General features: G+C 34.8%; 3 protein-coding genes and 4 pseudogenes across 3 annotated transcripts; 4 read left to right on the forward strand and 3 right to left on the reverse strand.

Annotated features, from left to right (window-relative positions):
* Window positions 1–5,400, forward strand: part of LOC148209590 (uncharacterized) — a 10,717-nt pseudogene extending 5,317 nt beyond the window's left edge.
* Window positions 5,401–13,040: 7,640 nt separating this feature from the next.
* On the reverse strand, window positions 13,041–13,906 carry LOC148209591 (uncharacterized; annotated as a pseudogene).
* A 47-nt stretch (window positions 13,907–13,953) lies between these two features.
* On the reverse strand, window positions 13,954–18,310 carry LOC148209592 (uncharacterized; annotated as a pseudogene).
* A 4,569-nt stretch (window positions 18,311–22,879) lies between these two features.
* On the forward strand, window positions 22,880–36,267 carry SMC3 (structural maintenance of chromosome 3). Its single transcript, XM_022294094.2, has 28 exons — window positions 22,880–23,192; window positions 23,357–23,446; window positions 25,217–25,318; window positions 25,437–25,613; window positions 25,687–25,817; window positions 27,457–27,535; window positions 27,613–27,770; window positions 28,869–28,944; window positions 29,064–29,192; window positions 29,259–29,403; window positions 30,048–30,178; window positions 30,555–30,707; window positions 30,790–30,979; window positions 31,340–31,473; window positions 31,930–32,088; window positions 32,735–33,043; window positions 33,143–33,319; window positions 33,577–33,660; window positions 33,737–33,946; window positions 34,020–34,109; window positions 34,198–34,319; window positions 34,408–34,560; window positions 34,640–34,747; window positions 34,845–34,905; window positions 35,328–35,462; window positions 35,565–35,652; window positions 35,756–35,828; window positions 35,933–36,267. Exons 1-28 carry the CDS (start codon window positions 23,043–23,045, stop codon window positions 36,051–36,053), a joined length of 3,735 nt encoding a protein of 1,244 aa, XP_022149786.1. The 5' UTR covers window positions 22,880–23,042; the 3' UTR covers window positions 36,054–36,267.
* An 8,264-nt stretch (window positions 36,268–44,531) lies between these two features.
* Window positions 44,532–48,244, reverse strand: LOC111018135 (aquaporin NIP2-2). The gene is made up of 5 exons (XM_022294095.2): window positions 47,976–48,244; window positions 47,668–47,892; window positions 45,713–45,907; window positions 45,377–45,438; window positions 44,532–45,006 (listed from the first exon to the last, which is right to left on the reverse strand). The coding sequence occupies exons 1-5, from the start codon at window positions 48,093–48,095 to the stop codon at window positions 44,826–44,828; spliced, it is 783 nt and encodes a 260-aa protein (XP_022149787.1). The 5' UTR covers window positions 48,096–48,244; the 3' UTR covers window positions 44,532–44,825.
* A 15,786-nt stretch (window positions 48,245–64,030) lies between these two features.
* On the forward strand, window positions 64,031–67,709 carry LOC148209593 (uncharacterized; annotated as a pseudogene).
* Window positions 67,710–68,232: 523 nt separating this feature from the next.
* LOC148209594 (uncharacterized) lies at window positions 68,233–69,565 on the forward strand. The gene is made up of 4 exons (XM_088127983.1): window positions 68,233–68,536; window positions 68,605–68,697; window positions 68,767–68,868; window positions 68,938–69,565. Exons 1-4 carry the CDS (start codon window positions 68,384–68,386, stop codon window positions 69,265–69,267), a joined length of 678 nt encoding a protein of 225 aa, XP_087984109.1. The 5' UTR covers window positions 68,233–68,383; the 3' UTR covers window positions 69,268–69,565.
* Window positions 69,566–72,089: the final 2,524 nt, after the last annotated feature.

Genomic DNA, 72,089 nt, shown 5'->3' on the forward strand with positions numbered 1-72,089 from the left:
CAATATCATGTAAGTAAATAACTATGTTGTCTTGATTGTAAACTCCTAAATTTCTTTTTACCACACCCTTACCTAAGCTCCATTACAACCAATATTAAAGTCCCTTTGATTTTTTGCATTTGGTTCATCTTTAATTGGGGAAATTTGATTCATTTGCAAGCCTAAGGTAATAACATGCTAAGTTATGACTTTGAGAGCAAAGCACCATAAAAACAATTTGAGAGTATTGAGTGAAACTCTGTGAGGGTGTCAAGTCTTTTGCATTTAATTTCAAAGAGTTAATGAGATACTTGAGTTTTTATAAATTATAACTTATCAATGCTTATTCAATTGATTGTCATTATGATTCATCTCATTGATGTGTGATGAATTTTACCTTTATTTTGGATATTGAGAAATATAAAAAGGAGTAGATGGGGGAGTCGGTATGTCGAGTTAAGATATGCTCAAGGACGAGAATGAATTAGGTGTGGGGGAATTTGATAAGATGAAAAATATACCCATATTTTTATATATTTATTTTACATTTTATTAATTTATTATGTTTAAATATTTGAATTTAATTATAATTTATCATTTTGTGGCAGATTGAAGATATTCGAGAATAATAATTTAAAAGCACAATTTTAGAGGATAATGCGAACTTCACCAAATTGGGGAGAGCTCAATGGATAAAATACAGACACAATTATTATGGCGGGACGTTTCAAATTGAGAATTGTGGATATTTTATAAATAAATGGATATAATCAAAGTAGGAAACATTATCCTAAATTGATTAAGAACTCTTTTATTTAATTTCTATTCTTTGAAATCGGATCTTGTCAATTAGTTAGGAATTCCTTATTAGAGATAATTCCTCTTTAAAAGAGGATAAAATTAATCTCTATAAATAGAGAAGCTTCATTGGGAGATCCATCATCCAAGTTCCAATGAAAAGCTCTCTTCTCCTAAATTCAAGTTCTCTCCCTCTACCATTAGTGGCTAGGCTTTAATTCTTCCAACTCAAGGGTGATTCAAATCCGATTGTTAGCTTGGGAAGCTCAAGTTAGATAGAGATTTCTTCTTTTTCAAGTATTCTTTGTTTCTTGTTCTAATTATCTATGAACAGTTTATATTAATTAAATTGACGTCTTAATTCATATTAATTGTTCTACTACTACCCATGAGTTTGTGATCCGTAATTGTCATGAATGATTGAAATAAGTAGCAAAGTGATGTGATCATATTTGGCCTCAAGTCCTCGGAATCAAGTCAAGCGAAGAAGAGAGCTCGACCGTACACAAAATTCCCACAACACACACGCCTACGCCACCAACGACGGGCTAACCTCATAAGACGCTGCCCCGCGCGCGCCCACGAGCGTCCAGCACGCGCACGCTTACGCCCGCGCCCCCACCGGCCGACAGCGCCCAAGCACGCCCTAGTCCTGCCAGCGCCCGCACGCTCCAGTCGTGCTAACCTCACAAGAGGTCAGCGACCAGCGCCCCAGCGCGCACGCCAACCACTTGCGAGGCCACCCACCTGCAGCGCTAACCTCGCAAGCGTGCACTCCTGCGGCACTAACCTTACAGCGCCCCACCGTGCACCAACCTTTACGCACGCCGCCTGCCTATGCGCGCCCCACTTGCCGCCCACGCCTGCACACCACGACCTGCCGCCCGCGCGCGCCGCAAGCCCGCCAGCACCCCTGCTGCCCATATCGCCTGCCTAGCACTCTGCCACTCAGCGCCCACGTCGTCCACGCCATGCCACCACCGAGTGCCAGCGTCCATGCTGCCCTCGTGCCAGCGCCTTCCCCCAGCGTCTACCGTCCACACCACGCGCCCCTACCGCTTGCTCATGCCGTACCACCGGTACGCCCATGCACGCCGCCCTACATATCCGCGCGCCTCACACCCGTGCACGCCCATTAGTGCTCGCACCGCCGCCCATACACGCGCCCACCAATGCTAGCTTCCTTGCGCACGCACCATAGCCTCATGGGCACCTCCACTATGGATGTTGCCAGCCCCCATGGGTGCCTCCAACTTGCCTTGTCATCCACTTCATTCTTTTATGGAAAAGATTTCCTTATTATTTTGGATTATTTGGGAGATTTGATGTAGGATTTATCTTTGATTTATTTGTTTTCTTTATCATTTTTAAAAAATTCAACTTTAGGCAAGTTCTTTACTTTTTAAGAATTTATCAATTTTATTTTTCGTTTTTAATTTTGTTATTTTCCTTAAAAGGCCAAGGGTCTTGGCCTATAAATAGGCTTGTACCCCTCCATTGTAACACAACCTTAGAACCTTGGAATCTTGGAATTGTCTTTTGAATAGAATTGAGTTTTTCTCATTGCCGTGTGCAAACCCCCCTTCAAATCTCGAATCCCTTTGTGTGGTTGAACTTAGGCCTTTGTGTTTGAACCCCTCGGAGCATGCTTGTTTGATTGGTCATCAAACTCGTGCAGTGTTTCCGGCCTCGAGCATAGTGAGTCATCTGTCTACTCAAGATAACGACTGCAAAGGTAATCCTTCTAACCTTGGCCTTTCGTGTTGAACCAACTATATGATTGGATTCAAGTGGCTTGTGGCTCGAGTAGCTCAATACGCTTGGGTTGTCGCGTATCACAAGGATTGGCTTATGTTTGTGTATTTATGGCTTTTCCATATTTACATAGCTTGCATAATAGACTCTAAGAAAACAAAGAGACAAAATTAATTAACTTACAGCTATCTCAAATTAATTGATTTTGGTTTAGTCATTCTCATCATTCTTAATGCTATTCTTTGATTAATATGGAACGGTATCGTGCCCAATTGATTAATTAATAAGATTTAATTTTGATGCTTGGTTTAAATTAATTAAATTAGGAGAATTAAAACTTACCACGGCTGTTCCGAGTAAGTAGACTAAGTTCTTGAATTAAGAAATCAATTTTTTGTAAAGCCTATGATCAAGATTACAATTGGATGGAAATCAAACCGTTGGATTGGAAGTTTGGTAAGATTGACTTTTTTTCCCTTTTAGTTTATCTTTTTAAATTTCAAAATTTAAATACAAAACCCCTCATTTTTTCACTTTGAGAAACTAATTTCATTGGTTCTCTTGGGATTCAACCTGGTCTCACTACCTTTATCGGTTAGATTTAGTAAAATTAGTAATTATTTTGGAGGGCCTCGACAACCCTTACCACACATTGAACAATTTTTTAAAATTGACATTCAATTACAAAATCTGCTACCAAATACACAATGAATAGAGATTCAAATAAAATAAAAAATTTCAAACACTCCCCCTATCAAAGGGATTAATTAACAATATAAAATATCATAAAAGCTTTAAGAGGAATCATCAAAACACAAACCTAAAATCAAAGTATAAACTTTCAAGCTTCAAAAATATTTATAAAAACTCAAAATTATTTATTTCAAGGAGTTTATAACCAAAGATATTTTGATATTTTGAAGTGTGAACATCGTAGAACTCGATACAACGATTCTAATGAATACTAAATTACTCAAATTGGAGCTCAAACAGAGAAGTTATGATCAAAACAAATTGAAAGAAAAAATATACATGGCAATGACATGGCAGTTGAATCCTTCATGGACCAATGGAAAGGAGACACATCGCATGATTGAAAATCAAAAGAAAAAATAAGAAAGGAAGAAAAAGAATTATAATTAGGAAAAAAACGGGGGGAGAAAGAATTTTTTAAAAGAAATCTTGTAGAGACACTAGATAAGAAAGAAATTAACGGAAAAAGAAAGTAATTCAAGAAGAGCTTTTGATTTTATTTCTGGGTATCAAACAATGTAAGTTCTCGTCTTTAAATAGAGGGGGTGAAACAACTAAATTTAAAAATGTAACAACTTGAAGATTTTTCATAATAGTATTATACAACTATTAACAATATCAACTTGAATTTGAAAAGATCATGGAGTTGATTGAAACCAACTTGGCCTATTGACTTGTACTTCGTAACATCCCCGCAAATGAGAGGGCGGGAAAAACAACCCAAGTTAGGCAAGAGGTTTTGTGAGGCAGTCGCGACTTAATCGACAAAGGGAACATATCGAACATCAAAGTGGTTACTAAAGACCATGAACATCGATCTCAACGTGTTTGGTGCGCGCATAGAACACTAGGTCAGAGGCTAAGGCATCAGCCCCGAAATTATCAGACCAAAGTTACTTGTGTAGTGGAAAGAGGGAAATCAATCTCTTGAAGAAGCTGTCAAACCCAAGTGGTTTCAACTGAGGCCTGGGCTAGAGCCTGATATTCAAACTCAGTGCTGGACCGAACAATAGCATTCTACTTCTTTGAGGACAGGATATAAATAAGTCGCTAAGGAAAACACAGTATGCAGCAATACATGTGCAAGTGTCAATGCTAGTGACCTAGTTCGTATCTGTATAGGCTATGAGAGTGAGATGATCACTGGCCTGAATATCACACCTAGGGTAGGAGTACCCTTAAGATAGCGAAGAACACGTCTGACAACATGCCAATGAACATTCGTGGGGGCCTTTAAAAACTAATTGAGCTTGTTTACAACGTAAGAAATGTCCGTATGGGTGTGTGTCAAGTATTGCAATGTACCAACAATGCTGTGATAGAGAAAAGGGTCTGCCATGAGCTGGTCATCACTGAGGGAGAGTTTGGTGCCAATGACGAGGGAGATGGGCACACTTGAGGTGTTGTGGGTTTAGTTTGGAGAGTAGATCGTAAATATATTTTGCTTGACAAAGTAAGAGACCCATACACAAGTGGTCAATTTGAACATTGAGGAAGTAAATTACTGAGATCCTTGAGGACAAACTAACTGTCCAACATGTGAACGAATTTATCAATGGAGGTGATGTCATTTCCTATGAGAATAACATTATTAACATGAATGAGAAGGAAAATGATCGTAGAGCCTGACTGTAGGTAGTAGAGAGAGGCATCGAATTTAGAGCGTTGGAAGCCCTAGGATAACGACACAGACTTTAACTCATCATTTCATGCCCGTGGTGCCTGTTTGAGGTTATATATTGCCTTACTCAGTTTGCAGGTGTGATGAGGAAACATGGAATGTTCAAAGTCTGGCAATTGAGCCATGTAATCATCGTCCATGAGGGTGACATTCAGAAAGGCATTATTAAAGTCAAGTTACCTAAGTTGCCACCCAGAAGAAACAACAGGGAACAAAACAATGCATATGGTGGAAGCCTTCACAATTGGGCTAAAAGTTTCAAAATAGTCAACACCGGAATGTTGGTGGAACCCTTTGGCGACAAGACGGGCTTTGTAGTGCTAAATGGACCTATTGGAGGTTCGCATGATCTGAAAGACCCATTTGCAACCAACAACATTATCAGTTGTGGAGGATGGAACCAAGGTCCAAGTGTTGTTGCAGATCAATGCTGAAAGTTCAGCATCCATGGCAGCCTTCCACTAAAGCGTTTGAAGAGCGTCAGAGATCCGCATTGATTCGGTTAGTGACGAATTCTGGGCAATGGTAGCAGCCTATATTTTGGGTTTAAAAGTTTCGGACTTTCCACGAGTAATCATAGGATAAGAGTTCTGCACTGACAAGTGAGTGGGGTCGAATGAGGCCTCAAGTTGGGGGAGGTGTAGTAACGGAGAATGAGGGTTGGGAGGTTCAGCGATTAGTGATGGTATTTGTGTCATTGGAGAGGAGATAGCCAGAGATTCAATAATTGGTGATGGTATTTGATGTACTCAACCCTACCATAAGTGGCTTAGGCAACTCTTGTAAGAACAAGCACCTCCTAAACACACGCGACAACACCTAGTACACACACAAAGAATCACCCAAGGGGAAGAAGAAGGGACTTACCTTGATGGTCAAGACTTTGGATAGAGAGAACTTGTTTTGGATTCAAAGTGAAACACTCCACAAGTTTGATGATCAACCTAAACTTGCATGTCTCAAAGAGGTTTTGTGCAACTAGATCAAGACGCACCAATGCTCACGGTTTTGGGAGCAAAGAAGAAAGCTCAAGAGCTATTTTCGTTCATCAATCGTCCAACCTCTCAGATGTACAACAAGAAGCCTATAAATAGGCAACTTTATTTTCCCTAAAATAAAAGAAAAACGACTTTAACTAAACCTAGACTAAACTAGTTACAAATGGGCATAACCAAGTTACACAAATTGAGGGGTTTCTCTAAATGGACCTTTAAAGTGCATAAAACCCTATTCTTTTGCCTATGACCTATTAAATAAATTATACATGAAATTGAAAATAAGGTTACAAAACTGATTACATGAAAACACTACTTTGAGGCTCAAACCCTAAATACTTTATAAATTGGAGCTCTTAGGTTTGGTGTCTTCATGTTCCCTTGAAGCTCCTTTGTCCACCTGTTCTCCTTCCTCATGAAGCTTGATAACCACATGTTGAAGTGGAGACTCCCTTCTTCATCTTTAGTCCTCATGGCATGATGTGCGTTACTTGAAGCATATCAGTAATTGTGGTGGTGAATAGGAGATAGCCAATGGTTATAGGGCTGGTGTTGGAGGTGGTGTGGAGATTTGATAAGGAGAGTGCAGTGAAGTTGGGTCTAATGGGAGGTGGGTGACAAGTCGGCAAGGTTAGAACATATGCGAGAGGTTGTTGGAAAGACAACAGTAGGAGAGGAGTGGTGATCGGCTAAGTCAGTGGGTATAGGATGTGTTGGGATGGAAGAAACCGAAAGGGAAAGATTATTGTTAGCAGGTGGGAAGAGAGATAGAGATGGGGGCATGGGAAACAAGAACGCTATTGATGAGGCCACAAATGTAGTGGGAGGAGAGCTGGCAGGCTTCGTTTGTCTAGAGCCAAAGGTGCATGGAAATTCAGTTTCATTGAACTAGACGTGCCTTGAGATAAACACCTTATCTGTTGGATTGAGGCAACGATAACCCTTGTGCATTGGACTAAATCCACGATATACGCATTTCACGGTATAAAATTGGAACTCCTAGTTGTGATATGGGCATAAGAATGGGAAGCATGCACACAAAAAAGTCCTTACAAAGGTGAGATCAAGTTGCTTTTCAACTAGTGTTTCCATCGAAGATTTGAATTTTAGAACAGCCATAGGCATGTTGTTTATCAGGAGGGTGGCAGTAAGAAAAGCATCCCACCAATAGTTCAACGGCATAAATGTTTGGGCGAGAAGTGTGAGACTAGTCTCAACTATGTGTCGATGCTTTCGCTCTGCCCACCTATTTTGTGCTGAATTGTATGGACAAGAGACTTGAACCTGAATCTCAGGATTGCGGCACAGAGAATGAATTGGTTGATATTCGCCCCCACCATCGGACTGGAGTATCTAGGTTTTGAACTTATTCTGAACCAAAGATAAAAACTGTTTAAAAGCTATAATTGAATTACTTTTCTGGCGTAAATGAAATATCCATGTGAACCGACCATAATCATCCAAAAAAAGAACATAATATCAAAACTCGTCTGAAGAGAGGTGAGGTACCGGTTCCTAGAGATCTATATGAACTAGTTCAAACATTCTTGTACCATGAGAGTGAGAGTCATGAAACAGTAAAGCATGAGATTTCCAAACTGGCATGTATCACAAAAACTTATTGGTTCATTAATCTTGCATAGAAGATTACAAATCCTAATAATGTGATCCAATACTTTAATGGAAGGATGTCCATGCTGTTTATTCCACACGTTTTGGACACCACTACATTGAGGATGTACATAAGTTGTTTCATATGAAGCCAATTTTTGGATTTTTTGGAAAAATATTGGAATGGAAGTTGTCCCACATTAGAAAAGTACAAGAAATGAGCTCACAGTGTTAGAATTTGTCCCACATCGAGAAGGTACAAGGGAGGAGGTGTGTCCCAACTACTATAAAAGGAGCCCATGGCCTTGAGTTTTAATCATCCCAATTGAAATACTTTAAGCCTGGTATACCGGTTCTAGTTAACTAAGCGGTATTTGCTTTGAAATAGTGTTTTGTGTGATTGGGGTCAGAAAGAGAAATCTGTGTGATTGTAATAATTTTTCATATAGTGGAATTTCCCTTGTGTGCCGTGGTTTTTCTCCGGTTTGGAGTTTTCCATGTTAATTCTTGTGTTTCTTTATTTTATTGATTTCTTTAAAACTTCTCAGTTATTTTCTGCTTATTCCTGTGGTAGAAGTAGAAGACTTTTACCTATTAAGTGGTATCAGAGCTTTACGTTTGTAGTTTCTAGAATTTCTGAGTATGCTCTGTGGTTATAGCATTGTCTAAACTTCCACATCATAAAAGATTTCTTGAAACGAGTTACGGTTCTGTGAATAGTGTGGGTTGTTTACTATTTACATATTTACTAGGAGTGTGAAGCAGATATGTCATTCTTTATGAATCCAATGAAGATTGACGTGGAGAAATTTGATAGAAGAATCAACTTCGACTTGTGGCAAGTACAAGTCAAGGATGTGTTGATACAATATGGGTTACACAAGGCGCTGAAGGAAAGACCAAGTGAAGATGCTTCTGAAAAGCTAAATGATGATGGTAGTCCAATAGAGTCCAGCAGTGGTTCCAGCACAGGTTTTAGGAAGTCCAGCATGAGTGATGAAGATCGGGAGGAAATGGATTTGAGGGCTCCAATGTATCAGGCAAAGAGCATCTCAAATCGCTTGTACCTGAAGGAGCAGTTTCACACGTTATGAATGGAGGAAGGTACAAAAATTTCAGATCATTTAAGTAATCTTACTAGCATCATCTTTGAGCTGGAGGTGATCAAAGTGAAGATTGATAACGAAGATAAGGCATTCAGGCTAGTAATTAGAAGGTGGAAGTGACAATATGAGTCTGAATGATGTCAGAAGAAAGATTGTTGTTAGAAAAAGGAAGACTGAAGAGTGAAAGACGTACTTAACATAAAGATTTGACACTGGTAGCTAGTAATTAGAAGAAGAAAGATTTCGTACCAAAGAAAGCTTGTTGCTAGGGATGCACATAGTCTGGGCACATGAATAAAGATTGTCCTAATAGGCCGGTTCGTCAAAGGGCTTTGGGTTGGATGCTAACAGTGTTTCTCTTGTCAGAGGAGACGATGATCAGTTCCTTTGAAAAGAGAGAATTCATCCTCATGGTATGTCCATTTACCATGATAGAGGATATAATGTTAGTTGTTCCACAAGTTTACACATAGACATTGGCTTAGCAGTTATGCAAGGTGTATGTGGTGGAAGTTATGTCGATGGTTGAAGAATTTCCAGGTGAGCCAAGTATGTGGAAGTTGCACCATATATTTCAACAGGATTTATCGAAATGCAATGAATAAGAAAAATCTTGGAAGGCGACATTCCAAGTTATCTACTTTTATAGTGGAGTAGGTTATAGTTCTCTGAATTGAGAATTATGATTGTCGGTGAAGATAGTGAGTGTAGTAGAAACTGTGAATTTTTTCAATATCTTGCCAAGGTGGAATTTGTTGGGTTTTTCGACAAAATATTGGAATTGAAGTTGTCTCACATTGGAAAAGTACAAGAAATGAGCTCAAAGTACTAGAAGTTGTCCTACATCGGAAAAGTACAAGGAGGGGGTGTGTTCCAACTAGTATAAAAGGAGCCCATGATCTTGGGTTTAAATAATCTCAATTGAAATATTTCAAGCCTGGTATACTAGTTCTAGTTAATCGAGCGGTATTTGCTTTGAAATAGTGTTTTGTATGATTGGAATCGGGGAGAGAAATCTGTGTGATTGTAATAATTTTTCAAATACTAGGTTTTACCTTGTGGGCCGTCGTTTTTTCTCCGATTTTGAGTTTTTCAAGTTACTTCTTGTGTTTTTTTATTTTATTGATAACGATAAAACATATCTCAATTATGTTTTGTTTATTCCTGCGGTAGAAGTAGAAGACTTTTTTCCATCACTAATAACTACTCATTACATTGATGCGTATATAACGTAAATTGATTACTTTCAGATTTTTTTTTTTGTAGAGTATATTATGTCGATCAATATGTCTATTAATTAAATATTCAACTTCTAACGCCTTTGCATAAATTCTTACACAGATCTCTTAATCATGAAAAGGTATCAGGTCCATACAAGCTTTTGGATGTTGGGGCCACTTTCATAACAAATTTGTCCAAAGAAGAAATTGGAACCAAACTAGCTGTTGATGTTTCTCTATCATTCTCGGTAAGTTTTGCTTGGACGCTGATAATTATTATTTATGTGCAAATAAGTAATTATCAACTTCATTTTATTGAGAACATTGGATCTTGATAGTAATGGCTCCTACAAGGGATGTGACATTATTTTTTTATTCATTGAGAATTCGTCTGACAGAAGAAATTCTTAGTGTCATCACCATGTAAATTTTGTTCATGCATACTGATTTAATATTGAATAATACTTAGTATATATAATAAGATAATTTATTATATGAGTCGTCTTGTGGGACTGTACTGAATTCGTGGAAGAAACATTTTAGTCTAAAACATCTAACGGTAAATTATTTAACGAATTCAAACATTTGTTTGGAGATATATATATATAATATACATATATATATATATATATATATATATATAAGTTTCTCATTGAATGCTATTATTTATAAATTATAGTGCTCGAAACAACCGAATGCAGTGGAATGCAGATAATATGTCATGCGGTTTATACATGACAAATTCTACCCTTGCAACACCATGATCTCAAATTGTGTACGTATATAACATAGTGTGCATATTGGAATAATAGTATATATTCACATGATTCATTTCTTTAACATATATTTTCTATAATATATTGTAGTACGTTATTTTTTGACTTACCCATTCATATAAACATGCATTTTGTTAGCCACCATGTGTAGGAGTTGGAGTTTTTGTTGTTTGGAAGGTTTGATTGAACACTTGTGAGCAATACCCTTGTTATCAACTGGAGTTATTGTTGGGGTCTATTGAGATATGATTCTCAATCATTAGCCATGCCTTGTGTTATTCACGAGATTATTGAGCTAAAACATATCTTATAATTTGTGAAAAGCATGCTCGTCAGACTGTAATTATTTGTTGTTGACAAACCAATGTGTGAGTTCATATATGATCCCAAACACCAACTCCCCCCCCCCCAAAAAAAATAGTCATGCATTTTGTTTGTTATGTTCGTATAGAAATGGAGAAATCTATATACGTGTTGTGGCTATACCTCGTTCGAATTAGTATTTCTCGTACATATGTTGAATTGAAAGAAGGTTACTTAGTTGACAATTTGTTCTTATTTTTTATTTAAAATATCTTATGATTGTTAAATGAGTATACGGACAAACCAGTGTATGAGTTCATATTTATGTTTTATTAATTGCTTGTTTTAAATATATTGTTGTAGCTCGTGGGAGTGAGGGTTTCAGAAAGCATAATGTTAAGGACAAAATTTTGGTATACCTTCAACGTTTATGTTATACAAAGTCTAATTGCATATAATGGTAATAATTTAGCTACATAGTCTAGTTTGACCCTTCACAATTACTATGGAGAAATAGCTAATATTTCTTTCATTGCTTAGATCTTGCGAGACGAGCAATGGAGAATTTAGAAGTCAAGAACGTGACTTTAGGGCTATTTTCTGTTGGGTTAGCAGTAACTTCATGTTTTATATATACCACTATAATAGTTTGTTTATGTAAGGGGTTGATGTACATTTGAATATAATTTATTTATGTTATGATGAATATTTCGTTTATGTATATATAACTTACTATATATGAATACTTTGTTATGTACATGGTTGATGTATTACTACATATGCATTTATATGTGAAATACATCACAATTGACAGATACTAGGTACAGTTGCAGAAAGCAGCTTCTTTAAAGAACATTTTATGATAGTTTTACTCAATTATACAAAACAATGTTACTGTTCCAATAGTTATGACCAGGGATTAAAATGTTGAGCAACACGTCAACATGTCGCTCGACACGTTGACGTGTCGACATGTCGCTCGACACATTGACGTGTTGACATGTTCGACATCAACACGGGAGGGGGGGAGTCGTTTTTCCCCCATGTAGTCGACATGTTGACGAAATGTTGACATGTTTTTGTTAGGTTGTTTTATTTTCATCTTCTTCCTGTTATGCCACTATACTACTACAATCTATTATTTCTCACAATCTCGATTATTTTAATCTTAGTCTGTTCAATGCAACATTTGCATTTTAATACTGTATAAAATATAACTAATAAGATTCAGAATTTGTTTTATTGATACTTCTAATCCAATCTAGTTCTTAGTTACACAATTGAACAATTTATGTGAAATATTGTGACATATATAAAGATTGAAATAATCTTAGAAATTTTTAAAAATAAAATATTATTATATAAAAATAGTGATGATACATGACAAAAGAATAAGTAACTTAATTAATAGAAAAAAGATGACTTCAGAGTATCTATTGCACTATCTTGATAACTTTGATATAAATTACAATAATTCTCCCAAGTCATCCTAGACTAAAAGTGTTGAGGTAGTTGCTCAAATGAGTGTAATATGACTCATATGAAGCACATATGGATCTCATTGGTAGATAATTTGGATGAATGACACAATCACGAGGTTGAGGTTAAGGTTGAGGGTGATAGTCATAACCATAAGGTGAGTATTCAATTTGACCATACCCAGAGTAATAAGAACTTCCTTTACCGTAACTTTGTTCTTCTATGTTGTTGCTGCTTATACTCATTGTTCTCATATTCGAGGTTAATGAATTATCATCATATTGTCCCGAGTAAGATCCTGCATCTTGGTGTCTATAAAATGTTTTACCAATAGCAGCAATCCCCTCACCACCCACCCGAGATCCATAGTACTCATCTTGGGTGACATGGTCAAATCCAACCTCATATGTAAATGGACTTATTCATTGATTACTTGATTGCCCCACCTCTACCTGGTTGCAAGCATTGTTGTCACCTCTTCCACCATATGTTGTGTCGTCATCATCATTTCCATCATCAGTGTTGTTGTCCTCATCATCATAATTCTTTGTAATTTTCTTACGTTTTTCGTGTTGAAGTACTTTTCAAATCTGGTGTAGTTCTTGTGTATTATACCTAGCTTCTGCACAATCCTTCACTAGAAGCTCAATAGAAGAGTCAGTTTCGATATGTGCACCTACCTCTTCACAAATTACATGTTCTACATTGATACCAGCATTTGTAGGCATGTCTACAATCTTAGGGTCTGAATTACCAAATTCATCATCAAGATGTGCTGGTCAAACCCATTGAAAAAGTGAGTCATCACCATCATTGTTGGGGTCTGCTCTAACATCTAACTAGTCAAGATAATCTGTTCCTACTACTCTTTCATCCTTAGCCTCCATATCTCTAATTTTTAATTTCATATGGTAGTAGCAGTAAACAAGTTTGTGAAGTTTCTCATATGCTAGACGATTACATTGCTTTGTGTGTACTAAAGCAAACGTACTCCAATTTCGCTCACATGTAGACGATGAAGTTGTTTGAGACAAAACTCACATGCCAACTTCCACACGGTAAGCGCACTGGTAACATACATGCTCCAACATTCGCCTGCAAACATAATATCAACAATAATTAAAAAAAAACTAGTAAACATATACCATGTCTATTATAGAATTAGAAATAATATAGAATAGCAATACTTCTTAATTTTACTTATATGCTACTATTTTCTTCCTTGATGCAACAGTAGCTTGATCACCAAAACTCTTTTTTGCAGCTCTAAAATATAAGAGCTACATTAAAAAATCAACGTATTTGGTGAGTCATATCAATAAGAATAAATATAATAATTTAGTTTTATAATTACCTCGGTTCAAAATCCCCAGCATTAGGAACATTGGAAATAATTTGTTATACACTTTGTGTACAGCCTCAAATAGATTAGGATCCTCACCAATACCATACCGTATTTGATTTGAATATGTAGGATGAATCTCCTACAAATTCAAATCAGTATTGATTATTTGGATTCAAAAAGTGAGCTATAAATATGATTGATACAATTATTTGGTTAGTAACTTTGTATTACTAAAGTATGTATGATTATAAAAAAAATTATATTTATATGATCAATAGAATTGACTTAACTAAACTTTCAAAGTAGTTCCAGGTAGGTGTGTTTCATTAGTGTCAGCATAAATATCCCAATATAGATAGAACTATCGTTAATGAAAGTTAATTATGGTCAATTTATTGAAGTTAGAAAAGAGTGAATATATTTACCTAACTTATTTTTCATATAGATTCCCAGGTAGAGGTGTTTCATTACTGTCAACTTAAATACCTCAGCATAGACATAACCATGTTTGAAAAATATAGTATAGTCAATTTATTCAAATTCAAAATATTGTAGTATAAGTTATACTAATAAATACTAACGAAATATATAAGTTATAATTTATAATTAGAATGAAAAATTACCTGCAGCATGAAGAAGGTGAGAAAGTGTCTTATCTCATCGATTCTGAATTATTTTTGTGACCCAACCTTTACCTATTATTGGGTTGATTCTAAGTTTCAGATTTTCAATCAAACTATAGATAATCGACATGGTTTGAACAACCTCACTAATCACAATTCGAAGAACCGTGTACATGGGCTCGAAAATGTCAACAAATATCTGCACTTGATCCCAAAATGAGTTACTCAATATGCGAGATTCAATAGCTTTACCGATAGGTGTCTGGCTCGACTTATCACTAAACCATGCATCATCAGTGAATAATCATTTCAGTCATGCCTTCTTTTTCAGCATATTAGTTAAGGCAAGATAATTTGTAACGAATCTAATTCTACCAAGTCGGATTATATCACCTTCACACAGCTCTCGCATTTTGGCAAGCAACCAACCATGATTATATATGTAATTGGTCACCCTCGTGCAGATTTTATTATTCCATCAATTGATTCTCGCTTGCCAATATCCTTAAACATCAAATCAACAAAATGAGCTGCACAAGGTGTTCAATAAATGTTAAACTTCTTCATAATCAATTTCCCAGCTTTCTTGAATGCAGACCCATTGTCTGTGACTATTTGGACTACTTTTTCGCTCCCTATCTCACATATGATGCTCCTAAGGAGATTATATATGTACTTATGGTCCTTAACATGATTAGAAACATCAACTGACCTTAAGTAAACAGTGGTACCCTTTACAATATACCATGAAATTGATAATGGATAATTTCGTTAGTCTAGTCCATCAATTATACATGATAGTGCATTCGTAAGTTTCCCACTTTGATTTATGTTCATTGACATATTCCTCCATCTTCTTAAACTCACAATTTAAATACTTTGTGTGAATTTCATATGGTGTTGATACATCAATTTCCATACCTACAAAATATTAAAATATTTTAGTATCTATGTAAGTATAATTATATTAAAAAAAATCCGCTCAAAATAATTTAATAAGCATACTTACCAGCTTGTTCCGACAATCATATTCTTGGAATGATGGGATTTAGCTTTGTTGGTTGGGATATTGTCAAAAATAAAGAATCACGAGATAAGACGACTCATTGTATCTTTTGCTCCCCCCCTTCGTGAACATATATTTTATATTCTTCTGCTTTGAACCTTGTGACTTGTAGTACAAAGGCTCACGCATACTACTAGACTTTTTTAGTTGACTTGAGTCTTGACCTTGTTCAAATCCACTCCTACGAAGCTCTTCCTCTATTTGTGCAGTTTTTCTTGAAGCACGCATGGTGGCTTCACGTATATTTTTTCTTTCTCTGGCAGAATAATCTATTGGGTACATTTCAACATTAGACCCAGAATCGTCATAACCTTTGTGACTTTTTAAGCTACCTTGTAGCTCATCTTGTATTTGTTTCAACTTTTTTGCTTGTTTCATTTTTTTTCCCTTTACCTTAAACCCATCTATCATTTGTTGTCTCACTTCAGGAGGGACATTGCCATCTAGTATTCTTTTTCGGATCCTTACCAGACAAGTGGTGCTTGAATCTAGTGATCCCACCACTTTTAATCACTACATTACAAAAGTTGCATATGGTGCCACTTTGGTTTCCCTCAATTGGACGGCAATAAGCCCAAGCTGAATCTACACATCCGCCTTCCATCTATGATTGAAACAAAAGGAATAACAGATATTAACAATAAATAATTTTAATATTAAACTATGTGTAATACAATAAATACATTTAAGATGATGAATAATAATCAACATTTGAACTTTAATTAAAAAGAAAAAAAAAGAAAAGTAAGATAGGTTAGCAACATTGAATATAGAGATAGATAACCAACCTTGAGTATAGAGAATTTGAGATTAAGGTGTGAAGAAAGTGGATAAGAGAAAGGTAAAAGAGAGTATTGAAGAAGGGTATTGAAAATTTAAGATTGAGTAAGTTGTGAAGAAGAATTGAAAATACGAGGAATTTATAGTTGGTAAAAATAATAAAATAATTCAAATATGATGAAAAAATAAAAAATAATAATAATTTGAGTGAATTAAAAATGTGTTTAGAAATTGTGTAAATTTAATTGGAAAGTTGGATTTGTGATTGATTTGAAAAATGCGTAAATTCAAATTTGAAAAGAAAAATAGATAAAAAGTAAAAAATAATTTGATTGAATTATAAATGTGTTTGAAAATTATGTAAATTTGATTGGAAAGTTGGATTGGTGATTGATTTGAAAATGTGATTGAAAATGTATAATTCAAATTTGAAAACAAAAATAGGTAAAAGTAAGGTTCTAAATGTCGATGTAGATGGAAATGTCGAGGTCTCGATTTTACGGATATGTCGATAGACATGTCGATGTCGACGGATATTTCGAGAAAAATAACGGAAATTGTGGATATTGATGCAAATTTTTTGAATTAGTAAATAAGGGTTTAATTGTAACTTAATTAGTCTATAATTGATTAGTTTTAACCATCATATCTAAGTATATACTTACGGAAATGTGGTTGCAATGAAAATGATCTTATATACATACATGTAAAATTAAAGTTCAATCTTGCTTGATTGTGTTTTTTGAATTTTTTTAGTTTTAGTTCAAAGTATAAAAAATATAAAAAATAATAAGGTAGTTAAAAATTATCATTAATGTATAAAAATCAAGTTGGTTTTCATAAGTTGTCGTTATTTGTCATTGAATTTGAATCCTAAGTCAAAGATTCGTTTACCTAACAATATTTTCAAACTAAAATAAGCAGGATTTTGTGGGATTCAAACAGCTTTATTATTATGATAATAAAATAAAGTAAGATCTAATCCAATCTGGTATTTCATCCATATTTATATTTGTTAAATATGGATATATATAAAATATGAAATAATCGACGATTACCATACACATTGGTACGAGCCAAGATGACACCATCACAGAAAAATGCTACTAAATCAATCAATAACATAATTCCCAACAAAACGTCAATAATTAAAGTTCAACTTGCTTTTTATATACCAACAAAATAAATTAATCAAATTATGTTTTCTCTTGAATTCTATTGTAATTACATTAAAAGAAAAAAGATACGAATTTATATTCACTTAGAAATCACAATTCCCAAATCCACAAAAATGGAACGAGAGAATAGATGATGAATTGAGTTTACTGGATCGAGAATTTACAAAATAGGTACAAATAAAACAATTCAAATTTAGAGAGATCACACAAAAATTGCTGATTAATTATGCAAGTGAAAAAAGTAGAGTAATCTTTGCACCACATTATCAGAACTTGAAACAAAAGGTTGCAGCAAACTTCCCATACCCTTTAGAATCCATTCCATATATCCCATATCCCTCCTTTGCCAGTCTCGTTGTAGTACCTATTCAAAAAAAAAAAACAAAGTGAATTAAGGAGAAAGATGAAGAAAATTAACAAACTCTTCACGATGATATTGCATTCCATGGTGTAGCCATGGCAGATAAAAACCAGAGTTTTTGGTCCTTCACGTGAACAGCTTCAACCTGCGCTTTCTACGAATTCTTGCAAAAATGTTCTCGATCGTTCATTTCATTTTCTCGAAAAATTATATTAGATCAAACAAAACCCATATTCTCAAAACCTTACCTCTTCATCTTTCACATTCTCCACCTCGATTACCTGTAAACATACAAATCATAAGAGTCAAAATCCAATATCTGAAATTCTCGATGATGGAGAGACAATCACCATGAGAGGATCTGAGATGCAAACAAACCAAAGGGCCTTCTTCAAATTCTGATTGGTTTGTCGAAAAATTAAAATCCAGAAATAGAGAATTGAGCAGAATGGAGGAGAGGGATTGTCGACATTATCGACATTTTGGACATACCGTCGACATTTCGACGATAAGGGAAAACGATTTTCCTCGACTTTTAAAACGCTGGGTAAAAGTAGAAAAGTAACAAATAAAAAAAAAGTAAAAATAATTTGAGTGAATTAGAAATTTGTTGGGAAATTCTGTAAATTTGATTGGAAAGTTTAATTGATATATGATTGATTTGAAAATGTGTTACAAAAATGTGTAAATTCAAATTTGAAAAGAAAACTATGTGAAAAGTTTAAAAAATAAAAATAAAAAATAAAAAAAAATTTGAGTGAATTAGAAATGTGTTTGTAAATTGTGTAAATTTTGATTGGAAAGTTGGATTAGTGATTGATTTGAAAATGTGTTTGAAAAATTTGTAAATTCAAATTTGAAAAGAAGAAATATGTAAAAGTAAAAAAGTAAAAATAATTTGAGTGAATTAGAAATGTATTTGGAAATTGTGTAAATTTGATTGGAAAGTTCGATTGATGATTGATTTGAAAATTTGTTTGAAAAATATGTAAATTCAAATTTGAAAAGAAAAGTAGGTAAAAAGTAAAAAGTAAAAAAAAAATTGAGTGAATTAAAAATGCTTGATTGGAAAGTTGGATTGATGATTGATTTGAAAATATATTTGAAAAATGTATAAATACAAATTTGAAAAGAAAAGTAGGTAAATTGAAAAGGTAAAAGAAGTAAAAATAATTTGAGTAAATTATAAATGTGTTTGAAAATTGTGTATATTTGATTGGAAAGTTGGATTGATGATTGACTCGAAAATGTATTTAAAAAATGTGTAAATTCAAATTTGAAAAGAAATGTAGGTAAAAGTAAAAATGTACGAGTTAATTATAATTTAGAAATGTGTTTGGAAACCAAGTCGGTAATTATCTTATTTTCAAATGAATTTCTATTACGAAAGACACTAAAAAAGTAGTCAAAAGTTTACGATTAAAGCTTTACTTATTCAAAAAATTTCCATCAATCCTCACTAAGAAAAAAAAATATTTTTTGGATATTTCCATGGACGTCGACATTTTCATAAGTAAAATGGTCATATTCTTAACCTTAATTGTTAAAGGTGATTAATTATAGGCTAATTAAGATAAAATTCAAGTTTTATTTGCTAATTCAAAAAATTTCCATCAATTTCCACAATTTCTGTTATTTTTCCCGAAATATCCGTCGACATTGACATGTCCGTAAAATTTGGACCTCGACATTTCCATTAATATCGATATTTCGAACACTGGTTATGACAGTTAAATGAGTACCATAAACAATTATAAATGTCAACAAAATATGTTTCATGAATATAAAAAATGTCTTTGAAAATCGTTTTGTGACAATTAAAAAATGTCATTGTCGAACTTCTCTGGGCATTTTAGAATTCTTGTCTAGAACATGAAAATTGTCACCATACAATTTTTTTGTGATTTTCAAAACATGTCATTATTAAATATACCATGATAGTTTTAAGTTGTTGTCATACAATTTTTTTGTGATTTGTATAGATTGTTATGATTAAATGTTTCAGGTCAATGTTGAATTGTCGTTATACAACTTGTCGTGACGTTTATTAAATTTCCTCAAAATTGTTTACGTGATAATTACCAGAGAGTACAAGCTTTGCTTTATTCAATGATAGTTATAAACTATCATCAAAATAAGTAATTTGTAACATTTTTAAATTTTGGTGGATGATCAATTTGTAACAACTTATAACTTTCAAAACAGTTATTTCGGTTTCTGTACCTTTAAAAAGTGACAATTTTGGTCATTGTTAGCAAAATTTTAACACATTTAGAGGTTTAATTGATAAAAATGTTCAGAAATAAAAACTAAAATTGATAAAAATGCTCTCAATTGAGTTGTCAGACTTATTACTTTCCTGTACAATATTTGTTTCGAATTCTTTAAGATTCACCCGACAATTTTATTTAATATGGTCTAGTTTCCTACATCGAGTACATATCATCTTCACCTGAAAATCATGTTTGATATGTCCCAACTTTTCGCACCTAAAACATCATTTCGAATTATCTTTGGACTATGTTTTGTTTCTAGAATGCTTGCTATCATTTGGAAAACATTCGTCTCTTGTATAAAGAACATCTTCATCCTTAGGAGAAGACTACTGGTTGTCACCAAGCATTTGTTTCATCAAAACTTCCTGATTTGAGGGCAAACTTTCCAATTCATTGATAGAATGTTGATTTAGCCACTTGTATCGAAGAAATAAACGGTGTAAACTCCTTTCGTAGTACACGAATAAAATGCTGATGCAAACGAACATCACTAATGAGCTCCTCTTTGTCCAATTTTGAAATTTAGAACGCAAAGTTCTAATTTTCAGAATTTATTCTGAAACTAACAATTTATCTTAAGTTGTTTTAGCAAATTCATTCTCCAAATACTTCAACCTCGTTGTGTTCCTTGACACCCTTGGTATCTTGCACCTCATGTTCATGATATCCACATTCAACTGTACCCTAAAGACCATAAATCACAGATGCATCGTCAGTACGTACTTAAGAATCTTAGGTGGATCAAAATTCTACATATTGTCAATTCCTATGTGACTCGAAATAAAATCCTAACTACATCAGCATTTCCTATTCATTATTGTCTAATTTGATTTAATGTTGGATTTGTTCCTCAATGGTAGAGGATCAATATTATTTAAAATTGGATAATCCAACATATATAATTGATAAAATTCTAGCCTTATTTAATTTTTCCCCTTCATATTGACCAGTGGGATTTACTCTTAGTATTAAGAGAGTGAACTTCTTAATCAATTTATAATTGATAATTATACAAAGCTCCAATTATAACAAAGCTCATATCACTGTTCACACTTTATAATAACAAAAATAAATATCTCTTTTTCAATATTCATCCTCTTAAAAATAAAAAATTGAAAAAAGAAGCACCCATCGTGAATGTTTAAAGTAAAAACAAAAAAGAAGAAATTAAATCTAACCTTAATTAAACAAAACTAAAAAAAAGCTCTAACATACAACTTAAATTTCAACATACACCTTTCATACAAGAAACTAAATGATTGAACTGATTTTTGGAAGGATCTCACTCATGGACATCCCTCATCATCCAAACTTTGTCGCAGTCCGGGTGAATGTCAATGTGGAGAAAGTAGATGCTCGTGCTTTTACCTCGCTTGTATGAAATTATATGACCATGCCTTCAAAAGCGTCCCTACAACTAGTCCGACCAAGTACACCAAAATCCCTCCATAATGTGAACTTGCAATTGCAGACCTATTGACCTTGTAGGGTTCATCGACCCACTTGATAGACGCCTAAACATATGGTTGATACAAGTTATGAGATTCTATAAATATACAAGTTATGAGATTCTATACGAGAAGGAAATCTAAAACCGATAAAACTTATGCATTTACATGCTTAAAGAAACAAGTTTCGATATATATATATATATATATTTTAACATGAAAATTTATTATTTTTGACCTATATTATTATTTATGTCTATTTATTTTTGACCTAATAAATGTCGTATTCAATTTGTATAATTAGTATCTAATACACGTATATTGTACTAGTAAGTGTCATATCCTACAAAGATAGATGTGATACATACAGCTGAGCCAACTGCTATATCTGCCAACTCCCCAATTTGCAAAAACGTGTTATCATCCGTTGACGAGCAAAAAATTTAAACCTTGTTTGATAACCATTTCGTTTGTCGTTTGTCGTTTGTCGTTTTTGTTTATAATAGATTTTTGAAAACTACTTCCGTAAGAAACACTTTCAAAAAGTACATACCAAAAGAAAGAAACACGTATGTTCCAGTAGTATTTGTAAGTTTAATTTTAAAAAACAAGAAAATAGGAAAGCAAAAACGAAATAGTTATCTAACGGGCACTAGCCATGTAAAGAAAGTTGCAGATTCAACCAAATCATACAGATCAAATTGAAATTTCTAATTCTATAGGACCAAATTGAAACTAAACTCAAACTATAGAGACTAAATTGAAACTTTTAGAACTATAGAAATGAAATGAAGGCTCAGCTTAAATCATAATGACCAATTTTGTAATTTAACCTTATTTGTATTGGTGAAAATATCCGTGGATAAAATTGTTTTTAAAAGTGATTCTTTTTGCTTTCTATCAGTGGGATTTTCACAGATGATCTTGATTATTTAGGAAAATGAACATACTCTTTCTAAATTATAAATTTGTAAATAATAGTTTTAATAAATAAATATTAAAACATTAAGACTCATAAAGACATTTAATTTGAACCCTTGACTTGCTCTCAGTTCCTTTGTTTAGAAGGGGAAAAAAATTAAAGAACAAGAAGTTTTTTTCTTTTTTTTTTTTTGTGGGAAATTATTTAAAAAATAATTCATTGTTTTGGAACAAAAGTTCTAAAACTAATTCTCCTTTTCTCCAATGGCTCTGTTCTCGACCACACCTTCTCTCTGGATCGGACCGTTTTTTAATATGGGCCTGGATTAACGGCCCATATTTGCTTTTGAAACTCACGGCCATTTTCCGTTTTCCCGCCTAATCTACCATACTTCGAGTTTTCTGTTAAACAATTTCTCATTCAAACATTTGTATTTGTATTCTGTGGAGCAGAGGAAGACCAGAGCCTTGCTGTGTGTTCCTCTGTCCTGAACCCGCGGAAATTCTTAATTCTCGAGAGTTTCCTCTCCCAGGTCTGTGAATTTCGTTTCCATTTCACTTCTGGTTAACCGTAGAGCTTCTTCCGAAATGGGTAGCCAACCGCTGGATGAGACGATGGCGGAGCCTGTTGATTCTTTCGGTGGAAGATCGAGAGGTCCGAGGCTCTTCATTAAGGAAATGGTGTTGAGGAACTTCAAATCTTACGCTGGTGAACAACGCGTTGGGCCCTTCCACAAGGTTAGCTACCAACTCAAACCTAGGGTTTTGTTCTTTTGCTGCTGAGAATGGCGGAAATGGTGTTGGGGAACTTTTTTTTTTTCTTAGTTAGCGAAAAGACGCTGTAATTGCCTTCTAATTTTCCTTTGTTTTTGTATTTTTTTTTTTACATTTTCTGGTTTCAGAGTTTTTCTGCTGTGGTTGGACCGAATGGCAGTGGGAAAAGTAACGTAATTGATGCAATGTTATTTGTCTTCGGAAAGCGAGCTAAACAGGTCCGCTAAGTCTATTCCCTGCACGTTGTAATGATTTATTGTTACAGAACATTGCATGCCATTTACACAAAATCGATATAAAAGTATTTCTGGCTGTGGTAAAAGCAACCGGAATAATTTCCCGGGTTTCTGATGAGATTTTAGGTACTGAGAGAAAGATGAAGGTGGAACGGGAAAGCTCGATGAAATGAGCCAATTTGAATTGCTATCTAAATAGACCATATACCAAAAGGAATGATGTCAGGCGTACCTCACTTATTACTTGCGTTTGTAGCAATTAACTTTTTCTTGTGCTACAAGCCTAATTAGGATCAATGTACAATGTTTGGCTTTTTTAAAAATTGATTTTATATGTATATTATGAAGGGGAGTTCTGGTATGGTATTGGTAAGGTAGTGGAGTGTGCCATTAAGGCTTCTGTACTCTGTAGGACTGTCTAGGGAGCTCATGAATATAAACTTCCCAAGAACAGCTGAAGTGGAGAATGGCTTAAGGTGTTAAAGCTCCAACCTTTGTAGTAAATAATGATGTATTTTCTTTGGCTGAGGTGCATCCCATTTTTGTCTGTTAAAACCTGTCAATTTGTATCAATTATTTTCGCCATAATGTAGTTTACATAGATTGTTAGGAAAACTGTCAGATTTTCATGCCTGAAAAAGAAAAGTGAATTGTCTGATTTTAAAGTTGCAAATCCTTGAGGACTGCAAATCAAGCAGAGGACTTATTGCTTTCTTCTTGGGGGAGGAGGGGGGGTTCGAAAATAACAAAAAGCAACGTAGTGGCCAAACCTTCCATTTACCTGCCAGGTTGGTCTTGAATTGTTGCCTCTCTGTCCATTGCTTTCTCTACCTCCACGGCCTCTTGGACTTCCAATTCCTCTCTATGCATTGGAGTTTTGATTTATCCTGTGCCCTTCCTTGATTTTGACGCTGTTCATTGGTTCCTTGGTTCTTAGACTTGTTGAAGACTGAGTTTACAAATATGTTGGAAAAGACTATTTCTTTTTGACAGTTGGATGAGGGAGTTCTGAAAAGTGATTAAAGTTGCGAGCAACTCGCATTAACAGGTCGTGTATGTAACAGTCTCTTTTCCATTGATATTACAAACAACATACACTATTCACCATTTAGCTCTGGTGCTCTCTAGTGTCTCTAAAATCATGTAACTCTCATTAACTGGCATACTTGTAAAAGAAGGCTCCCAGCCAATTGCTTCATTATAGAGAGAGGTAATCACTCGTTTTGGGGTGGTTTTGCCTAGTAATCTGCAAGATGCTTCTAAGTTGATTTACTCGGCTGTGTTGGCTACTCTCTAGAGCTTTTTAAGCATACTCCACGCTCTGTAAACCCATGTAAGCATCCCAAACGGGATTGGTTTGTGGTGATCGACGCATCATAACCTTGATAGACCATGGGCCTTGTGTTTCCCTTGTTGAAATAAACTCAACTGGTTGAGCTGTGGTTCGTAACAGAAAACCATCTACCTTTTATCAAACTTCATGAGTCTAACATTTTTCATACCAAATAAGATTTTAGTTATTGAGAGCAAGATGAAGGTGAAACAGGAAAGTGCAATGAAATGTGCCGATTTCTACTGCTACATAAATAAAGTAAATAGAGAGGAGAAACGGAATAATTATCTACGACCTATACCATTTTTACATGTATACACACTGCAAAATACACAACATAATAATGGTGCAATCATTAAATGGAAAATATGAATTGTTAGATTCTCCTAGTTGTTTCTAATTGCATAAATGGCGTGCAGATGCGACTCAACAAAGTCTCTGAGCTTATTCATAATTCCACCAATCATCAGAATTTAGAGCGTGCAAGTGTTTCAGTTCACTTCCAGGAAATAGTTGATCTGGTAATTTATGATTGACAATTGATTTTAAACTATTTAATGACTTGCATGTTCTTAAAATGTTTTGTTCTTTTTTTGAGAATGGACAATCATTTTGATTTGTGCTGTTGACTAACTGCAGGATGATGGAGCATATGAAGCTGTTCCCGGAACTGACTTTGTTATTACCCGGGCTGCCTTCCGTGATAACTCTTCTAAGTATTACATTAATGATCGCACAAGTAATTTCACTGAAGTTACCAAAAAGTTGAAGGGTAAAGGAGTTGACTTGGATAACAATCGTTTTTTGATCCTTCAGGTTAGTTCGATTGCATTGGTGGTGTTTTAGTGGAGAATTTATATGAAATGTGATATATCTTTGGTTTTATCAGGGTGAAGTCGAGCAGATTTCACTGATGAAGCCGAAAGCTCAAGGACCTCACGATGAGGGGTTTCTTGAATATCTGGAGGATATAATCGGAACTATCAAATATGTTGAAATGATTGATGAATCAAATAAGCAGTAAGTGATTTTCTGAAATTTTATTTTGGTGGATTGTTTCTTATTATTTTTCTGTAGGACTTCCGAAAGTTCTGCACAGTATGCCATTATTCTGTGAGATTTTTGCTGTTGATGTTCTTAGGAAGATTAACCATCAGAAATAGATACGCAAATTATTGGCCTCAAAATCTAGTTTCATGGAAAGAAAAACTGGATCCTCAATACTGGTTTTTTCTTTTTAAACTTTCTTTTGCCTAGAATTTTATTTAATGTCATTTTATGTTTAAAGAAGAATGACTTTGCTAGTTCTTTCATACCTATGTAGAAAAGATCACTAATAGTTGATAATTATTTAGTGTTTAAATCAAAGTGAAGTTCATTATAGAATTCATAAAAAATAAGAGAGGTTTAAAAGGAAATCAGAAGTTTTTCCCTTCAACCCTTTTAAGTCCTGATTAGTGATTAGAATTATATAGCCAATTAATGATATGATAATTCTAAACTTTATTAGTGAAAGAAAAAACATGGAAAAACACAAACTATCAAAACCATAATTAATAATATAATAATCATGAAAATATGTAATAACAAAATAAAATTTTATTTATTAATAAAAAATACTACAATAAGTTTTATCTTTTGGGAAAAATAAAATTACTTCGATAATATGACTGTTATTTTTCATTTGAATCTTGCTTTTAAAAATGGGATATTTACAATATTAAACAAACTTTTAATATTTTCTTATGCAACAATTTCTTTTAGCAACATTACTAAACAACCAAGTTAGTGAACAAATAACCATACTTTACATCCAAATTTTGATTAGACTATACATTATATCTAATGCTGAAGTTACTCTATAGCTTATAATTTTCAGCTCAATTCATGTCTATAACGTCCCATTGTGCACGTTTGGGTGAAAAAAGTTGGAAGTTGAAGGGACAAAATAATTTCTAAAGCTAAAATTTCAATACAATTACAGAAGTGATTTTTGATGATCAAAATGTTAAGAGTTAGAAAAAGTAAGGCATGAACAAAGGTCACTCAATGACTTTTCCAGTTAATGAGTATTTTGTTATTTACTTCATCAAAGTACTATCAAAACTATATATAGAATAAAAAAGTTCACCAAACAATCTAATTTCAAAGACAATTCTTTATTCTTTTAAGGATGAATAAGAGGAACTGATTTATGTTTATGTTACTCTTTAAGGATAGAGGAATAAAAAAATCTAATTTCAAAGACAATTGTTTATTCTTTTAAGGATGGAGTTAGGAGAGTGTTTATGCTATATTTCCCCCAAATATTGGACAATTAAGTATGTTTTAAGTCTGTTATCTTAATGAGTGAAGTGCATATGCTTTTTTACTTGACTAAAATAACTTCCCTAGGATAAATATTTTTCATTATTCTTTTACTATTAAATATTATATTCATACGAAATCTTATTTTAATAAAATTAAACGTCAAAAGCAATGTTACAACTCTTTTTCATTACGTAAGATTTAACTAAATTAAAAAAAAAACATAAATCAGGTGCAATACATGTGCAAACAACTAATTTTGGAAGTTTTCGAAAACTCAAGACCAAAGGATTGGTACGATCTATATAATAATCACTGCCATTCTAGAGATCGTTTGTAATTGATCCTGCAGGCTAGAGTCCCTCAATGAGAAACGTTCTGGTGTGGTACAAATGGTTAAGTTAGCTGAGAAGGAAAGAAATGGCTTGGAGGTAGAGTATCCTTTTTATGTATTAAAGACAATTTACTAATATATAAATGAAACAGTTATTACATCTACACATAACAGGATGTGAAGAACGAAGCAGAAGCCTACATGCTGAAAGAATTATCCCTATTAAAGTGGCGAGAGAAAGCCTCTAAACTGGCCCATGAAGATACCACAAAGAGAATGACTGAACTGCAAGAGAAAGTGTCCACCTTAGAAGTAAATCTGGAAACTGAGAGGTTCTTCCTTTACCTCTTTTTATTTTTCTCCCTTCTTTCTTCCATCAATCTTTGCTAAAAAATTCAAATTTTACCTTTAGTCGAGCATGTCAAATTTAACCTTAAAGTTTAATTTCATTAAATTGAAATTTCAACTTGAACAAAATTAATGGCTTCCATTAGTTGAGTTTTTATGGTTTGTTTTCCAAAGATTTATGGCCAGCTATTGATGCTCATGTAGCTAGATGAGGCTACTTTGGAGGTATTGACTCTTTTGGTTGTGTTCTGCATCTTTCAAAACACGAAGCGAACAAAGTGGAATAGCTTTTTGAGCTTAAGCACGAAACGGAAACAATATTTTTGTGCTGTTTTGTTTTGGTGGGTACACAGAAAAATGTAATTATCTTTTTATAAATAAAAAACATAGTATTATGAATAATAAGATTAAGAACAATGTAAGAAACTAGAGCTTCATAAGATTTTTTTTTTTTTTTAAAGAAATGAGAGTTTTTTTGGATATTTCTTAATTTTTTTGTAAAACATTATTTAGAAATAAAAAACATAGGTTGAAAAGGCTTTATTTTGTGACACATTGTAGAAAAATATAAATAAAATTTGTATATGAATACTATGAATAATAACATAACATAAGATTTAAGTAATTATAATTTTTGTATGAAACTGTTTAGAGAACTGAGTGTTTGGGAATTGAAGTGGCCTTGGGGAATTTTGTGGGAAGTGTGCCTAGGCGTGTTCCAAAGTGTACTTTTTAAACACTCTTGCTACGTTGAATGTTTTTCACTGGAGTTGGGCATTTTTGATGTTGAGTTTAGGCACTTTTCACTTGACTAGGTCAAATGTTTTCATAGTTGGGTTTGAGCTTTTGTTAGCTTGATTTTGGGTGATTTTTTTGTTTGATTATAAGTTGGTTGGTTCATGAGCAATTTTTAAATTTGATTTATGAGGTATTAATTTCACCGATTCTTCACCAGTAGAATGAAATAAAAAATTTAAGCTGGTGATAAATGCCTTTTCTTCTTCTAACTTATGAAACCATATACTGGTTAGACTAGAAATGTCCATACTGTATGCTAATGCAATTTAAATGTGTTGTTCTAGGGGTAAAATTCGTGAAACTAGCAAGGAGTTGAAGGAGCTTGAAGCTGTGCATGAAAAAAATATTAAAAGCAAAGAGGTTCATTTCAGTTTCTTCCAATGTTGTTGAAGATATTTCTTTTTGTTTGACCTGATTTCATAATGAGAATCTGCTTATATGTGTCAATTTATACCCATAATTTGTACTTGTGTATCCAGGAACTTGATAATGAGTTGCGAAAGTCTAAGGAAAAATTTAAGGACTTTGAACGTCAGGATGTTAAACATCGGGAGGACTTGAAGCACTTAAAGCAGAAGATTAAGAAACTCGATGATAAGTTTGACAAGGTGTGGAAAAATGACCAATTTGTATCCAGCATGTGCATAAATCTCATATTTTGTCTTTTATTACAGGATTCTACAAAAATAGATGACCTAAGAAAGGAGTGTGAAGAATCTACAAGCTTGATTCCGAAGCTTGAGGAAAGTATTCCACAATTCCAAAAACTTCTCTCAGATGAGGAGAAGATCTTGGAGGAGATTCAAGAGAATTCGAAAGGTAGTTCAATTTTTTCAGTAAATGTTTTAGATCCTAGAAAATTTCTATTGATTTCATATGTTAGCAAGAGCTAATATTGTTAAATTTTTTTATGATTACTAGAATTCAATCACTGATGATTTTTATATTAATTTAATAAGATTTGACTAATTTAAGTTCCAAGGGAACATCCTCCATAAAAGGAGTAAAAGGGTGTTGTGAATCATTGATGACCCTCAAATACTGAAGTTTTGTTAATTAATTTATTTTCTGGGATATAACTTTCTATTTTTTAGCCAAGGGACCGTCATGTAACTCTTCCATTTCTTTGTAAAAGAAGAGTTCTGTTTGAGAAAATGATTAAGGCATTTTGCATGGCATGATGGTAGTGAGAAGTTCCTTGTGTTTGATTCTTAATCATGGTCACATTATTTCCCATCAATTGATTATAAGTTTTCAAAATCTTTGTTTTTACTTTTGTTTCTTAATTTTCTGTCTTCTGACCTTTATCTCTGTTATATTGAATTTTGGCCTCAAAGTCTTTTATTTTTTATTTTTTATTTTTTTGTACTAGCAGAACTTTATAGAGGTCAAGAAATTTTGTTAGTAAATTTGAAATTGACATTTTTGTAATTTGTTTCTTTCTTTATTTTGTTTGCTCTTAGTTGAAACTGAGAGGTACCGGTCAGAGCTAGGAAAAGTTCGTGTTGAATTGGAACCTTGGGAAAAGCAACTGATTGAGCACAAGGGAAAACTTGAAGTCGCGTGTACTGAGAGCAAACTATTGAGTGAGAAGGTAAAATTATTTCTTGTGCACATCTTGGACTACAAAGTAATAATTATACACCACGACTTTCTTTTGAATCACAATTACTCCTTCACAGTGAGGCCTACACATTTACAGAAAGTTTCTCAAACTGAAGTTGATTTTTCATATGTTCATTCCATTTTCATATGGTGCTTTAGATTATAACTAAGTGCTGCAATTTTTTTTTCCGTATCATTTACTATCTCGCTTACTCTCAGAACAGAACGGACATAATAATTAGTAATTAACGAGAGTCATTCTATGGTGAAATACTACTTTTTACAGTAATCAGACAGTGGGAATATCTTCTAGTAGATGTGGAGTTATTCCATCTTGTTGTTTGAAACTACGGTGATTGTTTCAGCATGAAGGTGATCGTGCAGCTTTTGATGATGCTCGCAAGCAGATGGATAACATACTGAAAAGCAAAGAAGAAAAGTCTTCAAACGTTGAAAATATTAAAAATGAGCTTAAAAAGAGAAAACTGGAAACCCTGGAAGCTCAAAAAGAAGAACAAGTACGTGTTTCAAGAAGAAAAATTTCTAGCATTTTCTTCTATGCTATGGGTAAATGGTGAAAGTGCTTCACTATCGTTTCAGGAGTGCATCAAGGAACAAGAAAGATTAATTCCTCTAGAACAGGCTTCTAGGCAGAAGGTTGCAGAACTTAAGTCTGTTATGGATTCAGAGAAAAGTCAGGGATCTGTCCTTAAAGCAATCTTGAAGGCAAAGGAATCCAATCAGATTGAGGGAATATATGGCCGAATGGGTGATCTAGGTGCTATTGATGGTGAGTTTTCTATATTGCAGGCACCATTATCTTGATCCAAGTTTTTCCATACCTTGAAATTTTCCCTTTCTAGGCTTTTAAAAACCATAATGCAATTCTAGGCATATAATATAAGCTATAAATATTAAATGTGCAACACAAGCCTGCGTTTTATAACTATAAAAATACTCTGAAAGATTGTCAAGCTTCTTCTTTTTATGCGCTTTCTGTGCCTATTAAATTTTATGTATAACATAGTTCATTCTGTATTCAAGTAGCATTAGATAAGATTTTATCAGAATGTGTTTACTTTACCCAGTAGATTTAGTCTTTTCATTTCCAGATATTTGCTAATTTGTTTTACTAATATCGTATTTGCAGCAAAGTATGATGTTGCGATATCAACGGCTTGCCCTGGACTTGATTATATTGTGGTAGAAACATCTGGTGCAGCACAAGCCTGCGTTGAATTACTACGGAAGGAAAATCTTGGTGTTGCAACTTTCATGATATTGGTACTACATGCTTATCATAGTTATGTACAGAATTTTATTCTTCTAAGAGATAATTGGTCTCATCCTCTTTTCACTCTTGAGGAATGAACTTATTTAAGAATTATATTATTGGTAATTTGATGAACGTGAGAAAAACTTCACTTTTAAATTTTATGCCTGTTCACAACTGGAAGCTACATGGAAGTGAAGTATTGGCTGTCAAGATCCTCCTGTACTTGATATTTTATTTCATAAATTGTACTAGATCACTTGTTTTACAATTAGAATTTGAAGTCATTTACTACACATTTCCAAATCAATGAATAGGAAAGGATCATCATCTCGGGGAATTAATGAAATTTTTGTGCTTTGGCTTTTTACTGAAGGCTTGAGATCAGTAATTATGTGGTATTTTTGGTTGGTAATATTCATGAAATAATCAACACTTCATGACTCATCTTTTATTTCCTCATGCAGGAAAAGCAGGTCGATCATTTGCCAAAGATGAAGGCAAAGGTTAGCACTCCTGAGGGGGTTCCTCGCCTTTTTGATTTAATTAAGGTACAGGATGATAGGATGAAACTTGCCTTCTATGCTGCGTTGGGAAATACGGTCGTCGCTAAGGATCTGGAGCAGGTTGGTTCTTAGTCCTTTTATGGTACAAACCTTTTTATGTCGTTAAGGATAATGCACATGTTCAGAAAGAAAATTTATTGGAGCTGGTAAGTGTACAATAGATATTGTAACTGTTGCAGTGTGCTGCAGACTTTTTTACTAAATGTCTGAATCTTCTATAATCTATCTGATATATTTGTAACTATTTGGAGTTTGGATGCCCAATGGATAAAGTAAATTCCCAATAATCTCTCTAGCTTCAACTTGACATATTATGCCATCACCAGAAGTACTTTCTAGAACTAAGTGATGAAGGAACAACATTTGGCGCATGAAAATAGTAACCACTTCATTATTTGTTTATTTAGTTACTCCTGAGACATAGTTCTACATGCAATGATCTTTTGGGTGACATTGTTGCATCCTGTCCATCGTATTATTATAATTTTTTTTTTTTTTGATAAATAAACAACATTTCATTCACGTCAGAAAGTATTACAAAGGCGATGAAAAGCTATTTCATTCTTCTGGAGAAGTAATTAAGGTTTTAATCATTCTACGGAACAAATAATTGGAATTGGGAAAAAATTCTGTGGCTACAGTAATTGCTTATTAAAGCTTATTTGAGTTCTAGTGAGGAGGTTTCATGTTTCTTCATTCTACTCAGGCAACACGAATAGCATATGGTGGTAATAGAGAGTTTTTGCGTGTTGTAACTCTTGATGGTGCCCTGTTGGAAAAATCTGGAACCATGAGTGGTGGGGGAGGTATGCCTCGGGGTGGTAAGATGGGTACATCAATTCGATCTGCCAGCGTATCAAGAGAAACATTTGCAAATGCTGAGAAAGAGCTCTCCGAAATGGTTGATGCACTGAACAAAATCCGTCGAAGAATTGCCGATGCTGCGCAACGTCACCAAGTTTCAGAAAAAGAAGTTGCACAATTAGAGATGTTATTAGCAAAAAGCCAACAGGAGGTAGTTTCACTGATTGCCTCCTCACTTATTTGTCTTTGGATAAATATAATTACGTTATTTTGATGCGTGTTATTTTTATGCTTTTAATTGTGTACACAGATTGACAGTTTGACTTCACAACATAGCTATCTTGAAAAGCAACTAGGTTCCCTTGAGGCTGCATCAAAACCAAAAGATGATGAGCTCAATCGATTGCAGGAGCTGAGGAGTATTATTTTGGAAGAGGAGACTGAGATTGATAGACTTGTGCTAGGCTCCAAAAAGCTAAAAGAGAAGGTATGCTAGGAGCCTTTTTCTTTTGAGATTACTAACTCACTCGATGCCCTTCTGGTCAAGTGCTTACTAACTTACTCGATGCCCTTTTGGTCAAGTGCTATAGCATTTGATTTATTGTACGTACTTATTTCTCTCATTGTTGAACATCTGTATGTTTCAGTGCTGTGAAGCTTGTACATGAACTATTTATTTCAGTTTGTTCAAAATTGCTGCATGATTTTGATTTTTAGTTTACTGACGTGCTTCCCCTATTTTAGGCTTTAGAGCTTCAAAGTCAGATAGAAAATGCTGGTGGTGAAAGATTGAAATCTCAAAAGTTCAAAGTGAATAAGATTCAATCTGTAAGTACATGTATTACCTTGCAACATCCAGATAACCAAATTATTTGTCAGAGATTGATGTTCTGTTTCCTTGTAGGACATTGACAAAACCAGAACAGATATCAATCGCCATAAAGTTCAGATAGAAACAGGCCAAAAAACAATAAAGAAGTTGACAAAGGCTATTGAAGATTCAAAAAAAGAGAAGGAACGGCTTGAGGAAGAGAAAAAGAATTTGCAGGGAAAATTCAAAGAAATTGAAGTGAAAGCATTTGCAGTTCATGAAAGTTATAAAGAGACAGAAAAGGTTAATTGTTCACTTATTCCTTTTCATGCAATTTTAGTCTCTTTCTGAAGAATTTTGTACTTTTCATATGCAGCTAATTGATCAGCAAAATGAACTCTGTGACACATCCAAATCTAACTATAATAAAGTGAAGAAGATCATGGATGAACTCAGGGCATCAGAGGTGTGCTCCTATAAGCCCATGGTTGCATTCTTTATTTGCATCATCTTAGATTGAGAATCAAGATAGTAACAGGTTGTTTGTTACATAGGTTGACGCAGACTACAAACTACAAGATTTGAAAAAGTTGTACAAAGAATTAGAGTTGAAAGAGAAGGGTTACAGAGCGAAGCTTGATGATCTACAGACTGCTTTAGCAAAGCATATGGAGCAGTATGTAACCTCTGAAAGATAAAGAACACTTTAAGAGTACCAATTTTTTTTCTGGGATGAAACATTTGTATTGCATATTTTGTGGCAGAATTCATAAAGATATGGTTGACCCCGATAAGCTTCAAGCAACTCTTGCAGAAGACATTGTTGAGTGTTGTGACCTGAAAAGGGCTCTTGAAATGGTAACGCTGTTGGAAGCACAGCTAAAAGAAATGAATCCAAATCTTGATTCAATCACAGAGTAAGACTACTCATTTTGAGTTTTCTGAATATATTGATACTTCTCTTGCTTCTTTTGCTTAAGTGTCATCCTTCAATAGATATCGAAAGAAAGTGGAAGTCTATAATGAAAGAGTTGAGGATCTTAATACATTCACTCAGCAGCGCGATGATATGAAGAAGCAGTATGATGAATGGAGGAAAAAAAGGCAAATAGAATTTTCTTCTCTTTTTACGTATTTCATTTTTTTTCACTATTCCTTTTTAGGTTCTTGCTTCCTAATTATCTGCTCATGATACTCTTAGGTTGGACGAGTTCATGTCAGGATTTAATGCTATATCTTTGAAGTTAAAGGAAATGTATCAGGTTCTCATCCTAAACTCATCCTTTCTCCTGTCAGTTGTCATTCATTGTACATTTATAGCACTCTCACAATTTTGTATGAAACTGAATGATTTCTCACCGACTGGGTTTTCTTAAACTGGGCTTCACACTTCAATCCCACTTGAAATGTTGATGATCTGCTTTCTTGCTTTAGACAGTTGGTTAAGTCTGAACTTATTTTATGTTCTTCCATACATATCCAGCCGAAATGAGGGTTTTTTTTTTTTTGACTTTATTTGAACAAGATCTGTTCTATAGGTGGTAGATTTGTGTCCTTGAGTGAGGGCTTCCACAATTACCTTCTAATGACCTTTCTCATCCAGATAGATCCCTCTCCCATTATCCTTTGGTGCAAGTGGGATTTCTAAGTAGTAAGCTTTGATATACTTGCTGATCTTTGACAGATGATCACACTCGGAGGCGATGCAGAACTCGAGCTGGTGGATTCTTTAGATCCTTTCTCTGAAGGTGTTGTTTTCAGTGTCAGACCACCAAAAAAGAGCTGGAAGAATATCGCTAACTTGTCTGGTGGCGAAAAGGTTGGCTGCTTTTTAATTATCTTGAAATACAGTCATCGTACCTTTAAATATTCATCAATGAGATATATGATGAAATTTTGATGGACTTGCTGCCTCTTCCAGACTTTGAGCTCTTTAGCTCTCGTTTTTGCACTTCACCACTACAAGCCGACTCCGCTCTATGTGATGGATGAAATCGATGCTGCTTTGGGTACCTTTACTGAAAACTTAGATAACTCCATCGAAATAATCAAGATCTTCTTATTCTACCTTTCTGCTTCATTTACTTATGGTGGTGGTTGTCGTGGCTGTAGATTTCAAAAATGTGTCTATTGTTGGCCATTATGTGAAGGACAGAACCAAGGATGCACAGTTCATCATTATAAGGTTTGATGAACTCACCAACTGGATTTTTTCCAAGTTTCTAGTTATATTTAACCACATAAATGTTATCTATGATTGATTTTTACCTTTTATAATAATGTCTACAGCTTGAGAAACAATATGTTTGAGTTGGCAGACAGGCTTGTGGGGATTTATAAGACTGATAACTGTACAAAGAGCATTACTATCAACCCAGGAAGCTTTGAAGTATGTGAGCAAGTTTCTTGAAAAATTCCAAAAAGAAAGAAAAAGTAATCATCTTCTTTTGCTATTTGTTTGTGTGGCTTTTCATATCATATATTTATGATAGAAGTTTGATGTCTGAGTGAGTTATTAAGTGAACTGAAGTATGGATTTTTGTGAGTGGTCTGTAATTAGACATGAAAATGATGAGTGGATACCAATGTATCCCCAAATTTATATGTATATTCCTCATATGAAATCTGTATCACTGTACTGATTTTTTTCATGCAAAGTTGCTCTGTATAGAGGGAAAAAATGATATATTGAAGAGGTAATGGTAAAAAAGGGATAGATACGGGTCTGTTTTGTTTTTTTATTTTTCTTTTTATTGAAACAAGAAATAGAAAAATGTTGGGTAACTACTCGTTTCTCATTTTCTAAATTTTTAAATTAAAGTAAAAGTTTTGCATAAAAATTAACATTTTAAATTAAATATTAAAAAAATTTTATGCTATATTTATTTTTTGATATTTTTTATTGTGTTTTAGAAATAAAAAATAATAGAATAATGCTTTTATTTATCTTTTGAGAAAAAAAATTAGATACAGGAGTAACAAATAAGAAAATGAACCACCTATTTGATAACGTCTTTTTGTTTCTTGTTTTCTCTCATTTTTTTTAATAAAGGTAAATATAATTTACCATTTTTTGTTTACTGTTTTATTGAAAAAATAAGCTAACCATTTATTTTCAAATTCAAAAAGTAAAGAATTTATATGAAAATCAATTTTTTTCAATTAAATATTCAAAATTTTTAAGTTATTGGTACTTTTTAATATTTATTAGGTATTTTATAAATCAAGAATGATAAATAATATTTTTATTATGTTGGAAAAAAATTGAAAATGGGAACCAGAAATAATAAACTTGTTAATCGCATAGATTTCTTAATAAAATTGGAAATGAAAAATTGGAAACGAAAAATAAAAAGTAAGAATGTTATCAAACAGGCTCGAAGTGACCACTTTGGTCATTGTATGCAACATAATTTTCTTTTATATTTCTTTTATTTATTTTTTTTATCTAAGCTTTTATCCATTTTGATCTCTATAATTTAAACTTTGGTTTATTTTAGCTCGTACAGTTTCAAAATGGTTATGTTGGTCATTCTTAGCAGAATTTTAACAAATTATATAGCTTCAATGGATAAAAAAAAAGGTTCCTGATTGAGTTGCTAGGCTTGTTATTTTCTTATACAGTATTTGTTTCTAATCCTTTAAGATTCACTAGACAATTTTGTTTAATATGGTTTGGTTTCCTACATCGAGTACATACCACCTTCACCTGAAAATTATATTTGATATATTCCCGCTTTTCACACGTAAAACATCATTTTGATTTACCTTTGGACTACCTTTTATTTCTAAAATGCTTGCTATCATTTGAAAAATATTGGGAAACATAATTTCTTTCTATTTTATCTCTTGTATAAAGAATATCTCCTACCTCAGGGGAAGACTACTACTTGTTGTCATCAAACATTTGTTTTGCCGAGACTTAATTCAGTGATAGAAGGTTGATTTAGGCACCTTGTATCAAAGAAATAAACGACGTAAACTCCTTTCATAGTTCACAAATGAGATATCGATGAAAACAAGCATCACTAGTGGGCTTCTCTTTGTCCAATTCCGAAATTTTATAACACAAAGTTTTAATTTTCAGAATTTATTTTGAAACAGACAAATTACATTAAGTTTTTCTAGCAAATTCATTCTCCAAATATTGCAATCTCATTGTATTCTTATAAGCAAAGAACCTTTCAAGTGCATCACACACTTGTTTTGAAGAGTCTACATAACGAACGTGCTCGATATATTCATTGCCAAGAGAAGTTCGCAAAGCAGATAAAAGTCTTGCCACATTTAATCTTTCACTTCCTTCATACCTTAACATTTTGTGGAGTATCATATGCAATTACACTATCTTCACTAGAGATAAGATCTCACAAATCTTGCCCTAGTAGAAAAGCGCTTGAATAGCTATGGTAATCTTGTCTACATAAACACTTCTTCCACTATTCATCTTCATTGAGCACTAAAATCCAACACAAATGCAAGGTAAAGAACTTGGATGCACTGATACCATATAACAAAAACAAAGAGAACAATAGAGTGAAATCAAGAGAGAAATTGTACAAAGGAAGAACTTTCTATTAATTGAATTGAGAATTGTTACAAGTATTTATAAGAAAAGTAATAACCGACCACTAACTCGCTAATTAGACCACTACCTTACAAATTCTCTCTAAGCAACACCACAACTCTACTAAGTCACTAAGCATACAAATTCTCCCCAACTTACATCACGTTTTTTTTTTTACTTCCAACTATGAATAGAGAAGTCCAAGTGGTTAAGTTGACCCAATGGCTAAGATCCTTTACGCTCTGTTGGCATCAGGAATTGGTAGGAAATAATTTCGATTCCAGGATTTTAAATGATGGAAATGATTTCGAATTCTTAATTGCGTTTGGAACCAAAATGATTCTACATCATTGAAATTAAACATATTGAAATATAAGAAAAATTAAATACACCAAAAATAAAATAAAAAATTAATATTAGTTTATTTGAATGGTGTTGATGCTGAGATTTTGGTCTCCTTGCCAAATATGCACCAAGCTTGATGATCATAGGACCGGATACTTGCAAAATCGAACAACCCTAAACCAGTGTGACTTCAGTCACACAGGCTCCGATGCGTAAGTCAACGATGGGAGAATTACTCGGTAAAGTAATTAGGGCATGTCTGCTTACCTCTAGGGTTTAGCTAGTAGTTTTATTTATAAGTATTCAGAAAGTTCCAGAACCTTCTGGGTGAGCCCATATGATTCCTTGTTGTTGGATCGTAGGATCTCATAGGCCGGGGCATCTCAACCAACAGGAGAGGAGGGAAGATGGGCTCGACTCATTGGTCGAGCCCTACTCAGTGTCTAGGGTTCCCCCTTCATCGTTGCTTGGTTGGGCCTCTCCGGTTTGTAGAGGCTCATTTCTTTGATCGTTTCCTATCTCATAACAGTTGCCTCCTACTCTTAAGATGATGTACTCTCCATTTGTTCGGATTCATCATTTTGAGAGTATATCTGTAGATGTCGGAATGTCAGGGACAAGGATTTGACCATTTTTGCCATGGTTTCTTCAAAAAGAAAGTTGTCATTAATGATCTTTGGTTTGAACAATGCTTCAACAGCTCGTGACCGACCCGTCCTCATCACACGGCGTGTAGTCCCATCTTTGTCATACCCGTGGGTGATAAGTCCCATCAATTAATGACCCGTCACATCTCAGTCAGACACGTGACCAAGATGGTCTCAGATTTTCTTGTGACCGAGCAGGTCTCAGCTTGATAGTCTTTCACCAGCGGTCTGAGGCGTGCTCTTTCGATTATAAGGCAATAAAAACCGATGATTTCCCTTCGAATCCTTGCTCATTTTCTTCGTCTGAGGTAATCTTCCTTACTCTCTCCTTTGTCTTCTCGTTTTTATGGCGTTCGGTAATGGCTTGAATTTTGAATGGACTACTTCAGATGACGAGTTGTCATCAAACCCATATTTTAGGACTGGGTCTTATCGACCTTCGTGGTTGGATAATTCTACTCTCATTATGAGAGAGATGTGTGGTCTTCGTGTAAAATATCGCATCCCAGATTCTGTTAGTCTCCGGCTTCCACGTCCTAGCGAAAGCATCGACAGGTCTTCCCCTGCAGAGGTCGTGTTTTATGCGGCAATATTCATATTCGGTATCTGTTTACCTCTTCCTTTATTTCTCCAAAATTTCTAGCTTTTAACCAAGTGGCTATTTCCCAAATTGTTCTTAATGGGTGGTCCATGTTAATCAGTTGCTTCATCTTGTGGTCTTACCTTGGGGGTGACCAGCCTTTGACCGCCGCCACTTTCATGTCGCTTTACTATCTTAAACATAGCCTCGATGACAATTTGCATTTCGAAATCAAGTCCTAATTCTGAGCCCTTCTTCTGTAAAGAACTGGAAGGATGAATGGTTTTTTGTTGGTGGTGACTGGCTAGCTCGTGATGACAATGGGTTGCATTTTTCTGTCCCGACGGAGTGTAGGGAGTTAGGTGAGTAGATTCCAAAGCTCTATCGGGACTTCCTTTCATGTTGTTTTCTGAAAATCCTTTTTCTTTTATTGACAATTTCTTGTAATTGCAAGATTATTGCTGAAGCGCTGAACTTCTACAATATTGTCCTCCAGTTACCGGACACTGAGCGTGGGGTCTTAACTTGGTGAAGGAGCAAAATTTGGTGGATTTTGGTTTGGCACCTCCTCGTCAGACTCCAGGTAATTGTCAGGCTCTATTCATAATTTTGTATCCAAGTTGATTTTTCACCTTAGTGTTTCCTTTGTAGAGATGTCAAAGCATGCTACTTCCCTATTTGAGAGGAAACGTCGGTGCCATGTTTGAAGCTCTGAAGCTGGATCAAGTCGGGCTTCTAATGTTGAAGTGACGGATTTGACGGAGGATGATCCTTCATCTCAGCATCAAGCTCAGCCTTCGGTGCCTCTTGCCACTTTGTCGTTCTGCTTGTCTCCAAGGGGTATCTACCCCATCCTCCTCTCGTGGTCACCCGAGGTCCTCTTCTCATGCGTCAGTTTTCCCATTTTCTGGCCTGTACACAACTGAAACTGATGGGGCAGCTTACCTAGAAAGGGCATTCGACCTTTGGTAAGGACTTGGTGAATCATCTAGCGGATTGAGCTTTGGATACTCAAATCCCCAGCATAGCATCAACACTTATCTCAATGATCTCCACCAGGTCAGCTACTGTAGTTATCCTCATGTATTTGAAGTAGCATATATTCTAACGCTTGTTTTTGGCCTTGGCAAATTTTTAATCGCTTGGTTGTGTTTTCGGGTAGGGTTGTTGACGAGATTAATCACCTTCGTCGCAACTATGCTCCTCGGGATGAGTTGGATCGGGCTCTTTCTTCTCTGAACCAGGTTAACAGCTTGATAGAGAATGTCCAACGTGACCTGGAGACTGAGAGGAGGAGGTCTCGGGCTGAGTTGGCCGACTTGTAAAGGAAGCTCAACGAGGCTAAAGCCCAACTCTCCAACTCTGAATTTTTTGCTGAAGAGTTTAAGAAGACCCTGGAGTATGTTAACTTGCAAAATGCTGCTACGGAATGTGGCGTCTCATGGTCTCTTTGTCAAGTCTCCAATGAACATCCCGATATCAACTACTCCTTTCTCCAAGAGCGCTTTAGAGCTGAGTGTGGTGCGACAGATGACATGGATGATGACAATGATGAATAAGGTAATAGCGAGTCGAGTTATCTGTATTGCTTTCCATTCCTTTCCATGTTTTGGAACATTGTCTGTTGTCGTTGCCATCTCATCTCCCAAATCCATGGCTTTGTAAGCTGCCAATGATATGATGTCAGCCAAGCTACCCCCATCTACTAAGATCCGAAGCACTTTTGTGTTGGCTATTTTTAAAACAATGACCAGTGCATCATTATGTGGGTGGAAGAGGTGGGTCGTCTCATCTTCTAAAAATCAATTTTGGAGGGTTGACCTGCAAGGAATGTATGATAAATTTCATGTTGCCCTAGCTTCCCGCACACTTGCCTTTCTCTTCTTGCCAGACTCTCTCTTTGTGGGACCTCTCAATATTGTCTGTATTTCTCTGGCAGGGGATTTGTTGTCGTTCTCGTTGTTCAGAGTCGCCTTGGGATCTTCTATATATTCTTTGAGGTACCCTCTCCGAATAAGATCTTCCACTTCTTCCTTGAGGTCGAAAGAGTCATGCGCGATATGGTCGTGTCTCGGTGGAAGAGGCAATATTGCCTCTTACTTCTTTTGTTTGGAGGCGCTTTTTCATCCTTTCCGGCCATCTGAGCAATCTCTAGTCTTTAATCTCCATCAACACCTGCTCGAATGGGATTATGGTCGGAGTGTATTTCTCAAACTTTCAGGGTGGATCCTTTTGGCTAGTTCGATCTCGCTTGGCCTCTACTCTGTCCCATCTCGACCCGTGTTGCTTTTCCATTGACCTTTCTCTTTTGGCACTTTGCTTGGCACGCTTTCCCTCGGGTTCTCTTTTTGAGTGAAAGAATTTCCCAGCACTCATATACTTATGGGCTCGGCTTAGCGCTTCTGAAAAGGTGCTCAGAGTTTTGTTTCCAAACGAGAATGTCAGGTGCTCATCTTTCACGCCGGACATGAAAGCTAGTAGTGACATTGCGTCAGTTAGACCTTCAACTTGTAGCTTCTCTTCATTAAACCGAGCCACATAATCCTTGAGGCTCCTTGTCGTTCTCTGCTTTATGATCAGGAGGTAGGCCGCTGGTCGACTTCGGTTTCGTCCTCCCACAAACTGGGTCACGAACGCTCTAGCCAGGTCTTTAAAACTTGAAATCGAACCCCGCTTCAATTGTCGAACCAGACCCTGGCTGAACCACTCAGGGAAAAGAAGAATACTCGGCATCTGATCACCTATGTTGCCCCATAGATGTCCATCCATTCTCGGTAGGCGTCGAGGTGATCCACTGGTTCGGTCAACCTGTCGTATTGCTTTATAACCGAGAGCTTAAACTTTGGAGGAACCTTCTCTCCCATTATTTCCTCCGTGAATGGAGAGTCTTCCTGGTCTATCAACTCTTCGAGGCTGAATCCCTTCTCTTTTTGACTCAACAACTTCTCCGATGGTTCGGGTCGATCCGTGGCTTTTCTTTGCCAGGGTTGATAAGTCAGAGGTCACCTCGTTTATCTTAAGGTTCCTTGCCCTCGTTGGGTATCAGGGACTTTGGCTGTCTCCTGTCCTGCTGTTGACCCCGCGAGTCGAAGATCTGGGTTCGTCGCCTGTTATTTCCTCCTACCTTCAGCTTGCTCTGGCCATTGTTGGTTGACTATTCGACCTCGCTCAGGACCGGAGCTTTACCCTTCCGAGGATCCCTAATGAGGGGTGGTAGGCTCACTTCCCGCTGTTCCAATTGCTGAAGTAGTTGGGACATGTGCTGATACATTCCCTCGACTTTTTCTTCCAGAGCGACAAACTTGTCCTCAGGTTGTTCAGGAATTCCAACCCTAGGGATCTCGAGCGGCTCCTCTCTACATTTTAGGTTTTGTCGATCATTTTGCTGGCTTGTCTCGCCCTCAACTCCTCCTAGTAGGGGAGCATCCATGTTCAACCTCCTCCTTGGATGGCAGTCCTCATCAGAGCGTCGTAGACTTTCTTCGGGATTCATGTTGCTTGGTCGTATGGTTTGTATCATTCCTACAAACGGTGCCAATTGTTGATGCTGAAATTTTGGTCTCTTTGGTTCTCGCCAAATATGCACCAAGCTTGATGATCACGAGACTAGATACCTGCAAAACCGAACAACCCTAAACCGGTGTGACTTTAGTCACACAGGCTCCGATGCTTAAGTCAGCGATAGGAGAATTACTTAGTAAAGTAATTAGGGCATGTTTGCTTACCTCTAGGGTTTAGCCAGTAGTTCTATTTATAAATATTCAGAAAGTTCCAGAACCTTATGAGTGAGCCCATATGATTCCTTGTTGTTGGATCGTAGGATCTCATGGGTCGGGGTATCTTAACCAACAGGAGAGAGGGGCCGAGCCCTGCTCGGTGTCGAGCAAGGATCGGGACCGAGCCCTAATCGGCTTGGTTCCCCTTTTGTCGTTGCTTGGTTGAGCCTCTCTGGTTTGTAGAGGCCCATTTCTTTGATTGTTTCCTATCTCATAACAAATAGTGATACAAAAGAAAAAGTGTACGGAGAGTCAGTTTATAGTTATTAGAATAAAAGAGGAAAAAAAAAAGAAAAAGCTACGACAAATCAAATGGCTGATGATGTGCAAATAAAGGAGGTTAGAGTGATAAATATCTTTTTCCACCAAAGTAGGACAAAATCGGAATTCGCTTTGTTTAAACCTAAAATCCTCACAAATCCTATCTATTTCGAATCGAAAATATTTGAACAAGAAACAGAATTTGAAATCATTAGGATTTCATATTATTTTTCCTTTATTTATCCAAACAGGTGAAATGATTTCAAAATCCGTTAATATCTTGAAATCCCTCCAAATCGGAGGTTCCAAATAGAGTGTTAGCCCTCGACATCCTAGTAGCATGTACCTCGCGTTCATGATATCTGTATTCAACTGTGTCTTGGAGGCCATAAACATATTTAAGTCCTCGAGAATCTTAGACGGATCAAAATTCTACATATTGTCAATTCCTCTGTGACCTGGAACAAAATCCTACATAAGCATTTCCTATTCATTATTGTCTAATTTGACTTAATGTTGGATTTGTTCCACAGAGGATCAAATATTATTTTAAATTGGATAATCTAACATATATAATTGATAAAGTTTTAGCCGTATTTCATTTGTCCCCTTCATATTGTCGAGTGGGAATTGCTCCTAGGATTAAGAGAGTGAACTTAATCAATTATAAATTGATATTATACAAAACTCATCAATGTTCACACTTTAGAACAACAAAAACGAACCCCTTTTTGAGATTCATCCTCTTAAAACTAAAAAATGTGAAAGAAGCACAAATGCTGAATGTTTAAAGTAAGAACATAAAAGAAGAAATTAAATCTAACCTTAATTAAACAAAACAAAAAAATACAAAAATACAAAAAAAAAAAAAAAAACTCAACATACAACTTAAATTTCAACATATACCTTTCATACAAGAAACTAACATATGTGAATTGATTTTTGGAAGGGTCTCACTCATGGACATCCCTCATCATCCAAACTTTGTCGTAGTCCAAGGTGAATGTCAATGCGGAGAAAGTAGATGCTCGTGCTTTTCCCTCGCTCGTATGAAATTATATGACCATGCCCCTAATAGCGTCCCTACAACTGGTCCGACCAAGTACACCCAAATCCCTTCGTAATGTGAACTTGCAATTGCAGGCCCTATTGACCTCGCAGGGTTCATCGACCCACCCGATATAGGCCTAAACATATGGTTGACACAAGTTATGAGATTATATAAATATAGATCTTTTATATACCATAAGAAAATTGAAAACCAATAAATTTATACATTTACACGCTTAAAAGAAACAAGTTTTTGAGGTATATATTTCAACATCAAAATTTGTTATTTTTGAACTATATTACTATTTATGTCTATTTATTTTTGACCTAATAAGTGTCATACTTGTATTCAATTTATATAACTAGTATCTAATACATGTCTTTCGTGCTAATAAGTCTCTAACACGGACACATTATCAAAACTAAAGTGTCGAGGATTTGCCGAAATAGCAATCGAGATTTTTTATAGGGGGAAGGGCAAGCCAAAAAATTGTTGTCTTTCCTTACCCTGCAAAGATGGATGTGATACATACAGCTGAGCCAACTGCTATACCGGCCAACTCTCCAATCTGCCAAAATGAATTATCATCTGTTAGATGAGCCAAAAATTTATACTTCATTGGATAACTATTTTGTTTTTTTTTTCTCTTTATAACATAATTTTTAAAACTAACTTTTTAAAAGCGCTTTAAAGAAGTACATGCCAAAAGAAAGAAACACATATCTTGTAGCAGTGTTTATAGGTTTAATTTTAAAAAACAATAAAATAAAAAACTAAAAGCAAAATAGTTATCCGAGCATTGGCAATTTAAAGAAAACTGCAAAACGTTTATAAATTCTTACAGCTTTCGTGTCGGTGGCGACCGCAGAGGTGACAAACATCATAGTGAATGAGACTACAATCTCCATTAGCAGAGCTTGAAACTCTGGTCCTGAAGGTGAAGTAATGCCTATTTCTTTTATTGGATGCAATAATATGCGTAGTGAAAAGGCAGCTGATGTTGCCCCACTTAGTTGAGCAGCTGCATATAGAGGAACCTGCACAGAATCACTCAATTTAAGCACTTAATTTAATTCATGAAATGATAATATATTACCAATGTTTTAGAACTGCTTCCAATGAGTAGAATAACGGCGTTATTCGTTGATATGGTAACAACGACGATGATCTGTGAGATTTGGAACATCATCATCTTCGGTATCATATTGACACTTTCTTTTTCATTTTTTTTACGTGGGAGTTTTTTATTTGGATAGCTACATTAGTTACTTAATTGTGTTACAAATTGGGATGAATTATAAATAAAATTAGATATGTGGATTTTTTGAGAGGTAAAATACAATTTAGTGACAACTTGTTAAGATTCAACCAAATTATAGGGATCAAATTGAAATTTATAGTTTTATAGAGACCAAATTGAAACTGAGCTCAAACTATAGAGACTAAATTGGAACTTTTAAAACTATATGAATCAAAGGAAAGACTTTGCCTAAATCATAATGACCAATTTTGTAATTTAACAGTAAAAGTATCCATGGATAAACTTTTTGCTTTCTGTTAGTGGGATTTTCACAGATGATCTTGATTCTTCAGGCAAATGAACATACTCTTTCTAAATTATAAATTTGCAAATAATAGTTTTAATAAATAAATATTAAAACATTAGTCTCGTAAAGACAATTTAATTTGAACCCTTGACCTGCTTTCGGTTCCTTTATTTAGAACGAAAAAGAATTAAAGATATCAAGACGTTTTTTTTTTTTTTTGAGGAAAATTATTTAAGAAATAATTTAATTTTTTGGAACAAAAGTTATGTGAAAATGTACTTGTATAAATATTTTTCAAAAGTTCGTACTTTTATTTTCTTTTATTGAGGCAGATGTTTTCTAATACAGACCAATCACAATTTTCAAAAATAAATATAAAAAAAAAACCTATTTCAAGTCAACATGCTTATACCAAATAAATTCCACTCTCAATTATTTGAAAATTAAAATATCTTGTCGTGACTCGTGAGGCAGCCTTCCTAGTATCAGCAGTTGTCCCCAATAAACGTCTGTCGTGGTGGTGGGACCCGTCCTAAAATATCTACCGCACACCTCATCGGGTCCTTTTCACACGTGGCACTAATCTTACTTTTTCTTTTTTCTTTTTGTGATGAGGTGGCACAAATCATACATCATCACAACTAAATTTTCATTTATAAATAATAATTAATTCCGACCCATCCAATAAAATATGCACACTTAAAAATTGAAATAAATAAATAAAAATATATTCAATTGTTCAAGTTGTTTTCCTTCACCGTTAAGGTTGAGAGCAAAGCAATAATTCACACACACCCTGAACTTCAAAGACCATATTTTGTTTTAGTTCTCAATTCTTTAATGTACTATTATTTAAATTACAAACTTAAAAAATATTTAATAATTTTCTAAAATAAAATTTAAAAAAATTTATATTTAGGTTGAAAGCTCTCTGTTTTATTTTCCTAAAATAAGGAGATATTATCTACCATAAAATTTAATATGTATTTTTAAAAAATGGAACAATTTTCATTTTTTGGATTATACTATTTTTATAGAATCTTTTGCTATCAATATAAATATCTAATAAATCTGCAAATTTTAATTTATATTACTAATAAGTCTAAGTCTCTTTTAGCTTTCATAAAGGTGTATAATTGGACCTAATCAAAAGTTAATTTAAAACCTCGTAGACTAATATTAAAATTGAAGTAAATACTAAAAAGTGGAGGGATAAATTGGGAAATGGAGAAAAAGGGTTTTGGGAGGACCTGTTTCCATGGAAAACGTCGAACGGCGGCGAAGGCGAAGGTGACGGCGGGGTTCATGTGGGCGCCGGAGATGTGGCCGACGGCGTAGATCATGACGGTGACGATCATCCCGCCGGTGAGGGACGCTCCGAGCTTGGAGACCTGTCGTTCGTCGATGGCGCTCAATGCCGCCGCCCCGCACGTGACAAACACCATCAAATACGTGGCTATCACCTCCGCCAGCAGCTGCGACGACACATCGGAAAATTAATAAAAGAAAAATGGAGAGAAAAATTTGGAAAAATGGATATTGATGAGATGATGAGTACCTTTCTGGAGAAGTCGGGCGGGCAAATTTGGCGGAAGAAGAAGAGGGATTCGGTTTCTTCTTCGTCATCAGAATTACAAGTCCAGTCCAGTAATTTGGGATTCTCTGCGTCTACGCCCATTTTGGTGGATCTAAATTTCTCGAAATTTGGATAATAGATTTTAGTAGACAATGGTAAATTAAATGTTTGTTTATTTATTGGGTTTGAAATTGTTTTTGAAGATAAGATTTTGAGAAGGGCCACTTGGAGTGGCCCCTCGCAAGTTGCAATAAAGTGGCTTTCCTCTCAGTTTACTACAGGGTAAAGTGAGAAATATGGGCCAAGTGGGAGGAACCAACCCCACTCGCGAGAGAATGAAAAAGAAAAAGGAAAACAGAGAGAAAGTCACGTGACTAAAATAAATTATTTTTCTGTCCAAATTTGATCAGTCGAGAGGGTCTCTACAGAGTAAATCGAAATTTAGGGAACCTTGAGCACTCATTTCAGCCCATCTATTTCATGTTAAAGTTGTAACACGAAACCTTCAAATAGGGCACTTCACTCTGATATCGTATTCTAGCTCAATCTACATACTAAGGTCGGACTAAAAAATGACTTAAGCATCAGGTTTGTACTCTTGTACAGGTCTTTCCTTACAAAGTGGTCTTTCAGCTTATTCTAGACACTTCAACTCATTCCAATAAGCTTATCTTCCTCTTCAGCCGGTCATTGTTGGAATTAATTTAATAATTAATTCATATGTGGGTAACAAATCAAAAAGCAATTATATTTGGGCTATTTAATGGCCATACAAGTGATCTTAATTATGAGCCATGACTTCCCATTTAGTGGTGTGGCTTGTTGAGTAGAAACCAGCCCATTAATCCTAGGGGATTATGGGAAACCCTAGGATTAACCTATAAATATATGGTTATGGTCCCCAATACACCATGCTTCTTGAGCCTTCTGTTCCCCATCAAACAGAGAGTATTGCTCATATTCGGTCTGGGTTGCATAGTTGAGGAAGACCACAAACCACAACTTCTTGCAGATCGTGGTCAATCTATCTAATGGTTTCAGGTAATTCTAATCTCTTTATAGATTTTGGTTTTCTTCCATGCTTAGATCCTTGGCCTTGATTATTCTGGAATTTTATGGCTTTTGTTTTAGAATAATCATGAATTAGGGTTTATTTAATTTTTCCAACAAGTGGTATCAGAGCAAGTTTTGCATGGATGATTACTAGATCTCTAAGAGTTAAGTTCATTGTTCTTTTAATAACTTATTTATTTAAAGAAAAAGTTATTAAAATTATTTGGATTGATAAGATGTTTGAACAATTTTCACATGATTAAAATTCTTAATTGATTGAAAATTGTTCGAATTTATCCCTAACTAATTTGATAAAGTTTATTTTTTTTATTAACAAATTAGTTGTGACGGTGAATCTTTAGTTTTCATTAAAAGAAAAATTAAAGAAATTGCGGCACTCCAATAAGGTGTCATTTGAAAGATAAGGGTTGATGCATGGAGATAATGCCTTAGCACCGACTATTTTTAAATGTTGCAGTGCGCAAACTTACATATGTTTTTTTTGCGGCTATTTATTTAATTTTTAATAATTATTTATTTAGTTATCAATTTATATTCTGTTTTGAATATTCTGGAATTTAAATATGGAGGTCAATTTAATTTTCCTTTTATGTTGTGCTAATTAAAGATTGTTGATTATGGTGAATAAATTAACAATTTAATCAATACTTTGCACAATTTTTATATTTCTATGAAGTTTTGATTTAGAAATATTATTGTTAATTGTTGAAAATAACTTAGGTATTTTATTTTCATATGGAAACAATTAATAATAATTAAGTTATAATTTTGTGAGATTTGAGTATTGTTGTTTATGCGAATTGTGATCGGCCCAAATGAAGGTCATAATTTGGCCAAATAACAAATACACTTACAATTGGAATCAATTATTGATATTAGATTATTGTGCTGCAATTAGTGCTCCATAGTCTATGTTGAATTGTTGACGAGTTATAATATCAATAATATTCCTTTTGGGAAAATCTAGTTTTTATTTTTTTTATTTCTGGATTTAATAAATTGTTTAGAGGACTTTTCCCATTATTAAATTATGCATATAAAGATGTTATTATTAATTTTGAAAATAATTTTGGTAGTTTTATTTTCATAAAGATAAAATTAATAATAATTAAAGTTATATATTCTGCATAATTGTCTGATTTCTGATATTGATATCTTTCAAAATTATCAGATGTTTTTGGATCTGTGTATTTATGCACTCTGTAGTCGGCCCAAAGGAAGACTTCAGTTTGGCCAAATAACAGGTCCACATATAGTTAGATGGTGATAAACATGGATAATATAAAGTTATGTCATGTGAGTGATTGCCGGCCCAAAGGAAGGCTTTCACTTGACATGATTGATTATCAATGTTTGATCACCACATGGAGAGTACCACTTGCAAGTTGATATTGTCGGCCCAAAGAAAGGCTATCAATGTTGTGTTAGGTATCTTGTTGTCCTCATTGAGTTTAATTATAAAGTATTTTTATAAATACTTAAGGTTAATTTCGAGCATGTTTTATTATTGAATTAATTATTGTTAAATATTATTTAATTGCCTTACTGTGTATTTAAGAATAATTTTCATTCAAGTTTGCATGAATTTTTGTTAAAGAAAGGAAACACTTCAACTTTTGCAAATCAATATCCCTCTAAGGTTTAATTGGGATCTTGAAAAGTCGGAGTAACCTTAATTACATAAGTATTATGACGGTGTTTTGCAACATTCAAGGGGATTATGTTTAATGAGGAAATAATTAGGAAAGTTCTTTAAGGATTGTTTTGAAAAGTATAAAAGGAATAGACTTTAAATTTTTTGTTGACTATTTCTTAATAAAGAATAAAGGAACACTAGTGAGTACACTAAAGGATCTAATGCACAAAATTTAAAATATTCAAGGATTTACTTGTGCATTTGATACCATTTGAGACATTATACTGTAGGTATGTAGTGGGTTATGATACTTTTAACTGATGTTTCAAGGAAAATGGGTTAAGTAAGGAAAGATAAAACTGTACTCATTAATTCTTTATTTCCTTAAAGAAAGAAATTAAGTTGGTACTAAGGTTTATTTGGAACATATTTTCGCCTAAACCACAAAAGAATCAAGCTCAGGACTTCTCTTGATATTTTTAGGAAATTTGAACATATATAAGAAAAACAAAAAATGTTCCAAATACATTGCCACATGAGGTATAAAGAAAATTTGGCTTCTCACTTAAGGTATTTAACAAGCTAGACTTGCATATGAAAACTTATATTATGTGTTGAATAGACTTTGGTATTTCTATTCGTTGCTTGTTGGTTCTCAAGATTAAACAGACATTCAAGTCTGTATTAGGAATGATCAAGAGGACATAACTGGAATTGTCAAATTAGGTGCTATTTTAGAGTTTTTAGGATTTTAGAACATCAATTTATAGCCTATTCAATATGGCTTCTTTAAATGTTTAACAACATTGCATAAAATTATAAGAAATTAAATTTACTCTCGTTAAGGGCACCGATATTTGATATAGGAGAGGTCTTTATTCCTGGATATCTTAAAAGTCATCATATATTAATTCGTAGTGAATGAAATCGTTAGGAAATATGATGAATTGAAAAGATAAGGTCTAAGCCATTTGCTAACTCCTTTAAGGATTTATAGAGCTAATAAGTAATATATATTTTCAGGCAAACCTGAGATGTATGTTGCTTATAAAATAATTCAAAGCTCAAAAAGGTGTGGTAGGAAATATGACAAATCATTTTTCCTTACCCTCAGTCTATTTGGAGAAAACACTCAAGTTTGTTATAAAAAAGTTTAAGTGGTGTACCAAATAAAGAAACAACTAAAATCACTTGCAATTCAAGGTTTTACGAGACTTGGACTTAAGGTTTTTAGTTGTCACTCTAGATACACTAGTCTTTCAATATATATAATTTCTAAAGTTAGTTCCCACTTAAAGTTAATATGGATGAGATCTTAAAGTTTCTTAAGGATGTTGAGTTTGGGGGGAAGATAAAGTAAAGAATGTTGTATTTAAGAGAAATTTAGTTATTTTCTCTTTATAACAATATTAGCAAATAATAAAGATTCTCCTCATTTTAGTAAAACAAGCTCAACATCATTAAAAATGTGATTAAAGTAAGTAGAAGAGATAGGAGAAATATGATTATAAAAATTAAAGTTTGATAAAAAGAGTATATTCTCTTCAGTTAAACAAAGTTTTATCTCTTAAAAGAAAAAATGAATGTCATAAAGAATGTGTTGAAAGAACAAACAACGAAGATATTTTACATTTTGTTATATTGCTTTTAAAAGGCAATGTTAACAAATATAAGGCTCATCTAGTTGTTATGGTTTCAAATCTTAAGGCTGACATTAATTTTTTAGAGATCTTTTCTATGGCTTCTCGAAAAGTTATTTCAAGTAAATGACAATACTTATAACTTTTTTAAGTTTTGTCAGATGAATATAAAGATTGGTTTCTTAATTGTATAATTTATGAAATCAATAAATTTGTATATTTTGGAAACTTTTGATATAGTAACACAAAGTTTCAAAAGGTTTATATTCATCTGTGATCTCAATGAAGAATTTTTTATCTACAATTTCATAATTTTCATTACATATTGATATTATCATATGTAATATCGGAAGGTACTAGGAGTAATAATTATGAATTACAGGTTTAGTGGGAGTAAATTTATTTACCTAGTGTAATATGCCTACGACATAATAAAGGTCTTGTTAGAGGATGAAAACTTGCATGAACATATCTCTTTTATATTATGAAATGATATTGTAAGATCAATCTCAAGTAACATTGAGAATTCACAAAAGAACTATGTTGAAAGATATTGCAAGTTCTCTAGCATAAAGATTTATGCACTAGGAGATATTGAATCAATAGTGAAGATTAACTCACTGTCAATAGAGGTCCCTTGAATAATAAAGTAAAATAAAAAAATTCATGCTTAAAGTCTATATGCTTCCGTTGCAGTATTTATATCAAGAATGAAAGGCAATTTTTGATAACTATTAATTGGATCTAAAGAGTTATAAGGTGTTTAACAAAAAAAAAAAAAAAGGTTACATGCTCACTATCAAAATCATATTAATTAGAGATCATAAGACTATTTTATTTTGATAATTTGAGTTGCCATCTAGTTCCACCGTTGATGCTATATTCACTAAGAGTTTAAACGATACTACTATCCCGTGGTAAAAAGTCACTTTAGTCCCTTTCACCACTAAAGTTTGTGTTTATAGCATTTTGTATGTGGCAACAAACTTAAGAATATTGTTGCAAATTTTGTCATTAGTTTGTTTTGACAAAGATATGTATTTTTCCATATTACAGTAACAAAAGCTTTTGTATGAATATTTAAGCTTTAGTTGATAGAGAAAATTCAGAGTTTTTTTGTTTAAAGAAATGCAACTCCATCATTGCGGATCCGCTCATTAAGAATTTTCACAAAAGTTTTACGACCATAATGCTCATATAGATGTGAAAATTATGGTATGTCAGTTGAGTGGGAGTTTGTATTTTCTTAAATTAGACATGTTTTTCTTTTCTGCAGAATAAAGAAGATAATTTATTTGTTACTCTGAATGATTTTCTTTCTAAATGTAGTTTAACATAAAGCTAGAAAGCATAAATTTGGATCTCTTTAAAGAATAAAGTTGGATCGGTTGAGAATAGACATGTTTAGATCACATTACATGTAATTCCCATGCTGCTCTTCCACACTTGATCCATGTCATTGAGTATATTTGGTGTGGTGATCATTGAAGGTTGAGTCGCGATTATACATGTGACAACAGCCGCTTTGGTTCTTCATCAATATGCGAGATGGACCGGATTGTTATTAAAGGGAAGTTTATTTTAATAGCATTGAGATGTGCACTAAAAAACTAAATTAATATAATTGCTAATAAAGAAAATTGTTACCCGAGTGGGAGATTGTTGGAATTAATTTAATAATTAATTCATATGTGGGTAACAAATCAAAGAGCAATTATATTTGGGCTATTTAATGGACATACAAATGATCTTAATTATGGGCTCATGACTTCCTATTTAGTGGTGTGGCTTGTTGAGTAGAAACCAGCCCATTAATCGTAGGGGATTATGGGAAACCTTAGGATTAACCTATAAATATATGGTTATGGTCCCCAATACACTATGCTTCTTGAGCCTCCTGTTCCCCATCAAACAGTGAGTATTGCCTATATTTGGTCTGGGTTGCATAGTTGAGGAAGCCCACAAACCACAACTTCTTGCAGATCGTGGTCAAACTATCTAATGGTTTCAGGTAATTCTAATCTCTTTATAGATTTTGGTTTTCTTCCATGCTTAGATCCTTGGCTTTGATTGTTCTGGAATTTTATGGCTTTTGTTTTAGAATAATCATGAATTAGGGTTTATTTAATTTTTCCAACAGTCATTCCTTCCCAAGGACACTCAAGCTCTCCCAACGGTCATATCTGGACTAAGTGATACCTAGATCGATTTTTTGCATAAATATTTGACGCCGTCTATGGGGAAAGACATTTTAAGTCATTCCTACCGAACAAAGCTATGACTCACACGGTTCTCAAAGATCTAATACTCCCAACAATCAAGTAGACCTTCAAAGCTCTTCAAGATCTTCTGCTGCCACAAGATCTTCCTATTCAAGACCTTCCCCTCGAGGATGACTTGCTCTCAAGGAGGACCTACTCCATGAGGAAGACCTTACCATTGTGGATGATCTTCCCCTCGATGACGACTCTCTCAAGAAAGACCTACTCCACGAGGAAGACATTATAATTAAGGATGACCTTTCCCTTCGAGCTTTGAGGATGACCTTGCCTTAGACTAACGACCAAACATATCGCACTCGCATAGGGATGGCCTTGTCGCCATCAAAGAGTCGCGTCTCAATGGAGATCTCCAAGTTGTTCTTAATGGTCGAGCTAGGCGATCGACATCTTAACTATGAGGCCAAACTCGAAATAAATTAGATACACACGTTCAATGAAAATACAAGAGTATCCTAGCTACCATGGGTGATGAGCAGAAAGAGCCTCTATCTCAACCTGGTCCCGTTTAGAGGAAGAGGTTCGATCAGGCAGCTTATCCCGCTTAGAGGTAGAGCTTCATTTTTAGCTCAATCCTGCCTAGAAGAAGAGCTTCGACCAGGCAACTCATCCCCAAATAGAAGAAGAACTTTCATCAGATAGCCAATTCCTACATAGAGAACGAGCTTCCACTCAGCCCATCCACGCCTAGAGGAAGAGCCTCAATCTCAGCTTATTCTTGGCTAGAGGAAGAGCTTCTATCTCAACTCAGCCCTACCTAGAGGAAGAGCTTCGACTAGGTAGTTCATCCCTCTATAGAGCAAGAGCTTCCATCATATAGCTCATCCCCACACAGAGGAAGAGCTTCCATCTCAGCTCATCTCGTCTAAAGGAAGAGCTTTCATCTCAGCTCGACCCCGCCTAGAGGAAGAGCTTTGATCAGGTAGTTCATCCTCATCTAGAGGAAGAACTTCTATCATTTGATCATATTTGAGCGAACATGACAAACCCAACTTAGGTGCTGTCGACCTTCAGTCCAATGGAGGCCACCAAATACAAAGTATGCAAGTCAAACCTCTAACCTCTCCGCTTAGGTCGAGCTTCTCCGAGCTCTTACCTTAAACTCCAAACGTTAGGTCGAATTTCTCCAAGCTCTTCCCTCAAACCCCTAAGGGCCCAGGTTAGGCCGAGCTTCTCCAAGCTCTTACCTCATACTCCTAAGTGCTCAGCTTAGGTCGAGCTTGTCCAAGCTCTTACCTCATACTCTTAAACGGCCAACTTAGGCCGAACTAGAAAGAGGTAAGTCACCACTTAAATGGATTTTCAAACCCAGGAAAAACTTTTCTGCCCGGTCGAACTCGGATCAGTCAGAGAGGGGGCCAATGTTTCGAGGTGAAAATCGTACTACTACATGTAAGATAGAGAGAGGTCAAACTTAGTGATTACGCTTGTTTACATGCGTAAAAAGAAGGTTTTAGATGCTGTTTTTACTATGTTTCAGCTTTGTTTCGGATTTTTCTCGATCGTTTGAGTTCCAATTCATGCAAAATTCATATACTATGGTTTGTCGATGGCTTATATTGTATTTATGACATTTTAGGACCATTTGAGAGTGCAAATTAATCAAAAGAAGCAAAAAGACGAAAAAGTTACATGGGAGGCGCCAGGCGCCTGGGATGCCTGCAGCAAAACAGGTTTTCTTCCAACTTTGCCCTTAATGAAACGCGTCTTCCAATGCGTTTTGGTGGTTCCAACCGATGCATACGTGTAGAAGAAGTGTTCCACTATCAGTTTGAGCACGATTTGGTCAGTCAAAGGAGTTGGAAATGGGTGATTCACCATCGTTTTAGGACCTACCTAACCAATTCTGCACAGCTATAAATTCCAGCAACTTCTCCACCAAATTCATCAAACCTTGCTTCCTTCTCTTGATCATTTTTAGTGTTTCTTTGTTGCTCTCTAAGTACTTTTGAGTTGCTTTCATTAGTTGCTTTTGGTTTTTAAATCCCGAGTACTTTACATTCTTTTATTGAGCTTTGTTTTGTTTCCATTTGTACTTAGTTATTTTCTACTTATTCAAATATATAAAAATCTAGCACTTTGCTTATCTTCTCTTTGCCTTTACTTTATTTTTAGTTAAGAGAGTTGTGTTTTTGGAGGAAAGAGCACGTGACACTCTCCCTTGCTTGAAAGAGAAGGGCGAAGCTCTCAATCCCGATAAAAACTCTCCGTTAGTTAACTTTCGTTTTTCACACATGCATTCCACATTCAACCATTTTACTTGCTGTATTTTCTTCAATATGTCTTTCTAAATTCCCGTCTCTAGCCCGGTTATGGATAGTTAGCCTTTTATGTCTAAAAAGGGTTGCTAAGAAGTAGTGTTTTTGCTTTCCATTCATTGCTCAACATGTTTTCCCAAAAAGTTAGGATTTAGAGAAGGCCACTGTAAGTCTTAACAAGTCAATACTGAAAAGGTTGCTTATTTGCATTGTTGAGTGGTTAAACCGAGGAGAGGAGCGCCTTAGACATAAGGGTTCCGCTTAAGTAGCCTAGACATAGGACCTTAACCCGAGGTTGCGACTATTTCCATCCTAAAACTAAGATATCTCTCGTAATAGACATATTAGGGAATGTCTTAGGACTTTGAACTTGCTTAGACATAAGTCAAGTGAAAAGCGTAGTCGTTGGTTCCTAAAGTGAAATGCATATTATCCTTAGCATGTCCTTGATTCTTTGTTGGCTAACTTGAAGTAATTCGGGCTAGGTTTTATTATTATAAGTCCAAATCCCAAATCCAAAACCATTATTTGTGACCACTTCCCATTTTACAAGAATCACTCATTTCAACATTCACTATTCTTTAAAACTTCAGAGTTTGGAAATTATTTAGAAGTCCTTGAGGATCGATACTTGGATACTCCATCCATTTTATATTACTCTGACAGGTGTGCGCTTGCATCTATATAATTGTTACCACGCTTAGTGCGTGCGTTCAGCATAAAACGCCCAGTCACTTAGAAGGTCTTCCCCGGTGGCCGACCTGAAGATCTCCCCTAAAGGCCGACCTGAAGGTCTGCTCTGATGGCCGACCTGAGGTCTTCCCTGGTGGCCGATCTAAACTTCTTCTTTGAGATTGACCTCACCAAGGCCTTCCCTGAAGGCCAACCTAAAGGTCTTCCCCGATGGCCAACCTGAAGGTCTTTCCTGAAGATCATTCAAGGGAGGAACGACTTTCCATACTTAGCCAAATTCTAAATGACAAGCGTATGAAATTGGAATAGCTACTCTTGAAAGGCCGACCTTGGTCCCAACATGCTCAACCACTGGTCGGATTCCTTATCGGGTATTCAAACCTATAAATAAGACAGTTCACTCTTCAGTCAGGTATCGTATTCTAGGTCATTCTCCATACTAAGGTCGGACTCAAAATTGACTTAAGCATCGGAGTGTTTGTTCCCTTGTGCTGGTATTTCTTTGCCAAGTGGTCTTTCAACTCGTTCCAGACACTTCAGCTCCTTCCAGTCAGCCTATCTTGACCTTTTGAGTTGGTCATTCCTTCCCAAGGACACTCAAGCTCTCCTAGTGGTCATTCCTGGACCAAGTCATACTTCGATCAATTTTTTGAATAAACACATGGTATGTCGTTATACGTCCTCCAACAGAATATATGATTAATACCTATTTGAAAAATTTATTTTTGAAAACTATTTTTCAGTTCTATAATCGAAATTTTGAAAATATTTGTTAGGGTTGACTTTTTACTGTAGAAATGTGAGTCGGTAGGCCTGTTTGACCATAAAAACGAATCATTTGACAAATATATTACTAAAAATACCTCTAACAATTTTTTGACAAATATAACACATAAGTTGATAAATTAATTAATAATATTTTATATTGAATTAAATATTAACTTGGTTACTACCACGAGTTTACAAATATATTACTAAAAATACCTCTAACAATTTTTTAAATTGACATTCATTTTTCAAATCTACTATTAAAGAAATATTGACAAAATGAAATACAACTTTGTTTTTTTTAATTAAATCTCTTATTTTATTTTATTTTTATGTGTTTTTAGATGACCAAATAAACACACCTTAAAATTTTTCACATGAGTAAAGTATAGTGAGTACCTGGACTTTTTTGGAAAAGCATAGTCAATTATTTTTAAAAATTAAAGAAACGGTAGTTTCAAAATTATTTAGGAAAAATTTTACTTAAAAAAAAAATTGTTTAGAAAAAAGAGTTTTTTTAATCATATTTATTAAGATGTATTTCTCAAGTAATTAGAAATGGGTAATTAACGGTCCGTTTGATGACACGGATGACCCTCAAGAGATATATCCAAAGGTCAGGTTTTCTCTCTTTTTCTCTTTTGTTTTTCTCCTTTTGAAGGATAGAGAAAATAATAACTTTTGAAATTTTCAACAAAAAATAAATATTTTTTGACTTATTATTAATGAGTTTTTTCAAAATATTAGAATTGTAGTTTGTTCCCCTTCGAAAAGTTACAAGAAATAAGTGTGCTTAAATTACATACTCTAAAAGAAGTTTATGGCCTTGAAATACTTCAAGCCTAGTATACTAGCCCTAATTAATTGAACAATATTTTGCTTTGAGAGAGTGTTTTGTATAATTGGAGTTAGAGGGAGAAATCTGTGTGATTGTAATAATTTTTCATATAGTGGATTTTCCTTAGTGGGTCGTGGTTTTTTCTCAGTTTGAAGTTTTCCACATTAATTTTTGTGTTTTCTTATTTTGTTGTTTTATTTAAATTTCTCAGTTATTTTTACATATTCCTACCGTAGAAATAGGGAGTCTTTTTTTTTTTCTCAACAAGTGGTATTAGAGCTTTAGGTTTGTAGTTTCTTGAATATATGAGTATGCTCTATAGTTGTACATTTCTTGATAAATGAGCTACGGTTCTATAAATAGTATAGGTTGTTCACTATTTGCAGATTCGCGAGGAGTGTGAAGTAAATATGTCATTCTTTATGAGTCCAGTGAAGATTGATGTGCAGATTTTGACGGAATAATCAACTTCGGCTTGTGGCAAGTGCAAATCAAGAATGTGTTGATATAATCTGGATTACACAAGGCGTTGAAGGGAAGACTAAGTGATGGTGCTTTTGAAAAGCTAAGCAATGATGGTGGTCCAGTGAAGTACAACGGTGGTTCTAGCAGATGTTCTAAGAACTCCATAATGAATGTTGAAGATTGGGAGGAAATGGATTTGAGGGCTGCAAGCACGATACGAATAGGTTTGGCTAAGAATATCCTTGCAAACATGCATGGAATTTTGACACTCAAAGAACTTTTGGAGAAGCTTGAAGTATGGTGAAGATAAGACACCCAAGCTCATATTGTCACTTCCACCTTCTTATGAACATATGAAGCCAATCTTTACGGGAAGGATACTTTGAATTTTGCCGAGTCTACTAGTAAACTGTTGTAAAAGAAAGAAGGCTGAAGAGTAAAGGTGATATGAACCAAAGTGTCTTAGTGCTCAAGGATTTAAAGGAAGATGTGGAGAATCCTATGTCCAAGTTGACAACAAATTGGAGTTACATTAAATGCACTCTAGTTTCATTTATGACCAACTCAAGTTGCATTCATGGAAGTCAAAGTTGAACTCAAGTTGCATTCAATGAACTTAAGTGCATCCCAAGCTTCATTTATTGCAAGTCATACATCAATTAATGGAACTACACTTCAAACTACTTCAAGTGAAGCTTCATTTACAATTGGGAGGTTACAAAGACTTTGAAGGGTGACCAAGACTTCAATTCTCGGATTTAAACCTATTTTTATTATATTTTCAGTTTTAAACATTTCATTTATGTGTTTTAAGTTACATTTTAGCTAGTGGATATTATGGCCATCATGTAATTGAGAGTTACAACCTTTCAAATGCCTTTAGGTTACTTTTAGGGTGGTTTTGGAGGCTATAAATAGCCTAGCTTGTTTCCTTTGAAAAACAGATTTTGATGATTGAATGAAAGTTGCTATTTTGTTTCAAAAGCCTAGAGCTTGTTTTTCTTTGCAATTCTTGGGTGTTAGATTTGCATGCTAGAATCATTCAAGTAGCCTTGATCAAGCTATCTTGTGGAGTGGTTTGAATCTTGAGTTTAGAAACAAGTTTTCTCTACTCTTGATATTGATCATCAAGGTAAATCCGTTCTAACTTCTTCCTTGGGTTGAAATCATCTTGATTGGGGGGTTTTAGCATTTGTGATCTAGGGGTTTGCATAACCATAAGGGTTCTTAGATCCAATTGGCTATTGTTTTCTTATCAAAAGGCCTACTCCACATGAAGATTCAACACTGGTAGCTAGCAATTGGAAGAAGAAGAAAGACTTCATGCAAAAGAAAGGTGTTGCTGGGGATGCGTCCAATTTGGGCACATAAAGAAAGACTATTTTAATAGGGTCGGTTCCTCAAATGGCTCTAGGCTAGATGCGGACACTATTTCTCTCGTCAAGGAGATGATCAGCAGTTATTTGCAAGAGAGATAGAATTCATCCTCATGGTATGTCTGCTTTGCATTGATAGAAGATGTGATGTTAGCGGTTCCACAATTTTACACATGAGCATTGTTTGGCGGTTATGCTGAGTGTGTATGTGGAAGTTATGTTGATGGTTGAAGAACTTCTAGGTTAGCCAAGTAGGTGGACGTTTCAACATAAATTTCAGCAGGATTTATCGACATGTGACAAAGAAGAAAGATCTTGGAAAATGACATTTCAAGTGGTCTAATTTTATGGTGAAGTAAATTATAGTTCTCTGAATTGAGAATTATGATTGTTAGTGAAGACAATGTGTGCAGTAGAATTCTTCAATATCTTGCCACGGTAGAATTTGTTGGGTTTTGACAAAATATTAGAAAAGTGAACTGTCCCACATTAGAAAGCTACAGGAAGCGAGAGTGCTACCACTACAAGAAACGGAACTTTCAGAGACAAATTTTTAGCGACGTATATGCCATAATGTCACTAAAACATAATTTCAGCGACATTGTCAACAGACGATGTCGCTGAATATCATTTTCAGCGGCGCAGGGATCAAAATGTCGCTGAAAGTAATTTTCAGCGACATTATGAAACCATTTCAGCGACGCCGTCAAGAAAATGTCGCTGAAAGTACATTTTCAGCGACGTTGTCAAGCAGATGTCGCAGAAAATGTGCTTTCAGCGACACGTAAGTTGAAAATGTCGCTGAAAATCCCAGAATTAAACACCCCCCAAATCGCGATTTTTCAAACCCTCGCCCTCAATTTTTTCTTCTCCCCTTCGTCGCAGTCGCCGATTTCTTTCTCCCCTCTCCTCTATCGCCGGCCTCCGTCGCCGGCCTCCATCGCCGTCGAGCTTTAAAGCCCTCCGTCGCCGCCCTCTGTCTCCACCGAGCTTCTTCCGCCCTTCGTCGCCTCCCTCCGTCGCCGCCGAGCTTCTTCCGCCCTCCATCGCCTCCGCCTCCGTCGCCGCCCATTATTTCTTCTCTAAGGATTGGGTATGACATTTCCTGATTATGTCAATTTATGGTTAAAAATCCTTTTGTTCATTACTGCATTATAATTCATTATGGGTTTCTTTCTGTTTTGCGGAATTTGGATGTTTTGGCTTGAATAATCGAAGCTCGAGTTTCCTTTTTGTAATTTGGGATGGTTTGCTGAGGCATTTGTTTCATTTGTTGATTTTTTTTCCCTTTCGTTGAGAGTGGGTATTTTCGACATTTTTTTTCCTTTTTGTTTCATTTGTTCAGAGATGTTTTCTTCCATCTTAGTTCCAGTTGTTTTAAGTTTCATGGGAGTCTGGAAGGAAATAGTTGGAAAGAAATGCCGATTCCTTTTAATCTCTAACAGTGTTATTGGATGAGAGATTGTGATATTGTCGATTAGCTCTGTTGTTGGAGAGATTTGGGAATGTGAGAGATTCTTCTGCAGGGGGTGGGGGTGTGAGAGTTGGTACTGAAAATTTGGCTGCTTTGGAAAAACTATTTGTTTGCCTAGGAACATAGAAGATTGGATTCTAGAATGTTTCTACGGGTGGAACTTGTAAGGCAAGGCTAAAGTTTTGTGAAAATGTGCTTTCAGAGCTTTGTTATTGAGCATTTGGTTGGAAAAAAAACTTTGCTCTTTTGAAGATAAGGCTAAGTCTTGGGATTCTTTTTGTAATAATGTTCATTTGCTAGCTTCATGGTGGTGTCATAGAAATATCCTCAGCCCTTGTCCTTAGGCTGTTCTTTTGTCTCTTTTCTTCATGAATTCGTTTCTTATCACAACAACAAAAAAAATGGTACTGAAAATTTGAAGTCTGTAGGGGTTTACAAATGGTATGTTTTGACTCTCCTTTATGTTGTGGTGGCTAAAAATGTCAATTTAGGATGCAACTTGGGGAAGATCAAGGCTACAATCCTTTTTTGAGTGAAATCCAAAAGTAAAAATCCATGTGGGTTTAGTTCCAAAATGACGGTATCCATTATGGACATATGGATAGGTCTATTGTTGTAACACTTAGAACTAGGATAGGTGTAGATTATCAACTGTTACTGTATTAACTAATTTTCATCTAATAAACTAACCTCATCAGCATAGTTCTAAAATGGCTTTCACATTTTTAACTCTGCTGTGAGTATTGATTGTTTCATGAAGGTGGTGATAATTTATTGACAATTTTGTTTAAATTAACTAACATGATTAAAATCTTTGTTATGGTAAATGAGGTTCTTGTTAATCCTGTTATGATCTGGCTAATGGCTTTCACTAAAATAATCAATGCCCCTTAGAATCTGCATCCAAATGCTTCTATCTCTATTTTTCAATATGGAAGATCAAAGAAGATACTTCTTTGACATCTCTTTGTACTTGTTTCAGGGTTGAAATACAGAATTTAGGTATTAGACGTATTACCCTCAGGTCTCAGTTCCTCCGCACTATTCTACAACGAAGACCTGCAGAATCAGAGGTGAGTGATTCTCGACTAATTTGGAGATATTTGGGGATCGATGTTGATGATTAATTCTAGTTGCTGATTAGTGATTTTATACTCATAAGCCCTTCTCTGCTTGGATTTGATACGAATTTGATGTTTGATGTGGGCTTTATCCCTGTATAACTTTGTATATAAGGCAATTGAATTTTGAAGTGTTAGATTTTGACATACAACTTAGTTTAATGATGAATTTTGAAGTTTGTGTTGGATATGAATTCAGAAGTTGAAGTTTATGAGTTTTTTATTATGAAGTTTATAAGTTGAAGTTGGCATATAATTTAGTTTTTGTTTGATTTGATGCTTTGACTATGTAGTTTTTGTTGTGACGATATGTCTCGATACCGTTTTTAGTTATAATTCACATTAGTTTTAGTTAAATCAAATTTAGAGTTAGGTAATTAACTATAAGTTATATGTTTTTATAGAAAACATTGCTATGGATCGTACTTGGATAACTTTGAAAGATCGGAGATGTAGTCAATATTCTAATGGCGTTAGCAATTTTATTGAAGTCGCTAAGAATTATTTGGATGAAGAAGGGAAAACAAGATGTCCTTGTTCGAATTGTTTAAATGTCCTAAGGAATAATTTGAATGATGTAGAGCGTCATTTATTCAAATATGGTATGTCTCCGACATATAGTAGATGGACATTTCATGGAGAAAAGGTAGATCTTTCTTCATTCTTAAGACCTGGATCAAGGTTTCTTGGAGCAACATTTTCAGATTCGATTAGAAATAATAGACCAGATGGTGGGAATCGTATGGATCAAGTGACAACTATGATTAATGATAATGAGATGCTCCAAATGATGAATGATTTAAATGGTCCAGTGTTTGAAGACATTCCCGAAGATTCCAGTGAACAGCAGGAGACTAATAATATATTTTCTGAAATGTTTCGCGATGTTAGTGAAGAGTTGTATCCAGGATGCTCGAAGTATACATCGTTTAATTTTTTAGTGAAGCTTATGCATACTAAAGTTCTTAATTAATCATTGGAGTGATAAATCATTTGATATGTTACTCCAATTATTGAACGATGCATTTCCAGATGGTGTAAAGCTTCCAAAATCAAATTATGAGGCTAAGAAAAAATTACGTGATCTAGGGATGGGATACGAATCAATTCACGTGTGTAAGTATGATTGTGTTTTATTTTGGAAAGAATATGCATCTCTTGACAATTGTCCTCAATGTGGAGAGTCGAGGTACAAACTGAATAAATCAAAAGGAAAAAAAATTCCCCACAAGATCCTGAGATATTTTCCATTGAAGGGAAGGCTGCAGAGATTATATATTTCAAAACATACTGCTGAAGATATGAGATGGCATAAAGATAAAATGTGTGAAACTGAAGGAATACTTCGACATCCTGCTGATGCTGAGGGTTGGAAACACTTTGATAGAAAGTACCCTCTTTTTGCTGCAGATGCTCGTAATGTGAGATTAGCGCTTTCTTTAGATGGTTTTAACCCTTTCGGAAATATGAGGTTATCATACAGTATGTGGCCAGTTATGCTCATTCCATATAATTTGCCTCCTTGGAAGTGCATGAAAGAATCATCTATTTTTCTATCTCTACTCATCCCTGGGCCAAGGTCTCCTGGTAAAGAAATTGATGTTTATTTACAACCCTTGATAGATGAGTTGAATGAGTTGTGGGTGAATGGTATTCGCACCTATGATAGTTTTAGTGGATCTTTCTTTCAGCTTCATGCGGCTCTATTGTGGACGATTAATGATTTTCCAGCTTATGGTGATTTGTCTGGTTGGAGGACGAAAGGATATAAGGCATGTCCAGTTTGCAACGATGATTCGAGTTCAATGAGATTGAAAAGCAAAATTTGTTTCATGGGACATCGTCGATATTTACCTCAAACACATACATGGCGTAGGAGTAGGCAACACGATGGGAAACAAGAATTTAGATTAGCCCCGAAGATGTTAACTGGACAAGATATTATAAATCAATTGAATTCATTAAGTTTCCCTACGTTGAGCAAGCATCCTACAATAGTATCTGATAACAAACGTAAGCGATTAGCTAACAAGCACAATTGGAGTAAAAGAAATATCTTCTTTGATCTTCCATATTGGAAAAATCTTATGTTACGTCATAAACTTGATGTGATGCATATTGAGAAAAACATTTGTGATAATTTGGTTGGTACTATACTGAATATTGATGGGAAGACTAAAGATACCATTAAAGCTCGTGAGGATTTAGCAAACTTGAAAATTAGAAAAGAACTTCATATACAAGAAATTAGAGGCAGGCGTGTGAAGCCTCATGCATCGTTCACATTAACTGCGAGTGAAAAAGTTAGCTTCTGTACATTTTTAAAATCTGTAAAGTTTCCATATGGTTTTGCTTCGAATATATCACGGTGTGTGAATGCGAACGAGGGTAGAATCACCGGTCTGAAAAGTCATGATTGTCACGTTTTATTACAAAGACTTCTTCCAATTGGTATTCGGCCATATATACCCAAGAACATTGCTACAACTATATCAGAATTGTCAAACTTCTTTCATGATTTATGTGCAAAAACTCTGCGCATATCAGAATTAGAAAGAATGCAGACTGACATAGTGTTCATCCTGTGTAAGTTGGAAAAGATCTTTCCACCAGCATTCTTTGACGTTATGGTTCACTTAGCTGTTCATTTGCCGTGGGAAGCAACGATCGTTGGTCCAGTGGGTTATAGTTGGATGTACCCAATTGAAAGGTATGAAGATGTATCATTCTTTGTTTGTTCCCTTTTTTTTCCTGTGATTGATTTTAAGTCCTGAGTTATTCTTCACAATTTTTTATTAGGAGTCTGCGATATTTGAAGCAATATGTTAGAAACAAAGCTCGACCTGAAGGTTCAATTGCAGAAGCTTACATCATAAATGAATCTTTAACTTTTTGTTCTATGTATTTACATGGGATTGAAACAAGATTCAATAGGAGTGAGCGTAATTATGATAACGTCGAGGATGTGGAGAACAATAATGAGCTATCGGTTTTTTCTGGACGTGTACGACTATTGGGTGGTAGCCAATTTAAACGCTTGACTTCTGATGGTTTAGAAAAAGCACATTGGTATATACTAAACAACTGTGATGAAGTGGCACCTTACCTTGAGTATGTATCTATTCTAGTACAACTCTAATACTAGATTTTAACATTATGATGAAATTAAGATATGTTTCATGTTTAAGGAGCATATGAGTCTTCTCCAATCAAACAGTCATGGTGATTTGCACAAGAGACAACAATTAGAATTTCCTACTTGGTTTAAAAAAAAAGTAAGTTGGTACTTTTTAGAATGACAACTCTATTCTCTCCATTATTTTAACTATAAATTAAACTCTTTGACTTAGGCTCAAGTATTGTATCGCGAAAAAGGGATTTCTGATGCATTATATGCCCTAGCAATTGGTCCGAATGACTGTGTTCGATCTTACACTGGGTGTATAGCCAATGGAATTCGATTCCATTCAAAAGAGTGTGATAGCCGTTGAGTTACACAAAATAGTGGCGTGATGGTGCTTGGAGATGATGAAACTGGACTTATAAATTTTTATGGCGTGTTGCATGAAGTAATTAGGCTACAATACATTCATCTGAAGTCAGTGATTCTTTTGAAATGTGAATGGTACGATACAAGTTCAAGAAAGGGTAGAATTAATGTATCTGATGGTTATACATCGATTAATACTCGTTATAGATGGTACAAAGACGAGCCATTCATACTTGCAAGTCAAGCTGCCCAAGTATTCTACTTAGATGATTACAAACTCGGTCAAGAATGGAAGATTGTTCAACAATTTCAACCAAGACATGTGTGGGATATCCCGGAGGCTGAAAATAATGAAACAGAAGAAGTAGTGGCGGATGAAAGCATTCACACATGTTACCCTCAAGTTGATGATAACTTAGATTCACAAACCTTCAATAGAGAAGATGTTGAGCCAATGCCTATTGATGATGCAATATATATAGATAGTGACGAGAAAACAACTAGTGATGAAGAAGAGTTTGATTTTGAGTATTCTAGTGATGATTCTGGAAGCACAGATTCCAATATGTTATTAGACGATGAAGAGAGCGATAGTGACATATAAACTTATTTGTAAGTCGATAAGTATGCATGTAATATTTCGTCTTATATTTACACTATTTTTCTATTTCGACCTATTATTAATTACAGTTTGATTTTGTCCATTATTATGTTACAGGATGTCGTCTTCAAATCTTGGACCAGGAAACCGACGGAGTTACACAAGCAATGTCGATAGAATAGAAAGCACTCAACCAGGAGAGACTAATCAAACAGCACAGAGTATGATATTTAAATAGAAATCTTTTTTTATTCCAAGTTAAACTTAAATATATGATATATTTCGTGTAGGTTCTGGCACGACTAAAAGAAAAGGTAGACGCAACACTAGAGGGTTGAATGTTGATAAACATGTCCAAAATCATGGTTTGATAGAAATTAATATCGAAGAAGAAGATGGCAAGCCAGTTTGTAGCCATAGTTCGAAACTGGTCTCTCAAATTGGGGTATGGGTGTGGTCAATCGTTCCTCTGAATTGTGAACATTGTTCAGACGTCAACCAAGACGATAAAAACAGTATCATAGATAGACTTAGCGTAAGCTTCATTTAGTGACACTTTTTAAAATGTTGTTATATTATGATTATCATTAACACGTCATCTTTTTGTTGTTTATTGTTAGAACCAATTCATTCTCGATCTCAATGATCCAATTGTTTATCGTTATCCGGAGCATGAGATGAGTAGTAGGCATAGAGATTTCCGGTACAAGTTGCATAAGCATTACATTCAATATTCTTCAGAAGAAGCACGACATCACAAACACAAAGATGTTGCACGAGATGAAGATTGGCATCGCTTATGCGATCGTTGGGAAACAGAGAGGTTTAAGGTACGTATTGTAGATATGAATTAGTTTTATTCCAAGTATTTTGCTACTAACTATTATATATATGTCAGAAAATTTCTGAAACAAACACTAGAGCTCGAGCGTCTGTACCGTACGGTCATACAGCAGGAACGATCGCATTTTTACGTCACAGAGAAAACATTGTATGTTATCTTTTCTTGTTATAACTTCAAAAATATTTCACTACTCATAATCTTGTTTGAATTATGTAGAAAAACAAAGAGGGACGAGAGGTAGATGACATTGAACTGTTCGAAGTAACACATAAAAGGATGAACGACGAGTGGGTGAGCCCGGTGGCTGGTCAAAAACATGTACGTAAAACTACCTTTTGTATTTTTGTATTATTTGACATGTACTAATATTATTTATGGACCTTGTAGGAACAAATGGTTGAACTGAGAAATGCACCAGTGGAAGAAGGTGCAGAACCTCCTTCAACTCGACAAATCAGTGTTCAAGTACTAGGCAGGCGAGGTGCACTTGGATGGGGACCACCGACAGCGACGACTCAGAATGAACGAAGTTCTCAAAGAAATCGAGAGTCAAGAAATCAAATCGCTCAATTGCAATCCATTGTACAGACGCAACAAAGTCTGCTTGAATCAGCAATGTCTCAATTGAGTCAGTTACAAGAAACTGTAAACAGGCTAAGCAATGCTGGAGAAGGATCGTCACAACGAGCTAATTCTCAACCGTCGAATGATGCATAAAAAGATACTCATACATATTGTCCATAGTAGATGAATATTTAAGTAGATGATACTTTATAATAGATATTGGACTTTATGTGCTTTGAAGTGTTGTGACTATCCTTCAGTTATGGTAGTCAAGACTTATGTTATATTGATATTAATTTGTTAGTATATTCACATGTTAGGAGCATTTGAGTTGTTAATGATATTAATAGAAGTGTAGCTACATGTTTGATGCATGTACTTATATTATGTCCAATATAGGTTTGTTAGTAAATTCAAGTGTTAGGAGCATTTGAGTTGTTTATGATGTTAATAGAAGTATAACAACGATCGTTTGATGCATATACTTATAAATATTAGTTTTCATGTAGTTGAAATGTTGTGATGATCTTGCAGTTATGGTCGTCATCACTTGTGTTGTATATATATATACAAATGAGTTTATTAGTATTTTATGAAGTTATGAGCATTTTGGGTTGTTTATAGTGTTGATATTATAACATGACTATTCTTCTTGTAGTGTTGCAATTTTATTTGTTTTACAAATGTTTTAATAGTTGTTTGGATTATAAACTATGATTTTGGAGTTCTAATAGCAGCTTACTTTTTGTTGATTGGTTTAGTGTTGTTCACAACGTTTTTCATTATTTAGTAAGTTGGTGTGGATATAATAAATATATATATGTTGGTTTAGTAGGTCAAAAAATTCTTTTAATTATATTTTCATGTTAAATAAGTTATGTTGTTAATTTTTTACAGGATAAACTACGTCATCAAAAGCAGCCGTGCTGAATCGTTCAGAAGAACAACTTTGTGCACAAAACATGTTTTCCTTTCTTATATGTAATTGAATTACTTATAAGACAAATTGTTATTTGTAGCTACAAAGTATTTTTTGTTATAATAGGATGTTACACATTTGGAGAATCTACCTTATGTTTTTTTAATATTAAAAATACTTTTCAGCGACGTTTTATATATGTGTCGTTTTGAAGGATAGAAATTGAACAAAATTGAAGGCAAAATTGGAAAGAAAACTGGATTTTGCCTATTCTGGAACTCAGTTTTAGCGACATCTGCTCTTGTCGCTGAAAATGACAAGAGTAGATGTCACTAAAACTTAGTTTCAGTGACATCTTATCTTGTCGCTGAAAATGGTTTTTAGCGACATAATACAAGAAGTCACTGAAGAGTATTTTCAGCGACAGGAGCAGATGTCACTGAAACGCAGTTTTAGCGACATCCTGTCCTGTCGTTGAAACTTTAAACGACATATTATCTGCGACATACTTAGCGACGAAATGTGTTTGTCGCTGAAACTTTTAGCGACAAAATTGGACTTTCAGCGACATGTTTTAGGTGTCTCTGAAACACATTTTTCTTGTAGTGTACAAGTGCTATAAAGGAGTCCATGACCTTAGGTTTTATTCATCTCAATAGAAATACTTCAAGCTTGGTATACTAGCTCTAGTTAACTAAGCGACATTGGCTTGGTAGATATGTGGGGTGTGTGTATGGTGGAAGTTATATTGATGGCTGAAGAACTTACAGTTGAGATGAGACAAGTAGGTGGAAGTTGCACTATAAGTTTTAGCAAGACTTATCAACATGTGACAAAAAGAAAAATATTGAAGGCGGCATTCCAAGTGGTCTAATTTTATGGTGGAGTGGGTTATAGTTCTCTGAAATGAGAATTATGATTGTCGATGAAGACAATGTGTACAGTAAAAGCTGTGAATTTTTCAATGTCTTGCCACGATGGAATTTGTTGGGTTTTAACAAAATATTAGAAGAGTGAATTGTCTCACATCAGAAAGGTACAAGGAGGAAGTGTGCTCGAAGTGCTATAAAATGAGGCCATGACCTTGGATTTTATTCATTCCAACTAAATACTTTTAAGTCTGGTATACTACCTCTAGTTAACTTAGCAATATTTGTTTTGAGAGGATGTTTTGTGTAATTAGAATCAGGGAAAGAAATATGTGTGATTGTAATAATTTTTCACATAGTGGATTTTCTTTACTGGGCCGTGGTTTATTCTCCAATTTGGAGTTCTCCACGTTAACTCTTGTGTTTAATTTCTTATTTTGTTGTTTCTTTACTTTTCTCAATTATTTTATACTTATTCCTGCAGTAGAAGTATGAGATATTTTCCCATCATTATGCCTCAACTAATACACATTTTGTCCAATGGGCCAACCCTTTCGAAATCTCTATTATTTTTATGTAATTCTTAACTCTCACGATTGTTTGGTCAGAGATAGGTGGCTTAACAAGTTGAGCTATGCTCAAGTTGACATTAAAAAATAAACTTTAATAATTCATCATATTTTTTAGAAGAATAGTTAATCATAATTGATTACTTTTTACCCATCAATATTAATTCAATGACCAAAAGGCCGATAATTTTTCTTACATCTCCATTCCCCCACGGAGCCCAGGTATCATATACGCCCCCAAAATAAAGAGTTTTGAATACTAGAAGAAAAGCACCTATACCAAAAAAAATTAAGTGAGTACCCAAAATGGTAGTCAGTTTATTTCTATCTTTCCACACATAACCGAATAATGGAAAAAATTCTTCAAGAGTCTCGAGTCCCAGAAGTGCATGATAAATACCGCAAAAAACCAATACTACGGAGGAAATCCGGCCTGCATGTTGATGAACTCAATTGAAAAATAATAATTCAACGATCCTTTTATGTCCACATGAATATAACTCAATTTTTATACATCTATATGTTCCTATCTCTATTCCCACCTCACTAAAATAAAAAAAAATAAAAAAAGAAAGAAAAAAAGAAACCACAAAAACAAAGTTTTAAAGAAAATCAACA

This window comes from Momordica charantia, assembly GCF_013281855.1.
Source record: "Momordica charantia cultivar OHB3-1 chromosome 8 unlocalized genomic scaffold, Mcharantia_2.0 BLBB01000008.1, whole genome shotgun sequence".
Classification (NCBI taxonomy): Eukaryota; Viridiplantae; Streptophyta; class Magnoliopsida; order Cucurbitales; family Cucurbitaceae; genus Momordica; species Momordica charantia.

Bases quoted from the DNA above. Each gene is read 5' to 3' on its own strand.
- LOC148209594 (XM_088127983.1), top strand. From the start codon at position 68,384: ATGAGTAGTAGGCATAGAGATTTCCGGTACAAGTTGCATAAGCATTAC. The intron at 68,698-68,766 runs GTATGTTATCTT...TGAATTATGTAG, and splicing joins TACGTCACAGAGAAAACATT to AAAAACAAAGAGGGACGAGA. The intron at 68,869-68,937 runs GTACGTAAAACT...TGGACCTTGTAG, and splicing joins CGGTGGCTGGTCAAAAACAT to GAACAAATGGTTGAACTGAG.
- SMC3 (XM_022294094.2), top strand. From the start codon at position 23,043: ATGGGTAGCCAACCGCTGGATGAGACGATGGCGGAGCCTGTTGATTCT. The intron at 25,818-27,456 runs GTAAGTGATTTT...TTGATCCTGCAG, and splicing joins ATTGATGAATCAAATAAGCA to GCTAGAGTCCCTCAATGAGA. The intron at 35,463-35,564 runs GTTGGCTGCTTT...TGCCTCTTCCAG, and splicing joins ACTTGTCTGGTGGCGAAAAG to ACTTTGAGCTCTTTAGCTCT.
- LOC111018135 (XM_022294095.2), bottom strand. From the start codon at position 48,095: ATGGGCGTAGACGCAGAGAATCCCAAATTACTGGACTGGACTTGTAAT. The intron at 45,908-47,667 runs GTCCTCCCAAAA...GATTCTGTGCAG, and splicing joins GACGTTTTCCATGGAAACAG to GTTCCTCTATATGCAGCTGC. The intron at 45,439-45,712 runs GTAAGAATTTAT...TCATTTTGGCAG, and splicing joins TCGCCACCGACACGAAAGCT to ATTGGAGAGTTGGCCGGTAT.